The sequence below is a fragment of the Schistocerca serialis genome, chromosome 10 (genome assembly GCF_023864345.2).
Source record: "Schistocerca serialis cubense isolate TAMUIC-IGC-003099 chromosome 10, iqSchSeri2.2, whole genome shotgun sequence".
Lineage (NCBI taxonomy): Eukaryota > Metazoa > Arthropoda > Insecta > Orthoptera > Acrididae > Schistocerca > Schistocerca serialis.
This window is the reverse complement of record NC_064647.1, coordinates 185,581,437-185,642,384: the sequence shown is the minus strand read 5'-3', so window position 1 is coordinate 185,642,384 and position 60,948 is coordinate 185,581,437. Positions and strand designations below refer to the sequence as shown.

At 40.8% G+C, this 60,948-nt stretch overlaps 1 protein-coding gene across 1 annotated transcript; it reads left to right on the top strand.

Annotated features, from left to right (window-relative positions):
• Nucleotides 1–1,495: 1,495 nt before the first annotated feature.
• On the top strand, nucleotides 1,496–48,214 carry LOC126424661 (uncharacterized). The gene is made up of 6 exons (XM_050087391.1): nucleotides 1,496–1,644; nucleotides 9,032–9,094; nucleotides 22,352–22,420; nucleotides 23,160–23,216; nucleotides 37,748–37,804; nucleotides 48,098–48,214. The coding sequence occupies exons 1-6, from the start codon at nucleotides 1,603–1,605 to the stop codon at nucleotides 48,212–48,214; spliced, it is 405 nt and encodes a 134-aa protein (XP_049943348.1). The 5' UTR covers nucleotides 1,496–1,602.
• The last annotated feature ends 12,734 nt before the right edge of the window (nucleotides 48,215–60,948 follow it).

The following is a 60,948-nucleotide window of genomic DNA, read 5'->3' as shown; positions in this document are numbered from 1 at the left end:
CAGAGACTGTTGTGAGCTTTGTGTTGGATGGTAAGGAGATGGGGAGACCAGGTGAGGTGGCGGTCGAGGGAGAGGCCAAGGTATTTGATGGTAGGAGTGAGGTGGATAGGACGGATATAAATGGTGAGGTAGAAATCATGGAGACGGAAAGAGCAGGTGGTGCGGCCTATGATAATCGCCTGGCTCTTGGAGGGGTTGATACGGAGGAACCACTGGTTGCACCAAGGTGGATTTGGAGGGTACGTTGGGACCATTGGAGGGTAGGATATAAGACTAGCAAGGCGGTGTCATCAGCAAATTGGACGAGATGAGCAGGCGGGGGAGGTTTGGGCATATCAGCAGTGTACAAGAGATAGAGGAGAGGGGAAAGGACGGAGTCTTGGGGCACGCCAGCAGAGGAATATAAAGTACGGGATTTGGAATTGTGGATAGTCACATAGGAGGGATGACGGGAGAAATCAGGATTGGCCGACGCCATTTACAGCACGGAAGTTTACTTAAAAAGATTCAGGAACCTGTATTAATTGAAGAATCCAGAGATATGTACACGCGAAAACGAAGTTGACACTCGGCGCAGCGGCTTAAGGGCATTCTCCGTTTGCAGTCGCTTCCATAAGCTACGTACTACGTCGAGTGTGGACTGAGTTTGCGTGAATATTACATTAGCTTCGTAAGTACCGATGCAGAAGGGACACCACAAAGGCAAGATTAGTCTAATAACAGTGCGCACAGAGTCATTTATGAAATCATTCTTTCCATGCCCCACACACGGAAAAGAAGCGAAAAAGCGTTTCACATTTCTTCTAACTCCCGTCAGCCATTGTGCCGAGTGTCAATTTACCTTGCACGTACAAGTAGGGCAGTGAGATGTATCCTCTGCCATGCACTTCACCATGGTTAGCAGAGTATCGGTGTGGATTTATGTCGTGTTATAACCTGAAGAGAAGCAACAATTTAGTCCCCTGACGTCATAAAACTACAGTACTCAAAGAGACGTAAAATATTCTCTGCCTTTTTGATAGAACTATAACAAACGTGTGTAAACCGCCCCAATAACAACAAAATTAGGCACACAGCGTCTCCAGTAAGTAGTATAATAAACGCATCCCCCCGTCGGCTTCGTGTGAGTATGTTTGTTAACTTTCTTTCCTACTATTATATGACTTCGTTTTTCTTTCAAAATTGATTAGTTCAAACTTTGGCGCACATGGCCATCGATATGTGTCTGTTTTTCATCCTGCGTTTGTACCATCTTGTCATCAAAGCGACCTTTAATTGTGGAAACTAATGCGAATTTTATTGTTTCAGTCTTGTGTAGTAACAGCATACAAACACAATACTCATTTCTTAACAAATTATTAGTGACACTGTAAAAATACAGCATCACTGCACCAAATATTCCAATTTCACTGACTTTGACGGTTGGCACTACCCTCGTATTAAACACAAATAAAACGTAAAGTCTGTCTGCTGTAAGCTGTTGTTGATGTTTACACGGACAGGCTAAGAAAGTTAGAAAATAATAATGCATTTTTTGGTTAAGTGCTCCAGATGTGCGTTTCAAAACAGTTATCAATGAATATTGTGACTCTACGATAATAAATGTTGAATGAGTCGTTGGAAGTTGCGTTCTTCGATACGATGGTACGAAAATATCAAACTCTAGACTAACGGATGTCGGTTAGAGACAAATTAAATTTTTAGTGAACGAAGGAAACAGTATTTTCAGCTTTGACCCAATATAAATAAATACCGCAAAGTGATATCCGCTCGCATAGACTTAAAAAAAAATCTGACAAATTTATGTTCACCTCCCATCATTCTGATGTAAGCTGGCTGTACGTTGGAAGGTTTAATATAAAATTGGCCATCATGCCTTTATAATTGTACATACCAAGCAGTACTCTGACCTTGTTAGTTACCATTTGCCTGAAGGTTGGTCCAGATATTTGAAACAGTCGTTTTTGCATATATTGTACATAATTTGCGTTATTTACATTGCCAACTTACTAATACAGAATGAAAAATGGACGTATTTGCTCACTTGATCAGTAGTTGCATATAAGGTTACACAAGTGTCAACTGCATATATCTTTTTTGGTTGCATGATTTGAGGTATTTACATTTGTATAAAACAGTATGAGACCTTTCTTTGCATGTGATACTAAAGCGATTTTGTAATTGGAGTTAGCTGACATCAGTCTTCCAGTCTGTGTTCCATTCCGTCGGTGTGACCCAAACCACTTGTTTGTGAATCACTTATGTATCAAATGCATTCAGTTATAGCAATGGCATTCTTTTCTGGGGATCAAAGGCACAAAACATGAACACAGTTTTCAAACTGCAGAAAAAGGTCATAGGCATAATAACTAATCATAGTATTTGGGCTCATTTTAGAGAACTATTTAAAAAACAATTACTGCTCCAAGTGATTACATCTACCATTCCCTTGTGCATATCTGGGAAAACATTTGCATGTATTTCGCTAATAGCATTGTACATAATCGTGGCGTAAGGTCCAATTTGGTCTTGCATTTACTACAGAAAACCAAACAGAAACCCAAAACAGTACAATTTGTCAGAGATAAAGTTGTAGCCTATAATAAATTGTCCAAAGACAGAAAAAAATTACCAAAACACATCTATTGAAAAAGGCAACTAAAACATACTTTATAAGTAATGCATAGGCCCTACTACACAATCAGAGATCATTTCGAGGACTGAGAGTAGGAGTTTATAATGGGACAACAACAACAACCTGTTACATTACAATATATGATCACAATGCAATGCTCTTAAGAGAAAATCACTCATTAGAGGAGGGAGGGGATTGCAGTAGTGGTGGTTGATGCTGACTCAGTTTTCCAGAGGGACTGAAGGCAGGACATGAAGGTGTGCAAATTCATGGTCCTGGCATAACTAGTGGACGCCCAAAGAATGTGCAGCAATGTATGGCAAAAGTGCATTTTATGTTATAAGTTATGTAGAGCAACTGTTTACAATCAAAATAACATTGTGCAATAGATAACAAGTGAATGAGTTTGTACAGCTATTGAGACACTGATTTCCTAGTCTGGAGGGTAAGGTTTGCTCTGTCTGGCCATCCTGATTTATGTTTGCTGTGGATTCCTTAAATCATTTCAGGTAAATGGTGGAATGGATCCTTCAGCAAGGCCATGGCTGACCACCAGTCCTATCCTCGTTCAAAGATACTTATATGTTCTATGTGCATGTATAGTCGAGCTATTTATTTTCATTGCATTGTTATGACAAATCATTTATCATTGTGAGATGAACTCTGAATGAATGAATAAATAAATAAAATGGGACCACAGTTAAGAGATAAAGCTGTTGCATTAATATCTTGTCATTTTGTAGATTTCTAATTATATGTTCAGTGTAGCACATTGTTGCTGTTTCTGTGCTTTTACCTGCTTCAGTGCCATGTTGACTACTGTTCAGTGGCTTATAATCCTTTAGATATCATTGATTTGGTGCTTTATTAGTATCTTTAATACTTATTTATTTTTGTTTTATTTATTTATTCATCTCGAGTTTATCTCACAATGATACAGAATTCATCATCATAATACAACAAAAATAAGTAGCTCACATACACATAAAATATACAGGCTAAGTATGTTTGATGATAAGAGGACAGGTGGTCAGTCTAGCCTTGCTGAGAGGTATCATCCTGTCATTTGTCTGAAATGATTTAAGAAAACAACGGAAAACCTAAATCTTGATGGCTGGGCAGAGTGAACTCCATTCTCTCTAACATGAGATCAGTGTCTTAACCGCTGCAATCCCTTATTTGATTGGTACCACATTTACAACATTGTTTTGGCTCTACACGATTTACATGAAATAACTTGTAATGTGAAACATAGTTTTACACTGCACACTCCACGGACATCTGCTGCTGACTCGTGCACTATGAATGTGGTGCTATGCTTCTTGCACACCCTTCAGTCTGTTTGGGAACTGACTTGAAGACCTTAACCATCCTGCTGTGCCCCATGCATGCCTCCATGTCTTTCCTTCAGTCCATATGGAAAACTGAGTCGGCATTCATCCCATGATAACTGAGAAATCGAGCTTGGGAGAATGACAAGACCAAACATTATTGGCATACACTATAGATCTCGACACATGATTTTCTTGAAAAAGCGCTACATTATGATCATATACAGGGTGGTCCATTGATCTTGACCGGGCCAAATATCTCACGAAATAAGCTTCAAATGAAAAAACTACAAAGAAAGAAACTTGCCTAGCTTGAGGTGGGAAACATGATGGTGCTGTGGTTGGCCTGCTAGATGGTGCTGCCATAGGTCAAATGGATATCAAGTGTTTTTTTTTTTAAATAGGAACCCCCATTTTTTATTACATATTCATGTAGTATGTAAAGAAATATGAATGTTATACTTGAACCACTTTTTTTGCTTTGTGATAGATGGCACTGTAATAGTCACAAACGTATAAGTATGTGGTATCACGTAACATTCTTGTCTTTAGATATTTGATATTTGCCTTGTGAGTGTTCTTTAGCACCACCCACATGTGTCTTATGGAATGTCATGGACATGAACAGCCAGTGCTCCCAATTTTTTTCTTTTCCTTTTTTAGTAAATTCATAATATTTACTGATGACATCATTTGTGGATAGAGGCCCCAAACACATCCATGCTGTATACAGCCAGTAGAATAGTGGAATGGGGTTGCAACTGATTCATGAGTAGCAGCTTAACATTTAATCTTACAAAAACTCTTTTTGTGAAAAAAAAAAAAAAAAAAAAAAAAAAACTAAATGTGACTCCCAGGTATACACTAGATGAGGTGCAATGTGTGTGAAGTTTCTAGGCATCCAGGTGGATAATACATTGAGGTGGCACCAGCACAATGATATGGGCTCAGTTCTGCCACAGAAATCCACCTCAATGTGCTGACTTGCAGGCATTCTTACTAGCATGCGTTCACTCAGTACTGTCCCGCGCTGTAATGTCTCGGGTGAAAGAGCGAAGTTCAAGGAAATACTTACTATGTGCAAATGAGCAGCAGGAATATCGTGTAAAATTAAGAATCGAACACCAAGCAGACGTATCTTCAGGGCCTAGTGATTATTATATTTGTTTGGTAATACATTACAAGATGTAAGATACATGCAAAATACCCTCAGACTTCAAGAAGAATATGATAATTCCAAATGCGAAGAAAGCAGATGTGAATATTGCTAAACTATCAGTTTAATAAGACCTGGTTTCAAACCACTAACAAAATTTCTTTACAGAAGAATGGAAAAACTGGTAGAAGCTGACCTTGGAGAAGATCAGTCTGGATTCTGGAGAAATGTAGAAACACGGAAGGCAATGCTCACTCTATGAATTCTTTTAGAAGATGGGTTAAGGAAAGGGTTATGTTTATAGCATTTGTAGACTTGGAAAAGGTTTTGACAGTATTGACTGGAATACCCTCTTTGACATTCTGAAGGTAATGGGATAAAATGCAGGCAGCAAAAGGCTATTTACAACTTGTACAGACACCAGATGGCAGTTATGAGTCAAGGAGCATGAAAGGGAAGCAGTGGTTGAGAAGGGAGTGAGACAGAGTTGTAGCCTATCGCCGATGTTATTCAGTCTGTACATTGAGCAAGCAGTAAAGGAAACTGGAAAAAAATGGAGTAGGAATAAAGGTCCAGGGAGAAGAAATAAAAATTTTGAGATTTTCTGAGGACATGGTAATTCTGTCAGAGAAAATAAAGGACTTGAAAGAGCAGTTGAACAGAATGGGAAGGGTCTTGAAAGAAAGATGTAGGAGGAACATAAACAAAAGCAAAACAAAGATAATGGAATGTTGTTGAATTAAATCAGAAGATGCTGAAGAAATTATATTAGGAAACAAGACTCTGAAAGTAGTAAATGAGTTTTTCTATTTGGGCTGCAAAAATAACTGATGATCGTTGAAGTAGGGAGGATATAAAATGTAGACTGGAAATGGCAAGAAAAGCGTTTCTGAAGTAGAGAGATTTGTTAACACCGAGTACAGATTTGATGCCAGGAAGTATTTTGTGAAAGTAATTGTACAGAGTGGAGCCCTGTGTGGAAGTAAGGGGGGGGGGGGGTTAGTAAAAATTATAGACGGAGACCAAGAGATGGATACAGTAAACAGAATCAATAGAATGTAGGTTATAGTAGTTATTCAGAGATGAAGAAGTTTGCACAGTATAGAGTAAAAGAAGAAGAAGAAGAACAACAACATTACACCACTTTGGTATTTGTTGCTAATAATGATGCTTTTTTTAGGATAAACTCTGCGATTCTCTACAATAATAGTACAGGTAAAAAAACAATTTACTAATATACTATGCCTCCCTCTTCAGGATGCAGAATGGAGTTTTATACTCTGGTGTAACTCCCAGAAACTCAAAAACTGAGTACAAGAATACCTTATTAGCCATCCCTCCTATAATTTAACAGAATGCTTGTACTCAGGAATGTAAATTGCTTGCAACTGTAATATTTGTATTACATAGACTGTGACTGTGCCAGAATATAGACAATATAGACAACTGATTTTGATCTGTGTAAAGTAAATGCCTGGTTTGAAATATTACATAAAACCAGCTGCTAAATGGTGTAATGGGAGGAGCAGACATTTTTTTCAAAATAGGCATTTTTTTCTCTTTTTGGTCATCAGTCTACTGACTGGTTTGATGCGGCCCGCCACAAATTCCTTTCCTGTGCTAACCTCTTCATCTCAGAGTAGCACTTGCAACCTACGTCCTCAATTATTTGCTTGACATATTCCAATCTCTGTCTTCCTCTACAGTTTTTGCCCTGTACAGCTCCCTCTAGTACCATGGAAGTTATTCCCTCATGTCTTAGCAGATGTCCTATCATCCTGTCCCTTCTCCTTATCAGTGTTTTCCACATATTCCTTTCCTCTGATTCTGCGTAGAACCTCCTCATTCCTTACCTTATCAGTCCACCTAATTTTCAACATTCGTCTATAGCACCACATCTCAAATGCTTCGATTCTCTTCTCCTAATATAGATATATAAAGTAATCTAGAGGTAATTCTCACAGCTGTCACTGTGAATAGGTTAGAGCCAGCCATAATTTGTTGTTAGTAGGTTTTATATAAGTGAACTGCAGTTGCTGCTTGTACCTGTTGATGTGTAAATTGAGTCATTACACATCCTTGAAGCCTCTGTTTCATTTTTTTTTTTTTTTTTTTTTTTTTTTCTCGAAAACACTGTGTGAAGTTTAGCAAGATCAGCCATTGCCTGCAGGGGAAACAACTATTAAAAATAACTTTTTGAAAACATCCACAATTCACACTTAGTATTTTTTTTATTTACCAGTTTCGCTCTTCAAATGAACAAGAGCATCATCAGAACATATAGTTTAAAGTTGACTGACAGCACTAAAGATTAAACTGGCTATACTACAGTACTTAAACTTCTGTTGTAGTACAGTAGTGAATGATGTCACTGCCAATGCCAAAGATTAAATTTATGATTAAATTAATTTAATTTTTGGTGTTGTGAATGTCATTGAAATCCTCCCCACTCCACCAAGAGTGTCTTTCCGCCGTCCACCTAACCTTCGTAACCTCTTAGTTCATGCCTATGAAATCCCCAAACCACCTTCCCTACCCTCTGGCTCCTACCCTTGTAACCGCACCCGGTGTAAAACCTGTCCCATGCACCCTCCCACCACCACCTACTCCAGTCCTGTAACCCGGAAGGTGTACACGATCAAAGGCAGAGCCACGTGTGAAAGCACCCACGTGATCTACCAACTGACCTGCCTACACTGTGACGCATTCTATGTAGGAATGACCAGCAACAAACTGTCCATTCGCATGAATGGACACAGGCAGTGTTTGTTGGTAATGAGGATCACCCTGTGGCTAAACATGCCTTGGTGCACGGCCAGCACATCTTGGCACAGTGTTACACCGTCCGGGTTATCTGGATACTTCCCACTAACACCAACCTATCCGAACTCCGGAGATGGGATCCCGCGTCCGGCCATCCTGATTTAGGTTTTCCGTGATTTCCCTAAATCGCTCCAGGCAAATGCCGGGATAGTTCCTTTCAAAGGGCACGGCCGACTTCCTTCCCCATCCTTCCCTAATCTGATGAGACCGATGACCTCGCTGTCTGGTCTCCTTCCCCCAACAAACCAACCAACCATCCGGAGATGGGAACTTGCTCTTCAATATGTCCTCTCTTCCCATTATCCACCAGGCCTCAATCTCCGCTAATATCAAGTTGCCACCACTCATACCTCACCTGTCATTCAACAACATCTTTGCCTCTGCACTTCTGCCTCGACTGACATCTCTGCCCAAACTCTTTGTCTTTAAATATGTCTGCTTATGTCTGTATATTTGTGGATGGATGTGTGTGTGTGTGCGAGTGTATACCCGTCCTTTTTTCTCCCTAAGGTAAGTCTTTCCGCTCCGGGGATTGGAATGACTCCTTACCCTCTCCCTTAAAACCCACATCCTTTCGTCTTTCCCTCTCCTTTCTTCTTTCCTGATGAGGCAACAGTTTGTTGCGAAAGCTTGCATTTTGTGTGTATGTTTGTGTTTGTTTGTGTGTCTGTCGACCTGCCAGCACTTTCATTTGGTAAGTCACATCATCTTTGTTTTTAGATATATTTTTCCTACGTGGAATGATTCCCTCTATTATAACCATCTCATTATGCATACATACATACATACTACTGTACTTTAAGTGCAAATTTAACTATTATACACATCCATTTTAATCTTTAGTGTTGTTATCCAAACTTTAATGTAAAGTTCAGTGCTGTCAGCAAACCTTAAACTGTGTGTTCTGATGATTCTCTTGTTCATTTGAAGAGTGTAACTGGTAAATAAAAAATAATAAATGAAACTAATGGTTGTTTTCAAAATCTTAATGTGTGAAGTAAATGAATAAGTAATACTTCTTTCTGCTGACCTTCAGTCTTATCTCTCATGATGTGCAAATGGGTCTGACATGTTGTCTCCCTACAGGAATCAACAGAGGAGGAAGTGATGCACATGCTGTCTGGTGAAATAGACATCAAAGAGGAGGCAGTAAGTATTATTAATGGAAACACTTATTGTGGCTTTTCATTTGTGCATTTATTTTTGTGCATCCATCGTGAAAACAAAGTTGTGTGTGTGTTTGTTTTGTGTGTGTGTAAGGGGGGGGGGGGGGCGGGGAGAGAGAGAGAGAGAGAGAGAGAGAGAGAGAGAGAGGTGTGAGCATCATGTCGTCAAAACTGACTCTGACCAGCCCTTTTAGGCACTACAGAGAAACAGAGCTCTGGGAATAGAAATTGTATCTGCTGCCTGTGGAGTACGTGCCTCTGCCAGCTGAGACAAAGACTGTTGCTTTTTTTTTTTTTTTTTTTTTTTTTTTTTTTTTTTTTTTTTTTTTTTTTTAAATGTAAGATAAAACAGAATTCAACATTTGACTTTTTCCTTTGTGCCTTTCTTTCCAACACATGTTATGAGCCCTCACTAGTGAAGTTACACAGGACTTAAACTAGCCTGTTGCTGCTGCTTTGATTGCAGTATATATTATCCACTTACCTATTCAACTCCTGGATTTCAATTTAACATTTTTTAATTATCAGTTAAACTCATTTTGTTCCCTAATTTATCCACCTTTCTTCTTCAGATTTTTCCTGACAGTATGCCTTGTGATATGTGTGACCAGTAACACCTAAATATTGTTGGTGTGTATCCAGGGTTAGATTCTGGAAAGGGAGGATCAGACTTTGTTACTTTCTCTCTGCTCTTCTTCTCTGGAGAAGGGATGCTTGCATCTCATTGACAGCTGCGTAATCATTTGTGGCAGCGCCTTTGTTCTGCAGTGACAGCTGTAGGAAACGCAGTGGCCTAACTGGGGGTGTGTGAAAATGCATCCAACCAGATAGTGGCTGATACCATGCATATAACAAATGTAGCCGCCCACCTCTGAATTGCATCGGTGTCTTCCTTTAATCCAACCTGCGCGGGGGGGGGGGGGGGGGGGGGGGGGGGGGGAGATCCCAAACACTCAAACATTACTCAAGAGTAGGTCACTCTAGTGTTCTATACACTGTCTTATTTATGGATGAGCTACAGTTCCCAAAATTTTCCCAATAAAATGAAGTTGAGCATTCATCTTCCCTACTATCAACCTGATGTTCTCATTTCATTTCATATTGTTTTGCAACATTATGCCTATATTGTTATTGGAGTGATTGTGTCCAGCTGCACCCTACTAATGCTATATTCCTACTCATCCGCATTAACTTACATTTTGCTATGTTTAGAGCAAGCTGCCATTCATCATACAAACTATAAATTTTGTCTGAGTCATCTTGTATATTTGTACAATCACTCAATGTTGACACCTTCCTCTACATAATAGCATCATCAGTATAAAATGACCTGACACACAGGGTGAGGAGCAATTTATGGCAGCTGACTGATGATGCTGTTATGTAGAGGAAGGTGTCATCATTGAGTGATTGTACAAATATACAAGATGACTCAGACAAAATTTATAGTTTGTATGATGAATGGCAGCTTGCTCTAAACATAGCAAAATGTAAGTTAATGCGGATGAGTAGGAATATAGCATTAGTAGGGTGCAGCTGGACACAATCACTCCAATAACAATCTAGGCATAATGTTGTAAAACAATATATATATATATATATATATATATATATATATATATATATATATATATATATATATGACCTGACACACAGGGCGAGGAGCAATTTATGGCAGCTGACTGATGATGCTGCTATGTAGAGGAAGGTGTCATCATTGAGTGATTGATATATATAAAAGAGGGAAACATTCCACGTGGGAAAAATATATCTAAAAACAAAGATGATGAGACTTACCAAACAAAAGGGCTGGCAGGTCGATAGACACACAAACATACACACAAAATTCTAGCTTTCGCAACCAACGGCTGCTTCGTCAGGAAAGAGGGAAGGAGAGGGAAAGACGAAAGGATGTGGGTTTTAAGGGAGAGGGTAAGGAGTCATTCCAATCCCGGGAGTGGAAAGACTTACCTTAGGGGTAAAAAAGGACGGGTATACACACACACACACACACACACACACACACACACACACACACACACACACACACACATATCCATCCGCACATATATATATATATATATATATATATATATATATATATATATATATATATATATATATATATGTCTGCTTGTGTCTGTATGTGTGGATGGATATGTGTGTGTGTGCGAGTGTATACCTGTCCTTTTTTTCCCCCTAAGGTAAGTCTTTCCACTCCCGGTGGGATTGAAATGACTCCTTACCCTCTCCCTTAAAACCCACTTCCTTTCGTCTTTCCCTCTCCTTCCCTCTTTCCTGATGAGGCAACAGTTTGTTGCGAAAGCTTGAATTTTGTGTGTATGTTTGTGTTTGTTTGTGTGTCTATCGACCTGCCAGCACTTTCGTTCGGTAAGTCACCTCATCTTTGTTTTTATATATATATATATATATATATATATATATATATATATATATATAAAAAACTGCCAGCACTTTCGTTCGGTAAGTCACCTCATCTTTGTTTATATATATATATATATATATATATATATATATATATATATATATATATATATATATATATATATATATATATATATATATATATATAAAAGAATAAAAGCAGTCTGGTCACACTTTGCTGGAACACTCCTGGCAATACCCCTGTCTATGATGAACACTCACGGCCAAGGACCACTTACCAGGTTCTATTACTTAGAAAGTATCTGATCCACCCGTATACCTAGGAACCTAAACCGTATGCTCTAACCTTCAGCAACAATCTCCATTGGGCAAATGGTTTCTGGAAATCTAGGAACATGGAATCTGCCTGTTGCCCTCCATTTGTGTTTTGTAGAATATCATGTCAGAAAACGGCAAGCTAAGTTTTGCATGAGTACATGAGCAGACTAACAAGAAATCCTCTATCCCATCACAAATTTCATTTGATACCCCTTGTGATCGTACTTTTGTTTGTAATCATTGCTGTGGTACTGAGTCAAGTGCAACCTAAGGACTCACAAGCCATGTCTGATTTGTTTTTGGCAGCAGGCATGATATGCCTGAGAATATCGACATCCTACCTGGCCGGAAGCATTTCAAAAGCTGGGCAGGCCTTAAGTAATCTTAGGCTAAGGAGTGTACCGAGGTAGTAATTGATATGCTGCATTGAAATAACAACTGCTTGTTTTTTGACCATGAATTAAGCTTGGTACAGCTTTAGAGAATGAAGGTACACCCACCAAATTTGACTGAAATGTCCTTCTGAGGTGATACGTGGCACGAGCCCACCCTATGTTTACGTTTGTCATAGTGGTTAATGTGCAGGGAGGTGCTATCAATGCAAAACAACACAGTCCCACGAGGCCATTAGCTTGTGAGCAGTTGAGGTGCGAGGTCAATGAACTGGGGCTATCTGGACCAGCTGACTGGTATTGAGTGGCTGTGATCCAGATGAAGGTGAAACGGGGCTTCCAGAACAGCTGATGGGCATCTAGTGACTGTGATCCTGGTGATGGCATGAGATGGCATTCTCTGATAGTTTGCAGTGCTGGTAGGCATTTTGGTGCCAAGTGTAGCTCAAGGATGGCCTGTCATCAGTCTGTAGTGTGTAGCTGAACTGGTCACTGAGAGGCTGAACGGCAACTGAAGTACCCGTCAGCAGAGAAGTGCAGGCACAGTGTCATGTGAACACGTGACGACATGGATGCAAATAGGTGCCTGTGACTGCAGCACTATTTACCATGACCTGTGCCCCAGTTACTGCACACCTTGTGCCTCCAGAATGTGTGGTGGTAGCTGGAGACTCAGCAGTACATAGCTCAGTGACTCTTCTGTTCACAAATGACCTCCTTAGGAAAGGCACTGGTCGTACCTGGCCTGCAACACATGTCCACGAGTGTGGTGGCCAGAGATGCAGGTGCCTAGCCCTACATATATTACATTTCTGCTCCTCAAGGAGGATGCTGCAACCATCTCAGAGACATGCAACACACTGGGGAGAAGGCACCAATATGCCATCAGAGCAGACAGGAACAAAATAACTTGACAGTTAGTCAGAGAACATGGAACATGCCTGACAAAAGAAGCATGCTGCATTCGTGAAGGTGATGGCAACTGGCCACCATAGATTGTGAGAGGGAGGGCTGGGCATAGGCAGTGTAAGCAGCAGAGATTTCAAAAAGGTGCAACCCAGGATCAGAGAACTCACGACAAGGTTGGTGATGTCATAGTGGCAGTTGGGTAGATGTGGGGATGGCTGGCTGGACATGGAGGAGGCAGCACTGGCAGTAGTTGTGGTGAATCGACTGCCACTCAAAGTAGTGTTTAACCGAATGGTGCCCAAAGTTGTTGATCACTAAATTCTTCCAACATGGGTTGTAAATAATGTGAGACTTTGTACGGTTTCTTGTATACAGATGGCTCCTTCCCAGTCGGAATTCAATGCCGCACCAAAAGTGTACTTGGCAATGGTCCAGGCAGATTAAATAATCCCACATATTCCTCCTATAACTTCTCCAAATCCACTCTATCATGCCCTTTGATATGTGACACCTTTCCCCTTAGTGCAGTTAAATCATAACTGTCCTGGCTGCTGGCAATCTACATCAAAATCCTTTCTAGTCGACGGGACGTTAAACACTAACCTAACCTAACCTAAAATCCTTTCTAATTCACCTTCAACCATTTCTGAGTTAGCTGTCAGTGTACCTTTTGATAGCCTCACCTTCTCTGAACCAAAATTATCAATACTGATGGGCACTACCCAGTCACCTGCGCATAGGATGAACTATGTCATACAAAATGTTGCACCTGGTCCAGTCTTTGTTCTCTGGCAAGGGCTCTACCACACCAACAGTATCACCACCTACGTTCATTCAGATCAGCCTTGCTGCACTCTTTGATATTGTATCCTATGAGCTGAGTAAGAGGCTGCGTACACAGTTTAATTGGTTTACCCGACATCCAAGGTGTTCCTTGCAACAGTTTCGTTCTTCCAGCAGTAAAACTGAATTGGAACAACATCCCAACAATGCTGTTGTCAGCGAAGGACTTGGAAGAGCAGTTGAACGAAATGGGCAGTGTCTTGAAAGGAGGATATAAGATGAGCATCAACAAAAGCAAAACGAGGATAACAGAATGTAGTCGAAATAAGTCGGGTTATGCTGAGGGAATTAGATTAGGAAATGAGACACTTAAAGTAGTAAAGGAGTTTTGCTATTTGGGGAGCAAAATAACTGATGATGGATGAAGTAGAGAGGATATAAAATGTAGACTGGCAATGGCAAGGAAAGCGTTTCTGAAGAAGAGAAATTTGTTAACATCGAGTATAGATTTAAGTGTCAGGAAGCCGTTTTTGAAAGTATTTGTATGGAGTGTAGCCATGTATGGAAGAGAAACATGGACGATAAGAGAATAGAATAGAAGCTTTCAAAATGTGGTGCTCCATAAGAATGCTGAAGATTAGATGGTTAGATCACATAACTAATGAGGAGGTATTGAATAGAATTGGGGAGAAGAGGAGTTTGTGGCACAACTTGACAAGAAGAAGGGACCGGTTGGTAGGACATGTTCTGAAGCATCAGGGGATTGCAAATTTAGCATTGGAGGGCAGCGTGGAGGGTAAAAATTGTAGAGGGAGACCAAGAGATGAATACACTAAGCAGATTCAGAAGGATGTAGGTTGCAGTAAGTACTGGGAGATGAAGAAGCTTGCACAGCATAGAGTAGCATGGAGAGCTGCATCAAACCAGTCTCAGGACTGAAGACCACAACAACAACAACAACAACAATAACAACAACAGCTACAGATAGTATCCAACAATAACTTACATGACCTCCCCTTTATATAGCCAAATAGACAGATGCCTGTCACTGATTTTGCATGACGGTGTCCCATAGTTGAACTTACTGGAAGCATTGCACAGTGGTCTCACTGGCCTCTGTTCTGTTTAACGCAGGGGCATGAGTGTTACCTGCACATCTATCATTGTGGCTTCCCACAAAACTACCAAACGTGGCATGGAGAGCCATACCTATAATATACAATCTCTGAATTTAACACTAATCAATCCTTCCTAGTTACTGAATCAATCTCAGTTAAAGCTACTGCAGTAGCCATTGCTTCATCCAAGGTCTTCTGGACTCCACACACACTTTTTGTGACATTTCAGATGGCAAACCCCGCAAAAACGCATCAAAGGCCCATTGTCATGCCTCCTGAAAAATGGTATTATTGACATGATCATCCTTAGTTAACTCATAGTATTAATATTGATTCCTGTGAGATGATCCACAGAAGCATCTATTGATTCTCCTAGCTTTAAGACTGTACCGTTAAGTTGTTCACAATAATGCCTTGAGGCATTCTTCCTCCTGAACAGCCCACAAACCCTCCCTGAAAATCTGAGAAGAACAGTACATCTTGAAATTTCTCATTGGACATTACACATGTTTTATCATCCATTACCAATTTTTAAGAAGTACACTTAACAACTGTTCTTCACTCCAGTTATCTAATTTTGTGGCCATGTGTGAACTATCAATAAAGACAATAACATTTGCCCCAGACTTATTTGAAAATGGTGTCTCCAGAGAGGAAGTACTAGCATCAAGGATGGGGAGATACATACCCAGAGCTTACCCTTACCTTCTGTCACACTTCAAATGTTTTACTTCTCTACTCAGAACTCCATTATCAACTCTGATCTTTGCTACTTCATCCAGCAAATCTTGAATCACTCCTCAGGTTGTTAATTTCTCACCAACAGACATTTTGTTCATCACTACCACCATGAGTGTATCATATACTCACATATAAAAGAAAGGAAAGGAAAAAAAACAATCTGACAGGACCAAATAAAATTTAAAGTTGGCACTCACTTGAGAACTTCCACTGCTTGCCACTGTTGCTGCATTTTCTCCCCTTCTGCACAGGTTTGAGTGTGGCATAGACCCCATGAAGCCATGGACCCAGGTTGTCATTGGTGTGGACTGTGTTTACATGGAATGGACTGAGTCATTGACTGGCATTGGTTGTATTCAGCTAGTTGGAGACCATTTGCAGCCATTCATAGATTTCATGTTCCCAAATGACATGGAATTTTTATGGATGACAATGTGCCATGTCATCAGGCCACTGCGATTTGTTTGAAGATCATTCTGGACAATTTGAGCAAATGATTTGACCACCCAGATCACTCGATGAGGATCTCATTGAACATTAATGGAACATAATTGAGAGGTCAGTTCATGCACAAAATCCCAATAATGGATAGCTATAGATGCAACATGGCTCAATATTTCTACAGGGGACTTCCAACGACTTGTTGAGTCCATGCCATGTTGAGTTGCTGCACTACCCCAGGCAAAAGGAGGTCCAATGCAATATTGAGAGGTACTCCATGAGTATTGTTCCCACAGTGTAATCTCCATTTAATGACCATTTCCAGCTCTGCAGGTGCTCTGACACCAATATTGTAACACGTGTTGTTGTGAGGTGTGGGTGAGCGGCTCTCTGCAGTAGGTGGGTGGAGAAATGGGTGACACAGCCAGTCAGTTAATAGAACACTTAATTGACAACCTCAGTTACTCAAAGTTCAGTGTGTCTAAAACACACAGACTGTGGATGACAGTAGATGGTCGTTGACCTGAGCGAGCTGGAACCCTCTTGGGGGGCACTGCCTTCTCGTAGGCACATTTAGTGTCAGTAATGAGGTTTTGCATGCCTTTGTAATACCGAGGGCTATGCAGGTGGTAGCATAGCAACTGGCAGGCTCACCGGAGCTGGACAGGCCCCAGTAGAGAGGTCTGACGAGTGTCCCACAACTTAGGAAAGGCAAGGCTGTGTTTTTCCCAGGGACTTATACCAGCAGTGGCCTGGTATGGGTATGGCAACCCCAGGTTTCTTGAGCTGGGGCTGTCCAGTGCCATCAGACCTCTTTTACTGTAAACTCTGGGCATACCTCAGGGACCATCATTAGACATGACAGTGTCTCAGAGAATGAGGGCCTCGGTGTCACCACCTGGACTGAGAGGAAGGTATACACCTCTATAAAAAGCCTGTCATCCTCGAGGTGTCCTACTTGCTGATGAGGTGAATGGCTGTTGACATAAAACAGTCTCTAATGGACAAACTTGGGCACTGTCGCTGCCGCAATCCCCCCTCCTCTCCACGCCCCACCTCTCCCCAGTTGCATAAGGTTTTTCAGGCATGCAGGGCTTTGTCTCGGTTGACATTTGGTTCCCTAGCAGCTGGTGGGGTCCCTATGGGGCCATGTAAATTAATATCAGCTCCTAATGGGGCAGTTGTAACATCAGGTAGTACATACACCTGTTCAACAAAGAGAGCTCATTTAGTCAGTTCAGTATTATAGGAACAAGGCACTAGTGTGCCATAACACTTTCATCGTAATCAAGAGAGCACAGGGACGCTTTGAGAATGTCACCCCTTTCCATATTTACAATCCATTGGAGGATGTGGTTGGGTCTTTAAAAAGTGTTAAAGAGCTACATAATGGAACACTTCTAGTTGATATTGCCACATCAAACCAAGTATCTAAGCTTCTGGAAGCCAAGGCCTTAGGTGAATATCATGTTGTGTCTGTGTTGCATAATACTCTTAATTTCTGTAAAGACATGGCTACGTGCTCCAACAAAGTGATATGGACCTGATTAGTTACATGAAGAATTTAAAAACGTGTGTCACACAAAAACCTACAACATTTATTCTAATGTTGAACACTCCAGAATTACGCAAACACATTCTTGCAGACTATAGCCATCTTAAGATTCGACCATTTGCTCCCAACCAAATTTGATGCTTCAGGTGTCAAAAGATTTGGTCATACCACAGTGGCAAGTAACAGGAGAGCTACATGTGGAAATTATGGAGGCTCAGCTAAGGAATCAGGTGATTCTTGTACAATCCCTCCAACGTGTATAAAGGGCTCCAGGGATCACCCTGTATGGCCAGGAAGTGTGGGCTTTATAATGAGGAAAGGAAGATTCAGGAGTTGAAGTTTATGAGATACATACAATATGGTGAAGCTAAAAAAGTTTCAAAGCTATGCAACCTCCAGTCTTTGCTACTTCTTTTGCACAGGACCTGAAGAAGTTGGGCCAACAAGTGCTATACACAAACCCACACCTGAGATTTGAGCACGGATAGATGCCCTTGTCAGTGTACCTGTGGGAGAAAAGGTACACTTGAACCTGAAATTATTTGGGAGCCATCTTCAATAGACATTGAACCGACCTCAGCCGCATACTGGTGCACACTGTCAGAGCCCACTAAGCTGTCCTCTCTACCTGTGCAGACAAATCCTCCCCTGAGTAACGGAAAAGTCACATAAAAATTCATTTGAAATTAAAGAATATGGCAGCTAAATCTTCAGCTCAGTGAGCACTCTCCCTTTTTCAATGGTGATTTTTACTGTTGAGGTTATTGATATCCACATGGATGAATTGGAGAGCTGGGCACCATGTAACATTTTCCCTGACCTGCTGTGTAAACCACCACTACCAAGAGAGGAGAACTGTCACTAATCAATGGCTCCCACAGGGTCTTCATTGTCACATTGGAGCTTTAATAGATACTGATTGCATTTGGAAGAATTACAGCTCCTAGCTCAGGAGAGCCCAAAATTCATTTTAAAGTTACTGACACACCTGCATTTATGGGCTACCGTCCCTACAAACAGGATAATGTTACCAGATAGAAGACTAAGGATGAAGCGGCTGTTTTTGTCAATGACAGATGTCACTCCTCTCCTGTCCCTCTTACCACATTCATATGAGCAGTTGCAGTGGAATTTCTCACACCAATTGTAATCACAGCATCTTCTTTGTATCTCCTACCCCACAATCCGTTAGATGCAGATGCACTGACAGAAATTTTCCAGCACTTTCCCTCCCATTGCTCTTGGTGGGAGACTTCACTGCACACACTGTGCTGTTAGATTCGGCTACCACTTGTTCCAGGGGTCAAATCAATGAGTGCCATGTCTGTCTGCCTTTTGAATTCGTGTCAGATGACACACTTTTCCACAGCTACATGGTCATCTTCAGCCATTGATCTTTGTTTTCACTTCCCAGCTATTGCAGACTTAGTCTAGCAGGAAGTGGCAACAGATTTCCATTCCAGTGATCACTTTTCAGTGTGAATTCATCTGCTGACTTATACGGTGCTTGACAGGAGACCACAAAAATGTATGGTTCAGAATGCAGATTGGTTGTGATACAGTCAGCAGACTTTCTTCAAACAATGGGATTGTGCCCAGGAGATGGTGGTGGGATTGAATGAGCTGCCACAGGTTCCATTCCCCAATGTAGCAATCACTTAAGTCTCTTGGTCCCTTGGTGGAATGGTGAATGTCACTCAGCGATCAGAGCGAGGCATGCAACTTTGTGGCAATTCAGACACCACCCAACTACAGCAAACCTCTGTGCCTTGTGATCTGTGAGAGTACAAGTGAGGCAAATGATAAAAGAACAGAAGTGGAACTCCTGGAAGGAATCAACAAGTTTCATTAATTGGTCCTCATCCATTTCACAAGTGTTGGACTCGATAAGTGAATTTCAGCCAAGGACACTACACCTTCCCTTACTGTCATATTGAGAAATGGTGTCTTGGTAGATACAACTAAAGATATGGCTCAGGTTTTAGCTAAGAACATTTTTACCACCACTGTGTCATCCATACAAACTCCCGCACTCCAGGTGTTTCATATGACACTAGAGATGAGGAATCTCTGCTTCTTCTCGCCTAATGAAAAAGTCTGCAATCTTTCATTCTCCATTTGGGGATTGTGATCAGCTCTATCTACTGCCAGAGCCACTGCTCCAGGACCTAATCAGATTCATCATGCCGTACTCTGTCATCTTTGTCCTGAAGCCGAAGGTAGATTCGTGTCTTGTTTCAGTCAGATCTTGTTTGATGAATAGTACCCCACAACTTGGAAGGAGGCAGTATTAATTCCATTATGGAAACCAGGCAAGGATCATGCGAATCCTTACAGTTATCAGAGTTTAGCCATTGCCAGTTGTACGAGTAAGCCTCTAGAGTGCATTGTCAGCTGCCACTGCGTCTGGCTCCTCAAATGCTCAGACCACCTGTGCTGTTCCCGGAGTGGTTTTCAGCTGTTCTGTTCTGTTCTGCCCATGACAACTTAATTCTGCTGGAGATGGCAGTACTGGATTCCTTTTTACACAGAAACCATTTGGGTGGAGAGTTTTCTGGCCTCGAGAAAGCATACAACAGCATTTGGAAGTACAACATTCTTCATCAACTTCATGAATGGGGACTATGTGCACATCTGCTGCTTCTTGCCCAACCCTTCCATGAGAACTGATGCTTTTGATATTGAATTGGTGATGCCTTGTCTGATTGCGGAGTTCAGGAGAACATGGTTCCACAAGACAGTGTATGCAGTGTCATATTGTTGAAGTCACTGTCATTGACACCTCCTACACAGTCAGGAGTCCTGTTAAACAATCTTTCAATATTTGTTTTTGGATGACTTTACAATCTTCAGCTCTTCATTTATTCTTAGCATGACAACAAGGCAACTGCAGCTGACCATCTTGAGGCTGGAAGCTGGGGCCAATGGAACTGGTTTTAAGTTCTCTCCAGAGAAAACTACATCTGTCAGTTTTACTCTTATCTGCACTTGTTGAAGTTTTAATCAACCAGAGCTCACAATGGGAGACAATATTTTACATTTTAAGGATGCTGTGCACTTTTTAAAAATTTTTTTAAAAATTAACCTGGCTTCTGCTCCTGAAAGACCTGTGAACAGAGGGTGTCTGCATATTTTGAAATGTCTCAATGCAAAGGCATGGGGAGCCATCAGATCCCACCTCTGGCAGTTTTATAGGGAATTTGTTGGATCACAGTTAGATAGGGAATTAGATTAGGAAATGAGACACTTAAGGTAGTAAAGGAGTTTTGCTATTTGTGGAGCAAAATAACTGATGATGGTCGAAGTAGAGAGGATATAAAATGTAGGCTGGCAATGGCAAGGAAAGCGTTTCTGAAGAAGAGAAATTTGTTAACATCCAGTATTGATTTAAGTGTCAGGAAGTCATTTCTGAAAGTATTCGTATGGAGTGTAGCCATGTATGGAAGTGAAACATGGACGGTAAATAGTTTGGACAAGAAGAGAATAGAAGCTTTCGAAATGTGGTGCTACAGAAGAATGCTGAAGATTAGATGGGTAGATCACATAACTAATGAGGAAGTACTGAACAGGATTGGGGAGAAGAGAAGTTTCTGGCACAACTTGACCAGAAGACGGGATCGGTTGGTAGGACATGTTCTGAGGCATCAAGGGATCACCAATTTAGTATTGGAGGGCAGTGTGGAGGGTAAAAATCGTAGAGGGAGACCAAGAGATGAATACACTAAGCAGATTCAGAAGGATGTAGATTGCAGTAGGTACTGGGAGATGAAGAAGCTTGCACAGGATAGAGTAGCATGGAGAGCTGCATCAAACCAGTCTCAGGACTGAAGACCACAACAACAACAGTTAGATTATGCACTGTGGTTTGTGGATGAATACATATTTCCTACCTCAAAATGTTAGATGCTGACTACCAAGACAGCATTCGGATATCAAGTGTAGACTGTCAGACCAGCGCAGTTTGGTCTCTATGTGCAGAGGCAGGTGCACCAACGCCTGGATTTGGCAGTGGCTCCTCCTGGCTCCACAGGCCATGAAAATCTGAGCATTTCTTCAGTATTTGACATTTAGGAATCAGCCCCATGCGACTAAGCCATCTGTATACCTGCTACTGACTACCTCAAGAATCTGGATATGTGAGGTCTCTAAATACATAGCTATGGATGGTACAAATTGCCATTTTGGCATCTTCAGAGACAAACTTGGCGCAGTACAGGAATGGCTTGAGTGCCATTTGGTCAGATACATTGCCACATCCGTGAGACATTCCTAGCTGCTGGTATGCAGGAGGATCGATTTCAGAACCACCATCTCTGCTGACATTGTTGTGGTAGGAGGAGTGATGACTGGTCATGTGATTCCAACCCTTGTCACACCAGGGCTGATCGTGCAGTTCAGTGACCAGTGCCTGCAGTCTGGCAGTGGCCTAATTATTGTTCTGGGCTCTGTCTTCTATTCCAAGTTCTCTTATAACTTTGTCCCATTGTATTATGTAATGAATGGTATAATTAACTACTTTCATGTCTGTATTTTCCATTGAGTGTCTGTATGATCTCACATTGTTTTCTTACCTGTAGATATTGACTGACTCCTACTGGCGACCACTTGAAGAATTTGAACAAATTGACATTAAACAAGACAATGTTGTAAGTATATGTGTATGTAAAGACTTAACGTGTTATTGATTAAGCTAAATTAAGTTATTAATGAAAGACTGTTCCATTTGATGATGTATCCCTTATTTAGATCTTTGACTTGTTTCGGACTTCACATCGAAGCCATTTCCAAGCGGATCCGAAGTGCACATGCACTCTCTGTGTGGCAGTACTGCAAGATACAAGTCACTCAAAGTTTCTCGGTCAATGTGTATTCTCCCTGGTGTTCTCTGATGTGATTTCATTGATTTTCCTATAAAAGAATGCAACAGTTTGACAGAGAAACTTTGAGTGACTTAAATGTTGCAGTACTGCCACACAGAGAGTCCATGCATTTCTGATGCACTGATGTCCTGCACATGTAGGGAGAAAAACTGGTTGAAGACCTAAATGAAGAATCCATCACCAGCTGGAATTACTTTTCATTAATTGAATCTACAAAAAGTTCCTTTACTTTACACCTATGGCAAAAAAAAAGAAAAGAGAGAGAGAGAGAGAGAGAGAGAGAGAGAGAGAGAGAGAGAGAGAGAGAGAGGAGAAGAAGAAGAAGAAGAAGAAGAAGAATTGTGACCACAGACGTAAAGTAAAGGAAATTTATTCTATATACATGTCACTGTTTTATTCGCGACAGTGTCACAGCTTGTGGAAGTGAATCTAAAGTTGCGAAACAACAGACATTTCTAAACATGGAAAACTGGTAAATTAATGAAATACATGTTATCTTTTAAAGGAATGGGAAACTCCTGATGGTTTTGATGTGTGTGACCCACTACATGTTCAGAAAGAGGTAAGTAAAGTCTTATTTAAATTATTCCCTTCTGTGTAATGTCAATATAACTCTCATTATTAATAATGTAAGCAGATTGACACTAGTCATAATTGGCTGTTTGTATATTCTTTACAGAAATAGCCTGCAGTTGTTGCTTCTGCCTGTTAATGTATAAATTGTATTGGTTCACATCACTGAAGGCCCTCTTTAGTTGATGAAGGGACTAACAGAACATGGTGTCTGAATAGCTGGATGAATATCTTGCTGTACTCCATTTTGTAATGCCTCATGATCCGACAACAACCTTTTCACTTTGCGCAGGCGCAACACCTCGAATGATTGACTGATCTGGCCTCGTAACTGTAACCAGTATGGCCTTTCTCTGGTGGTACTGTGCTGAAAGCAAGGGGAAACAATGGCCATTATTTTTCCAAACTGTGTACAGTTCTTCTATAGTGTTAACCCTCAAGTGAACACATCTATGTGTAAAGTGCGCCAACCACAAATGACATTGTCTTGTAACATTCCATTATTGTTTTACGGTTTTAAGCCCCTACATATTCCTTCATTATTTCTTCATCTAACACAGTTAAGTTGTATTGTCATATGTCCAAATGTGCAGCAGTATTACAAAAAAAGAAGCAGCGAGCTAGATGACAAAAACTGTACAATCCATGCAAGAAAATGACCCAGATTCTGACCTAACAGCACAATCCCACTCTGAGATAATTAATAATCAAACAAGTGTTTGGCAGGGGTCTGATGCAACTGCACTGTTTAACACTCTGAGTGAGTAATTTCTATGGTGTAACACTTGTGTGCGGCAACATAATAGTACAATGGAAGTTTATTTTATTATTGTTTAATTAAACAGATTTAGCTTATGTAAGTTTATTTTATCATTATTTAGTTAAGCTAAGATTAAGCTGTGCATATGCTCATACACTATGTGATTGAAAGTATCCGAACACCCCCAAAAACATACATTTTTCATATTAGGTGCGTTGTGCTGCCACCTACTGCCAGGTTCTCTATATCAATGACCTCAGTAGTCATTAGACATCATGAGACAGCAGAATGGGGCACTCCGCAGAACTCATGGACTTCGAACGTGGTCAGGTGATTGGGTGTCACTTGCATCACACATCCGTATGTGAGATTTCCACACTCATAAATATACCTGGATCGCCTGTTTCCAATGTGGTAGTGAAGTGGAAATGTGAAAAGGGACATGCACAGCATAAAAGCGTACAGGCCGACCTTCTCTGTTGACTGACAGAGACCACCGACAGCTGAAGAGGGTCGTAATGTGTTATAGGCAGATATCTATCCAGACCATCACAAAGAAATTCCAAGCTGCATCAGGATCCACTGCAAGTACTATGACATTTAGGTGGGAGATGACAAAACTTGTATTTCATGGCCGGGCCGCTGCTCATAAGCCACACATCATACCAGTAAATGACAAACGACGCCTTGCTTGGTGTAAGGAGAGCAAACATTGGACAATTGAACAGTACAAAAACATTGTGTCGAGTGATAAATCACAGTACACAGTGTGGCGATTTGAAGGCAGTGTGTGGGTATGGCAAATGCCCAATGAACATCATCTGCCAGCGTGTGTAGTGCCAACAGTAAAATTCAGAGGGGCTGGTATTATGATGTGGTCGTGTTTTTCATGGAGGGGGTTTGCACCGCTTGTTGTTTTGCATGGCACTATCACATCACAGGCCTACATTGATGTTTTAAACACCTTCTTGCTTCCCACTGTTGAAGAGCAATTCAGGGATGGCAATTTCATCTTTGAACACAATTGAGCACATGTTCATAATGTACAACCTGTGGCAGAGTGCTTGCATGACAATAAAATCCCTGTATTGGACTGACCTGCGCAGAGTTCTGACCTGAATCATATAGAACACCTTTGGGATGTTTTGGAACGCCGACTTTGTGCCAAGCCTCACTGACTGACATTGATACCTCTCCTCAGTGCAGCAGTCTGTGAAGAATGGCTTGCCATTCCCCAAGAAACCTTCCGGCACCTGATTGAACATATGCCTGCGAGAGTGGAGGCTGTCATCAAGACTAAGGGTGGGCCAACACCATATTGAACTCCAGCATTGCCAATGGAGGGCACCACAAACTTGTAAGTCATTTTCAGCCAGATGTCTGGATACTTTTGATCACATAGTGTACATGTTTTCCTTGGTAACATAAAAACAGCTATCCTTTACATGTGTACAAAGTATGCTGCATGCCAGTTCATGTTATGAAAATCAGTGCACCTACTCGAGGGTTAAATGATGATGGCATCCTCTTGGGTAATATAGTCCAGAGATGTGGGAACCGTGCAGGGGTGTAATGTTACTAGTGAAAAGCAAATCTGGTATTCTGTGGGATGGAATGTGGAGTGTTAACCCTTAACTGGGTAGATAGGTTATACAAATTAAAAAGGGAAATGAATAGGTTGACTATAAATATATTGGGTTTAATAAAATTTGGTGGCAGGAGGAACATGACTCCTGGTCAGATGCGTACAGATTCATAAATAAAAAATAAAATATGGGTAATGCAGGATTAGAGCTAATAATGAATAAGAAAATAGGAATGAGTAAGCTTCTGATAGTAGGAAAAAGAAGAGAAGGAAAATTGTTAGAGAGTGTGGACTGCAGCAAAGGAATGAAAGAGGATCTTGCTTGGTAGCATTTATGCACAGAACATAATTTAATAATTGCTAACACTTGGTTTAAGCATCATGTAAGAAGGTTTTATATATGGAAGAGACCTGAATACTGGGAAGTTTTGGGCTGATTATATAACTGTAAGACAGAGATTCCAGGCATGTCTAGTTGCATATGTGGTCTATGAAATTACAGAGGTGGGACTTGGGTAATGCAGTATCTGTGGCTGTCGGGTTGGGTGCACTTTAAAACACACATGACAGCATTCACGCTGCCGCATTTGCTACAGCCACCAACACGGCTTGAGGGCAGTGCCACAAATGCTTATGCTGCTGCCGATGATACACAAGTATCTCCCTTCTGGAGCTCCAGTGGCAGATTAACTGAAGTTCAAACATCGATGCACAGAACCTATTTTGTGTGTTTGCCATTTCATAACATTTACAGACTTTCATAGCGATCAGGTTTCGTCATCTATGGACATTAACGGACTGTAAATCTTTGTATCTGTACATATGTTAACATTCAAATCTACTGTTAGCAACAGACACTGCAACTACAGCAAACAAAATTATGTATTACTTTTATTTTTTGATGTTAGATGTAAAATAAATTAATGTCTGAATTCTAAGTCCACAAACCGCATCTGATCCTTGTTCCTGTATCCACTAAAGAACTATAAAGTAGGTGAAGAGAGTTACAACAGGTAAATTGAAAGAACTAGAAATTATTGAATGTTTCATGGGAGAATTCGACAAAGTTTGGCTGAAACAGAGGAAGACAGTGCAATATAAGATAAATGGGTATCTTCAAGAGATGAAGTAATGAAGGGTACTGGGAATCAAATAAAAAAAGGAAAGGGTCCATTATAAATCCTTGGATAAGAAGGAGACACTGAATTTATTTGTTGAAAGGAGAAAATATAAAAACGCAGCACATGAAGTAGAGATCTCTAAAACATGAGTTTGGCCAAAGTGCAAAGAGGCTAAACAGAACTTGCTAGAAGACAAATGCAAGTCAGTAGAAGCATACAAAACTAGAGAAAAGTTAGGTAACTGGCAATAGGAAAATTAGTGAGACCTTTGAAGGAAAGGGCAGCAACTATGTGATGATGATGATGAGCTCAGGTGGGAAGTCATTGTTAAGTAAAGAAGGGAGAGGTGTAAGGTGGATGGAATATATAGAGGGCTGTAAAAAGAAATTTGCAGGCAATATTATAGAAAAAAGAAGTAGATGACAATAAGATGAGAGAAGAAGTTGATAAATCACTGAAAGATCTGAGCCCAAACAAAGCGCTGAGAGTAGATGTTCTCTCAGAATTATTGAGACCCTTGCTAGAGCCAGCTGTAATGAAATTATTCCACATGGTGTGCAAGATACATGAGACTTGCAAAACACCCTCACACTTCAAGAAGAATATAATAATTTCAATTCCACAGAAGGCAGATACCGATAGATATATTACTAAAACAGTGAGTTTAATAAATTGCAGTGGCAGAATATTGACATGAATTATTTAGAGAAGAATGGAGAAACTTGTAGAGGCAAGCTTGGGAAAGATCAGTTTGGAATTCTGGAGAACTGTTGGAATACAGAAATCAGTACTGACCCTACTTTAGCAAAGGATCTTGCCTGGAACATGAGTAAATTCTAATCACATGTAAAAAACTTTTCACCTGTAACTGGTCTATTTCTTGAGATACTTATCTGAAAAGATCTAAATTGGGCTTCACACTCCCATCTCATGGTGTTTAGTTCCTTGATGGCAAGAACCCACAAAGCTGAAAGCCTGTAATCATCGCCTCTGTTGAAAATACATTTGTTCTTAGAGATCTCAACTGCTTTGCAGTCTTTCCATTTATAAATAACTAGTCATTTATCTACAGCTACACCATGTATGTGTTTGACACATATATTGAACACACCTCCTACTACTCATCTCTTCTTCCCACCTTAATCTTTCTGTCTCCTCCTCCCCACTATGTCTCTTCATTTCCTCCTTCCGATCTCTTTGTCAATTTCCTCCACACCCTCTCTCTGGCCATAACTTCCTTCTCCTTCCCTCTGACCATATTCTCCTCTCCTCTCTCTTTCTCTCTCTGCCTCCCCCTCTTTATTTTCCACTTATCCACTATGCCTTCCATCTGCCTCATGTGCCTCCCATCACTCTGTCCATCCCCTCCTCCATCCTCCTCAACCTGTCTGCAGCCTTGTGTATTGACACATGTAGCCCCTGCAGCACCATTCAATAAAGCAGGCTGATACTACTACTGCAACACACTTGTCATGCAGGACAGCCTTTGTGTGGGGGCTGGAAAGTCATTTCTTGCCCCCAATGCGTATGCTGTCTGACAAAACAGACTTATTTGCAAGGCCGATACTGTTCCCACACAAGATGCCCATTGTACAGGGTGGCCTATATATCAAGGGCTTGCTAGGAGGTTATTAACCCCTCAGTGCTGATACTCCTGGGGGCTACTGCTCCTGTACCAAATTCCATTGAAATCGATCCAGGAGTTGGGGAGGAAATCCTGTACATACATGTAAGTCATATACTCTGCTTTATATAACTAGCTTTTTTCTCACAGCTTCTTCCACATGTATGTTCCACACAATACTGCCCACATCTCCCTTCTCTGCTTCCGCCTCTTCCTCTGTCACTTGTTCCACCCCATCCTTCTACCTCTATCTCCTTCTCCCCCCCCCCCTCTCTCTCTCTCTCTCTCTCTCTGTTCATCTGCTCCTTCTCCTCCTCTGCCCCCCTCGTCCCCCTCTCTCTTACCATCCTGTCCTCCCCCTCTCTCTGTACACTGCCTCCTCCCCCTCTCTGTCCATACCCTCCTCACCCCTCATACCATCTCCTCCTCTGCCTCACTCTGACCATCACCTCCCACTCTCTCTGTACATCTCCCCCTCTCTCTTTGAGTGCCCACCGGATCCCTCTCTCTGTTCATCTCCAGCCCCTCTCCATGGTATCCATCTTCTCCTCCCCACACTCTCTTTATCCTCCTTTCTGACTGTATTCTTCTCCTCATCCCTCTGTCTCTGTCCCTACACTTCCTCCCTCTTCTCTTGACTCTCTATCTTCCTGTCAGTCCCTCCATCCAGTCTGATGCTATTGCAACATAACATGCCTGTCATACAGGGTAGCCTATATGTTGGGGGCTGGTTAATTGCTTATTGCCCCTGACATATAGGCTGCCATGCAGATCACGTCAATAAGGCAGGCCCGTACAACTTCAACACAGCATGTCTGTTGTGCGGGGCTGCATACATATTGGGGGCTATAAAACAGTTTCTTTCCCCTGGAATGTAGGCTGCCCTACAAAACAGATTGATCAGGCAGCTGGTAGACTTCCTAAACAACATGTCACTCATGAAGAGACAGGCTACACACCAGGGACTGGAGAAACACGTTTCATGTTTATGTCTCATCTGTTCTCCTGTTGGAGCTAAGAGGTTGTAAACCCCACAGCACTGTTACTAGTGAAGTTTGCTGTTCCGGTGTCACATTTGGTTGAAATTTATCCAGGAATATCGGAAGAGATTCTGGACACACACACACACACACACTTGCACTTTCTCTCTCTGCTTTATGAGAATGTAATAACAACTAGCCTTTCCCCAGCAGCTTTGCATGCATACATGTATATTACATATAATGCACACATCACTTCCTCCGCCACACTCTTGGTCCATTTTCTCCTGTCCCCTATCTGCTAACTCCTCGTAACCTCACTTACTGCCCATCTGTTCCCCCTCCTATGCTCATTTTGCCATCCGCCGTCCACCTCTTCCTTTCCTTCTCCGTCTCCGTCTCCCTCCATCCCATGCATAATGCAGGTAGGGAGGTAGAGAAGAGCAATTAATGGCCAGAGTGAATGGGTTGGAGCTCGGCCCACAGAAGTGTTCAATACATATTATACACATCTCCTCTTCCTCCCCCTCTCTGCCCACCTCCTTCTCTCCACAACCTCAGTGTCCAGCACGGCACTTTCCTCTCTGTGACCATTGCCTCTCCCCTATCACTGTGCGTCTCCTTCTCTTCTCTTCTCTTCTCTTCTCTTCTCTTCTCTTCTCTTCTCTTCTCTTCTCTTCTCTTCTCTTCTCTTCTCTTCTCTTCTCTTCTCTTCTCTTCTCTTCTCTTCTCTTCTCTTTTCATGGTCCATTTCCTCCCCACTCCCCTCTCAGTTCGTTCCTCTCTCTTCCCAGCCTATATGGTAGGGGCTGGGAAACTCTTGTGTCCCTCTGATGTGTAGACTGCATTGCAAAGCAGGTCAGTAAGGCGAGCCGATACTATTCTCACACCATCTGCCAGTCATGCAAAGCAGCCAATATTCCTGGGGCTGGAAAAAAACACTTTTTGCTTTGCTCCTATTGGATCTAGGAGGTTATAAACCACACAGAGCTGATACTCATAAGGCCTGCTGTTTCTTTGACATACTTCATTGAAGTTGATCTAGGGGTTTGGAAGGAGATCCCAGACATGCACACCTCTGCTGACTTTGCCCGTGTGTGTGTTCGCCAAATGCCAGCCTGCTGTCCCTTTCTATCCATCTCTTGTTTGTACGGTGTATATGCATAGGCCACCTTCAGAGCTTACTTATTCCAACATGTATTTGGTCAGAAAATCATTTTACCTTTGCTCTCTGCATTGCAACCACTGGACTGTAGACTGCGACAGTAGGAATTAATGAAAGATTTAATTGCCATAGAGATAGCATATATGGAGGTACAACATCAGTAATGCAGGCATTAAAATGCAGTACAAGTAATTGTAAGGGTTCATTTATTTACAGTAAGATTTCCGTGTGTACAGTGTTCTTCATTACCCCTCTTGGTGCAAAGATAAATACATTGCACAGCGAGCTCACTCTACATCATGTGGCATATAGTGTCCATGTGAGAAACACTGTGGTGATAGCTCATCTCCACAGTAATGAATCATCTGTCCTTGAGCCTTGTGTATCATTATTACAAATGTTAGTCATACTATAAATTGAAGTTTGTGATGTGTGAAGTTGGCATTAGGGGTATGGTTGGTATGAAAACAGTTTTTTCCTCCCCCTTTCCTGTTGAGAAGATAGCAGCCTCAATCACATCAGCCAGCATTTGTCTCACACACATAGCTGTGTTCCATTGCAAAGGTGTGGGGCATCAAGGTCTCTAAGTAATGTTATTGATGCACTGATTTTCAATGCAAGGTAGTATGGCAGCACACCAGCAGGATCAAGAAAACTCGGAAACTCTGTGGGAAACTTTACAGCATCCTTGGCTTCAGCCACTGTATCAGTAGACATACATTCAGTAACCTCTCCCACTAATAGAAGTAGTACTGTTCTGTTGATATCATACATAGTGTCATTTCCAGGCCCATGAATGGCCTGTTTTTTTAACCTCACCATACTGTAACAGTTATTTGCTTTATCTGGACAGACGAATGCAGTTTATGAGCTCCACAATGGAAGATATCACAGTGCGAAATTCATATGTCAGGTGTACGTTGTCAGTTATGTCGACAGGAACTCGTCCTTCACCAATAGCTAATAATTGTTCTGAGAACACTTGTGCGCTATAATCCATTACATATAATCTCATGTTTAGTTTCATCAATAATTTCTGCACCTGGCTCTATAAATATGAAAGTCTTACAAATGCATCATTTATAGGAGTAGAGTTTTTGACGATCAGCAACATTTGATGAAAGCCTCCACACAGGAACACCACCCATCATTTTGTGGTTACACCTAACATCTCTCAAAGTTAAGTCCAGCACTCATTAGCATTCTTGTGTGTCATTGAGTCCTCATCCCACTATTACTTTGTATATCTGCAGTAATGCCACATGACAGCTGGCGTTACTTACATTGCACGATAGATATTCTTGTTGTGCTGTGTCAAGTGGTAAATTGGGTGTGGAGTGGATTGTCTTTCCTCCTCCTCTTAAGGTTGCATGTTGGCAACGGCAAGTGAAACCTCTCTGTTGCCCATACTTCAGCCAGAATTAAAATTGGTAGGAATGTTTTTGGTGTGCCTCCTGGTGCATTGAGGAAATAATGCCATGCAATCCGTAATAATGCCATAGACCTGCTTCTGGCCATTATTAAATTGCGGTCTCTTGGCTACAACAAAAGCATGCAAATTGTTGATGTTGTAATGTGTAATGTGTATGCATTCTGCCTCCACAAAATGTTGGTTGCATTATGGAGCTGGCAGGCTAAGTTAATGTTTTATTGCATTTGGCCAGATATTCGTCCTCTAGGATAATAGCATTTTGTTTCAAAAAGTATGGTCGAAGCATAACAGTGTCTGTATGACCGTCTCTGAGAAAAGCTGCAAGTATGTCCTCATTCATTGCCTCTTTATATTTCTGCCATAGTACGGTTGGACTGCTTGGTGCTGGTCATTAGTATTATAGCAAAAAAAGTCCTTATGGAATATGGCATGGAGACCAACTTGGACAGTGCATTGTGTTATCCCAGTGATTGTCTCCTTCAGTTAATCCCAACTTACGATGTGCCTCTTGATACATTGAGCACATTCTGCCATTGACTGTTTGCAAGTCCATGAAACTATTTGCTCTGCAAAGAATGTGAAGAAAGAGTCTGAGGAACTAACATTCAACATTATTTGGGTACACTGCGTACACTCTTGCTAATGCATCACTCTTGACATCATCATTTTCTGGCACATGTGTACCAAATTTTCTCCTGTGGATAAGTTTCTCTGATGTGTGCCACTTGTAATACTTACATAGTGTCAAATACACTGTTAATATTTTGTGTGGAGGGTTATTGACATTGTGGGAACAGTTTCTTTCATGTCCATTTTCCAAATGCATGGGGAGATGTATGGCCGAAGGATGACGTTCATCAGTGGGAATCCTTAGATGCGCAAAAATGCCTCATTGTTTCTGATGTCATACCCGTCTAGTACTGCATCATTTCATCAGTGTTACACTCATTGCAAACATCAAATACAGCCATGTTATTCCCATTATTAATATATTTACTTACGTATTTTATTGACTTAAACCTGGTGCAGTGCTTGACATTGATGTGTGCACCGAACATTTTTGTTAGGATTAGGGAATATAGCACAATACTGGTTGTTAATTTCCACTTGTATGTGGCTGCATGTGTATGTAGTCGATGTGAACCTTCTGTCGTCTCGTTATTGGCATATGTTGAGTGGATACCCATCACATCCATTTATCGCTTCCTTTATCAATGGTTGCAGATATTTTTTGGTGCACTGTTCATCCATCAACTCAGGTGAATAAGGTCTGATGCGTCACGTGAACTGTGGATCATATGCTTTGTTAACAAATCAAATAGGTTATGATTCTGTGTGGGTTCCGGTAACTCGGAGCATATGACATTATAGATTTATGTTGAATTTTGCACATCAACCAGAGTGTGTTATGTGAGTGAGGTAGTCCTCACGTGTGCCACTTGACTTTGTGCATCCAAAATCAGATCAATCCAAAAATATGGCCCTTTTGTTAAAACTCCAAAAAGTCTCACCTGTTTCTGCCTAAATACTCTCACAAGTATGTCATAATGCTCACTTGGAATTTGCCCATTGGTGAGTACGTTCCTCACCTCTAGCCATTGTGGACTGCAAGTGAATGTTGTGAATAAATTCAGTCTCCTGTATCTCCTCAGTTAACTCGTCGCATCCTGGGTGTATTTATGTATTTGCCTAGGACTGACTGTGAATGTCGAAGGAAGTATCAGTACTGCACCGCTGTTTTTTACATTTCTGTCATAATGCGACAACATCTTTAAAGTGTACATATTCCTCAACATGTAATTGCTGTTGATTGAGATGGATGTATGGGAGGTGCTCATTCTCGATTTTTCTATATATGTCAACCACGAATGTATGGAACAGTTGCCAACAATTTAGTATGCGGTTGTACCTGTTCTCTCAAACCATTATACGGTATATGTAAAACTGCATAGTTGACACTTTTTTATTTGTTGATTGACCAGTTGATATAACCTCCATAATATTGAACTGGTACCTGCCCTTACGATGACGGAAAATCACTGGATATTGCTGGCTGTCATACAATCTGTGAGTTTCCAAAATGTGACATAGAACAGTCCTGTGGTGCTATAGAATGATGTTACAGTGCTCAACACTGTTATTTGTGATTACCTTTGTTGTCTCAACTTCTTGAGGTGCGTTTCACCTGGATTCATGTTCACCTGATGGCTGTCGATCTGCATGTGTCACAACTTAGTAACCATCCATTGGTATTCATTTGAGAGTGATCATAAACTGATTGGTGTGATTGTTATACTGATGGAATGTGTTTTGAAACACCGACGCTTCTTGTGCATGGAATGTATGCACACCTTGTATTTGTTTTCAGTTCACCGTTGCCTGGGAAGTATAATTGCAGGTAGTTTGGTTGATGGTTGTGTGATGGCAGTGGAGAACTGGCCTTGTAGTAGATCTGCCCCTGTACAGTAAATGTTGGAAAATTAGATTGGTTACAACCTATATGCCAAAAGACTTCATCTGAAAGTAAGTGCTGTACTTTCTAATGCTGTGCAGCAAATCTTTCGATTTTCATGTAGTACCTAATGTGTAATTAAGAAGCTCTGTTGGTAATTGTAGCATCCAGTCTAGTTTTATTTTCCCATTCTTGCAGCGTAGGCCAGGAGTTTCTGCCAGAAACTTCTTTCTCTGGCAATCTACACACAGTGCATTTAGTTTTCCAATTTTAATAGATTAATACTTTGAGTAATTTTTATGGGAATTGTAATGGAAGCCTTCCACTGATAAGGTGTGATGTGAATTGCACACTTGCATATGTGGAAGGGGTTGGGAAACTGTTGTGTGCCCTGAATGTGTAGGCTGCACTGCAAAACAGGGTGGTAAGGCAGGCTGATGCTGTTCACATACAGTTGACCTGTCGTGAAGGGCAGCCTATCGCCAAGGGCTGGATAATATACTTTTTTGCCCATATCTCTGCTGTTATTGAAGCTAGGAGGTTATAAACTCTGTAGTGCTGATACTGGTGATGCCAGCTGTTTCTGTGATATATTTGGTGGAAATCAATCCAGAAGTTTGGGAGAAGATCACAGACCTACTCACATACTCTCTGTTTTATATATATATATATATATATATATATATATATATATATATATATATATATATATATATATATATATATATATATATATATATATATATATATATATATATATATATATATATATATATATATATATATATATAAAAGGCAGATGTATTCTTTGGCTTGAACTTGTAAGTTCTGGAGATCTATTCCCGTGGTCGCAGTCATTCTGATGTTCTTCAAATGTGGATGTCATACATTGTTTTAAACATTGTGCAACTTGAGCTATTTAATAAGTTTTTCACTGTCCTTAGAGTTATGCAGATATGAGGTGCTATCCAAAATTTGTGGGATGGTGCTACCGTCTGTTGAAAACCTTACCTTTGCACTAACAGTCACCATCACCCTTGAAGTAGTTCCCATCTGCACGTACACACCGATCCCAGTGCTTCTGCCGCTGGTCAAACATTTTCTGGAAGTCCTGTTCTTTGAGGATGTTTATCACCACCAGCGATGCTTCTTGAATCCTCTCTAGAGTGTTGAACCGATGGCCTTTCAACTTGAGTTTCAGTTTTGGGAATAGCGCGAAGGTGCAAGGTGCCAAATCTGGCGAGTACAGTGGGTGGGGTACAACTGCCATGTTGTTTTTTGCAAAAAGGTCCTGGTGAGCAAGGACATGTGACAGGGTGCATTGTCGTGATGCAGCAGCCAGTTCTCTTGACGCCAAAGTTCGGGCCGTTGTCACTGCATATTTTCACGTAGCAATCTCAAAACGTCACAGTAGGTCACGGAATTCACTGTTTGATTGGGTTGAACGAATTCTTTGTGCACAATTCCCTTGGTATCAAAGAAAATTATGATCATGCTCTTCACTTTGCTTTTCACCTGTCTCGCTTTTTTGGGTCTTGGAGAGCCAGGGCTCTTCCACTGGGACGATGTTTGCTTTGTCTCTGGGTCATAACCATAAATCCGGCTCTTGTCGCTGGTGATAACCCGTGACAAGAAGGTTGGATCATCAGATGCGGTCTGACGAATGTCCGTGCACACTTCAACACACTGTGCCTTCTGATCGGCAGTCAAGATCCTTGGCACAAATTTTGCGGCAACACGATGCAGGCCCAATCCATCAGTCAGCATTCGTTGACTTGTCCCATAACCAATACCCACTTCATCCACAATGTCTCGAATGGCTCGACATCGATCCACACGAACCAATTGTTGAAGTTTGGCAACAATGTCTGGAGTTGTGTGGCTAATGGGCCTTCCAGTGTGAGCATCACCCACGACGTCTGTACGGCCGGCTCTGAAGCGAGTGTGCCACTCAAACACACGTGTACAGCTCATGCTCTGTCCCCCAAACACTTGCTGAATCATTGCAAGGGTCTCTGAAGCACTTTTCCCGAGATTCTCAAAGAATTTGATACACACGCGGTGTTCTGTTCGCGGATCCATCATAAAATTGCCACACGCCAAACACAGAGTATAATGGAAATCACTGTGGACACGCAATACATCCTCCCAGCTGAATGCCACTCCACACACTGACTCAACTGATATGCAGCTCTCGCCACCTAGTGGCCTACTTTCCAGATGGCAGCACCAATTCTGAAAATTTTGGATCCCCCCTCATATATACTTAGCTGCAGCCTAATGTCAAGTGATGAACACACCTGCACATGCTCTGAGAAAATGTTTCTGGCTCATTGGTGAAGTAAAAACTTATATGGGTGCCAACCACAACAATCTGCCTTGTATCTGCAAAGTTTCAAGAAGCATAGTCTTTCTGCTGCCATCTCCTGGCGTGTCACAGCCTGTACTCTCACACAGGCATTGGCAGCAGCAGGCACCACTAGTATAAAAAGAGTTAATGGTTGCCCCACTTTCTTGCTCACCAGCCATCACTGATCTGTGAGGTCTCTCTCACTTGTTGTTTCTGAAGTGGGCTGTCGTAGAGGAAACAGGGGAGAATACACTTGCATCTAGCAACAGTTCAGGTATTAAACCCAATGTATGTCCCCTAGACAGTGGGTAGTCGGTAAACACAATAATATGGAGGGCACATATTCTTCTGCTCTTAGGACAACACTTCATAAGTGTAGTGTTGGTGAGCTTGAGACCAAACTAGCAACAGATGTTATAATGAGAGCTGTCAGTCTCTCCTATCACCTCGGAACTAATAGAATATACATTCATAGTGGTTGAATTGTCTCGGCCTTGTATTGACTAGAAATAAGAAATTTATTTTGCCAAGGAACTTAAATTTCACTCTGTATGTACAGATTTAATGTGTTATTGATGAAGTTATATTAACTTATTAACAAAAGGCTGCTCCAGTTGCTGATGTATATCTTATTTAGGTCCTTGACCTGCGTCAGACTCCACATCGAGGCCATTTACAAGTGCATCTGAAATGCATTGACTCTGCATGTGACGGTAGTGCAAGATTTAAGTTGTTCAGAGTACCTCCATCGGAATTTACCTTCTCTGGTGTAGCTTCATTGATTTGCCCCCAGAAGAGGATAACGCACTAACATAGAAACCTCGACTGGCTTAAATCTTGCAGTGCTGCCGCACAGAGAATGCATGTATCTCCGATCCTCTTTGATAATGTCCTGGATGTGAAGGCCAAAAGTGCTTGAAGACCTGAATGAAGACTACAACAGTGACTGGAGTGGCTTTTCATTAAATAACTGTACGGTTGTGGAATAACAACATTCTCTAAACATGGAGAATTTGATGAAGTAATTAAATACACATAATTTTTTTTATAGGAATGGGGAATTTTTGAAGATCTTGATGCCTGTGACTCACTACAGCTTAAGGAGGAGGTAAAGAAAGTCTTATTTAAATCATTACCTTCTGTGTAATCTAAATGTAATTCTCATTATTAGTATTGTAACGAGATTACGGGGAGACATATATGAAGTTGCAATGCTTCGGGAAAAAAAAAGAACCAAAGTTTTCAAGGCAATGTAACTAAATTTGGCATAGTTGTTAAGGAATATTAAGTGGAAACACACATGCGTTTCCATGCTTATTGAAGTTATACAGTTTTAATTACAAACAGTTGGAACTTTTTCAACAAGGAGAGTGCAAATGTTTCTTTTTAAAACAATGTGTCAGAAATAAATTAATATATTTTTGTACAATGTTTGATATACCATTATTACAAATATCTGTGGAACAAAATATTGATATCTTCTTTTGCTAGATTTTTAAAGCTCTCCAAATTTCTGTGAGGAAAAAATATACCAAATCTTAGGGCTTCTCTCTTACACAAATGCCTTACTACTGTAGTAAATGAAAATTCCTTAGAGAGTATGTTTCACTATAGTATTGACCAATTGCACGCCAAATTTAAGTATTATAATGACAGTGGTTTGTGAGGAGAAGGTACATAAAATGGCCAAAATGTGAGTTAGAGGAAACCTGAATCAAAAATTTGACCGTGTTTGTATTAGGCCTTGCCTTATCTAGATGAATCTGTGCTAACCATACACATTCTCCTCCACATCCTCAAGCAGTCTTTCCTGTGCATGTCCTCTTCTGTTATCTTGATTTTCAGATTAAGTAACAATAATGTCAGCTGCATCAATTCTCCTGTAATCAATTTCCTTCAGTATTGACAATTTGAAAGTTCCAGGATGAAATCCTAGCCTCTGTAAAGTCCATAGACTGCCAAGATTAGTACAGTGAAATACTAAACAAGCATCACACGCTGCAATTTCAAAAGCAGTTGGGGAAACAAATGTCTTTGGGCATGGTTTTCAAGTCAGAGAGTTGTAAGTTTCATTAGAATTTTGAATTTTTCCATGTACGCACTTTAGTAGAAGTTCTGGATAGGCTAAACACCAAAATATTCCCTACTTTGTGACTGTGTAAACTCACAAGAAAACACTGCAGGAATAAATTATACGAGGAAATACAGAACAACAAAGGGGTGTGGCATTGTGCAAGCTTTTGTTAATTACATTTTGATCACACTTATTAGTGGAATTGGAACATAATATTAAGGAACTGAAATTTCAGTATCATGTTGTGATGAAGATCTAATAAAATTTTTTCTCACTTTCGGTTGCTTTCACATATTTACCCCCTTAACACTAGTCATAATTGGCTGTTTGTGTATGCTTTATGAAAGTAGCCTGAAGTGGTAGCTTCTGTCTGTTAATGTGCTCACGTCACTGAAGACTTTCCTCCATTATAAGACAAGCAGGACCTGATGTGTGAGTGGATGAATATCTTGCTGTACTTTATTTTACAGTCCCTCATGAACCATATACCTAGCCAAGGTGAAGTGTCACTGCTGTACTATATGTGCAACATCAACAGAGGGGTCTCTGTGGAGTGGTTCCTGTAGAGGGCAGCAGCATTTTCAGTAGTTGCAGGGTCAGTAGTCTGGATTATCGATCTGACCTTGTAACATTAGCAACTAAGACCTTCCTGTGTTGGTATTGTACATGACTGAAAACAGTGGGAAATTACATCTGTTATTTTTTCTGAGGGCAAGAAGTTATTCTGTATGCTTAAATGTTAACAGCATCCTTGGGGGTAAAATATTTCGTAGGAGTTTATTTATTTTATTTATTTATTTATTTATATACTTGTTCCATAGATCTGTACATGTGAGCAAGTCACTCAGATGTGGAACGTGTCAGTATACATAATAAAATACATAGAATAAAGACATTGTTATAGTATTAATAACAGTGCACAAAAGTCATACTTTTTAGCTTAAAAACTAGTCAACATAAATGTGAAGATAGCAGTTTCATATTTACGGCATTATTGCATTTATTTTAACCTTGAACAGTAATCAAAACTTCCCACTTTGGGTTTAAAAGTGACCCAAAAATGGAAATGAGAAAAACAGGAATTTTTACATTAGGGCATTATTACATTAGTTTAACAGTAAACGGTGTCAAAAAATTTAAAAACATCTTTCCAATCTGGGTTTTACTTATTTCTCTGAAAGAATTCCTCTAGTGAATAAAGTGAGGTCTCAAGTAAATAATTTTTCAAGCTACGTTTAAATACTGATGTACTACTCCTTATACTTTTGATGCTGTTGGGTAGGGAATTGAAAATTTTCGTTCCAGCATACTTTACCCCTTTCTGAATAAGTGTCAAGTTCTTTAACTCACAGTGGAAATCCTCTTTTCTTCTGGTGTTATGTCCATGATGTAGGCAATTCGTTTCATACAGAGTGGGGTTATTTATTATGAAGCACATCAGTGAATATATGTACTGAGATGTTGCTGTCAGTATTTCAAGTCGTTTAAAAAGATTTTGACATGAGGTTCGTGGGGGTACACCACAAATGATTCTTATTGCTCTTTTTTGTGCTGTGAGGATTTTCTTTGCGGCAGGTGTATTGCCCCAGAAGATGATGCCATAACACATGACTGAATGAAAATAGCCAAAGTAAGCTGACTTTGAGATGGTAATGTCATTGAAGCGTGACAGAATTCGTAAAGCAAATGTTGCCGACGTCAGCCCTCTCATTCGGATCCCTGGGCATGAACTACTCGTGACGATACCATTACTGGGGGGAAAGCAAAACTGGAATTATGCAGGTCAGTGTGCATGCTAGGCCCCTTAGTCAAGTGGCGAGTTAGAGAATTTAAAAAGAAAAATGGATAGGCTGAAGTTATATGTAGTGGAGATTACAGTAGTGCAGTGGGAGGAAGATTAGGATTTGTGATCAGGTGGATAAAGGTTTATAAAAACAAACTCAAGTATGTGAGAGTATTTATGCTGGAAAGAGTTGATAAGCAGTTGTTAGCATCCTACTTTGACACTAAATTTACACAACTTAGTTACAATATAATGGACACAGAGGACTTATGGACAGTGTTTTTTAAACTTATTGTATATCATGCTGTAGAGAAGTATGTGCCAAATAACTGGACTAAAGATGGAAAAAGCACAACATGGTTTAATAATAAAATTTGTAAAATGGTGAAGAAGCAGAGATTGTTGCACTCGTAGGCCAAAAAAGATCACAGAAATGTAAAAAGTTATTAAAAATTGGTGCGTCGGCATCAACGAGTCTTGAGTGGGAGTAATAAACAGTAAAAGTAAAGATGGAATTTTAAATTTTGCATTTACAAAATTGTTCATACAGGAGTGTTGGGAAGCAACCGAAAGAGTGGAAAACAAATAAATTGCAAGGTCCGAATGGAATCCCATTGTTGTTATACTGACAGTACTCTGTAGCACTGGTTCCTTACTTAGCTCGCATTTATCGTGAATCTCTTGCCCATCGCAAAGTTCCAAGCAATCGGAAAAAAGCGCATTTGTCTCCTGTACATAATAATCAAAAGAAGATGGACCTGTAAATTACAGACCTCTTAACATCAGTATGCTGCACAATTCTTGAACATACTCCAAGTTCCAATATAATTAATTTCTGTGAGACAGAAAAGCAACTGTCCACAAATAGCGTGGATTTAGAAAGTATTGCTTGTGTGTGAAACTCGAGATGTCATGCAAACATGGATGAAGGGCAATAACTGGACTCCATATTCCTAGATTTCTGGAAAGCATTTCATACGATGCCCCATTGCAAACTGTTAATGAAGGTCCAAGCATACAGGATAGGTTTGCAGATATGTGTGAGGCTTGAAGACTTTTCAACAGAGACAAGGATCTTGTTGGTAGAGCCACATGGAAGTGTTATAGAACCTCTCTTGTTCTCTTGATACATAAATGATCTGACAGATGGGGTGAGCAGAATTTCGATTTGGTGTGAGGGATTGTAGCTTCCGCTAAATGTAGAAAAATGTAAATTAATGCAGGGGAATAGAAAAAAACAATCCTGTAATATTTGAATACAGTATAGCAATGTGCTGCTTGTCACAGCAACGTCAATTAAATATCGAGGCATAACCTCGCAAAGCGATACGAAATGGAACTAGCATGTAAGGATGGTAGCACGGAAGGTGTGTGGTCAACTTTTATTTATTGGGAGAGTTTTAGAAAAGTGTAGCTCATATATAAAAGACAGCAATGGTTCAAACCCACATCCGGCTACCCTGGTTTAGGTTTTTCATGATTTCCCTAAACCGCTTCAGGCAAATGCCAGGATGATTCCGTTTAGAGGGCACAGCTGATTTCCTTCCCTAATCTGATGGGACCGATGACCTTGCTGTTTGGTCCCCTTCCCCAAATCAACCAATAAACCAATCTATAAAGGAGGCTGCAAACAGAACACTTGTGCTACCTGTTCCTATGTATTGCTTGAGCATTTCAGATCATCACCGGGTCAAATTAAATGAAGACTTTGAAGCAATTCAGATGCGTTATGCTAGATTTGTTACTGGTAGGTTCAACCAACATGAGTCTTATGGACTTGAATTCAAATAGGAATGGCTGGAGGGAAGACAAAATTTTTTTGCTGAAACATTATTTGGAAAATTTAGAGAATAGGCAGTTGCAGCTGACTGCTGAACAATTGTATTGCGGCAAGTGTACTTTTTGCATAAGGACGAAGAAGATAGGATAAGAGAAATTAGGGCTTGTTTGGATGCATGTAGTGGTTTTTCCCTTTGCTCCATTTGTGAGTGGAATGGGAAGGGCAATGTGTAATGGTGGTACATGTTCCTACATTGCTCCAGAATCCACAAGTTTTTCCATTCTTCTGTAAAGAATTCATGTTAGTGTTGTGCAACCATGACTTATTAAACTGACAGTTCAGTAATTTTCACACCTGTGCGCAGCTACTTTCTTTGGAATTGGAATTACTATGTTCTTCTTGAAGGCTGAGGTTATTTCATCTGTCTCATACATCGTGAACACCAGATGGAAGAGTTTTGCCATGGCTGGCTCTCCCAAGGCTATCAGGAGTTCTGATAGAATATCAAATCCTTGGGGTCATGTTTTGACTTAGATCTTGCAGAGCTCACTCAAATTCTTCTCCCAATATCATATCCTCTTCATCTAAGCCCACTTCCTTTTCCATATTATTACCTTCAAGTTCATCCCCCTTCTATAGACCCCACTATATACTCCTTCCAGCTTTCAGCTTTCCTTCTTTGCTTAGCACTGGTTTTCCTTCTGAGTGTTAGATATTCATTCAGCTGCTTCTCTTTACCCCCACGGGTTTTTACATTTTCCTGTAGGCAGTATCTATTTTTCCCCCTAGTGAAATATGTTTCTAAATCCTTACATGAGTCCTCTAGCCATTTCTACTTAGCCATTTTCACTTCCTATCAATCTCATTTTTTAAATGTTTGAATTTCATTTCACCTGCTTCATTTCCTGCATTTTTAAATATTCTCCTTTCATCTATTAAATTCAATATCTCTTGTGTTATCCAAGGATTTCTACTAGACCTTGTCTTTTTACCTATTTGATCCTTTGGTGCCTTCACTATTTTATCCCACAAAGCTATCCATTCGTCTTCTATGGTATTCCTTTCTTCTGTTCTAGTCAGCTATTGACCAATGATCAATCTGAAAGTCTCAGCAATCTCTGGTTCTTTCAACGTCTTCAGATCCTAGCTCCTTAATTTTATGCCTTTTTCCAATTTCTTCAGATTTAATCTACAGCTCATAACCAATAAATTGTGGTCAAAGTCCACATTTTCCCCAGGAAACGCCTTACAATTTAAAATGTGCTTTCTAAATCTCTGTCTAACCATCATATAATCAATCTGAAACCTTTCAGTGTCCCCAAGTCTCTTCCATGTGTACAACCTTCTTTCATGATTCTTAAAGCAAGTTTTAGCAATGATTAAATTATGCTTTGAGCAAAATTCTACTTGGCAGCTTCCTCTTTCATTCCTTTTCCCCAGTCCGTATTGAGCCACTATTTTTCCTTCTCTTCCTTTTCCTACTATCGAATTCCAGCCCCCCAATCACAATTAAATACTTGTCTCCTTTAACTGTCTGAATAATTTCTTTTATCTCATCATACGTTTCTTCAATCTCATCATCATCTACATATCTAGTTGGCACATAAACTTGTACTTCTGTGGCAGGCATGGTCTTTGTGCCTATCTTCACTATGAAAATGCATTCATTTTGCTGTTGGTAGTAGCTTACCCACATTCCTATTTTCTTATTCATTATGAAACCCATTCCTGCATTACCCCTATTTGACTCCATATTTATAACTCTGTGTTCACCTGACCAGAAGTCCTGTTCCTCTTGCCACTGAGATTCACTGATTACAAGCCCAGATCAGTCAGTGATCCAGGCAACAGTCTGCAACTATTGAAAAGGCTGCTGCCCCTCTTCAGGAACTACACATTTGTCTGGCCGCACAACAGAACTTCCTTTGTGGTTGCACCTACGGTATAGCTATCTGTATTGCTGAGGCACACAAGCCACCCCACTGACGGCAAGGTCCATGGTTCATGGCTCCTGCAGAGTCCTTATACACTCCTGGAAATGGAAAAAAGAACACATTGACACCGGTGTGTCAGACCCACCATACTTGCTCCGGACACTGCGAGAGGGCTGTACAAGCAATGATCACACGCACGGCACAGCGGACACACCAGGAACCACGGTGTTGGCCGTCGAATGGCGCTAGCTGCGCAGCATTTGTGCACCGCCGCCGTCAGTGTCAGCCAGTTTGCCGTGGCATACGGAGCTCCATCGCAGTCTTTAACACTGGTAGCATGCCCCGACAGCGTGGACGTGAACCGTGTGTGCAGTTGACGGACTTTGAGCGAGGGAGTATAGTGGGCATGTGGGAGGCCGGGTGGACGTACCGCCGAATTGTTCAACACGTGGGGCGTGAGGTCTCCACAGTACATCGATGTTGTCGCCAGTGGTCGGCGGAAGGTGCACGTGCCCGTCGACCTGGGACCGGACCGCAGCGACGCACGGATGCACGCCAAGACCGTAGGATCCTACGCAGTGCCGTAGGGGACCGCACCGCCACTTCCCAGCAAATTAGGGACACTGTTGCTCCTGGGGTATCGGCGAGGACCATTCGCAACCATCTCCATGAAGCTGGGCTACGGTCCCGCACACCGTTAGGCCGTCTTCCGCTCACGCCCCAACATCGTGCAGCCCGCCTCCAGTGGTGTCGCGACAGGCGTGAATGGAGGGACGAATGGAGACGTGTCGTCTTCAGCGATGAGAGTCGCTTCTGCCTTGGTGCCAATGATGGTCGTTTGCGTGTTTGGCGCCGTGCAGGTGAGCGCCACAATCAGGACTGCATACGACCGAGGCACACAGGGCCAACACCCGGCATCATGGTGTGGGGAGCGATCTCCTACACTGGCCATACACCACTGGTGATCGTCGAGGGGACACTGAATAGTGCACGGTACATCCAAACCGTCATCGAACCCATCGTTCTACCATTCCTAGACCGGCAAGGGAACTTGCTGTTCCAACAGGACAATGCACGTCCGCATATATCCCGTGCCACCCAACGTGCTCTAGAAGGTGTAAGTCAACTACCCTGGCCAGCAAGATCTCCAGATCTGTCCCCCATTGAGCATGTTTGGGACTGGATGAAGCGTCGTCTCACGCGGTCTGCACGTCCAGCACGAACGCTGGTCCAACTGAGGTGCCAGGTGGAAATGGCATGGCAAGCCGTTCCACAGGACTACATCCAGCATCTCTACGATCGTCTCCATGGGAGAATAGCAGCCTGCATTGCTGCGAAAGGTAGATATACACTGTACTAGTGCCGACATTGTGCATGCTCTGTTGCCTGTGTCTATGTGCCTGTGGTTCTGTCAGTGTGATCATGTGATGTATCTGACCCCAGGAATGTGTCAATAAAGTTTCCCCTTCCTGGGACAATGAATTCACGGTGTTCTTATTTCAATTTCCAGGAGTGTATAATTGTAAGACAGATTTTGAAACTAGATGTTAAACTGTAAGACATTTCCAGGGGCAGATGTGGGCTCTGACAATAATTTTTTGGTTATGAACTTCTATGTTTTAGGTAAGTTTAAAGGACCATATTGAGGTTTCAGGGGTTGCTATAGGCAATGTTTGACTGAAACAGGGAAGATTTGAAAGATGAAAGAGTGAAAACTATGGATCATCAAATAGTCAAAAAGACACGGAGCAGCAGAAATCTTTGGATAACACAGGAGATATTGTATTTATTTGAAAAAAAGAGAAAATGTAAAAATGCTGCAAACAGGGTATGTGAAAGTGGATACAGACATCAAAAAAGTAAGAATGCAGGACAAATGTAAGACTGTAGTAGCATGTGTATGTAGGGGAAAGATAGAGAACTGCCTGTAGGGAGAGTAAAGACAGCTTTGGAGAAAAGAGATGCAACTATATGAATATCGGTAGCTGAGATGACAAACCTGTTTTAACTGAAGAAAGGAGAGCTGAAAGGTGAAGAGAACATATAGAGGACTCTCTACAAGCGAAATCAACTTGAAGAAAATTTTGTGAAAGAGGAGAGGAAGTAGATGAAAACTAGATGACAAATATGTTACTGAAGAAGAATTTTACAGAGTATTGAATGACCAAAGTCAAAAGAAGGCCTGCGCAATAGATGATATTCCCTCAAAATTATTGAGCTTCATGGTAGAGCCAGCCCGAGGAAACTTGTCCACATGACGTGCAAGATATATTAAACAGGTGAAATATACCCACCCATTTCAAGAAGAATGTAATTATTCAAGTTCCAAAGAATGCAATTGTACTGTCAGTTTAATAACTCACGGTTGCAGAATACTGAGATGAATTATTTATTGAAGAATAGTTGTAGAGGTCAACCTTAGGGAAGTTCATTTTGGAATCCCAGGGAAATATAGGAATACAGAACACAATACTGGCTCTACATTAGCAAAAGATTTTGCCAAGAACACAAAAAAATTCAGTCCATACATAAAACAAGTTTTTTCTATAGTGGTATATATTTTGATAAACTTATCTGTGAAGGTTAAATTGACAGTTTCCACTTCCACGTCCTGGCAGTTACTTCCCTGATGGCAGGAATCCACGAAGGTGGAAGAATACAAACATCATCTGTATTGAAACTACTCTCATTCTTAGAAATTTCAACTGCTTCTCGAACTTTACGCTTATAAATAATGTGTTCTTTGGATAGTGCTTGTAAGTTATTAAAATCTATACTCTGGTTACACTCATGCTGGTGTTCCTATACCAGAGATTTCACATTTGGTTTTAAAACATATGTAGCATTCATACTGTGTAACCTGTTCTTTCACTGATCTCCAATTTTTGCTTATCTGCACCATACTACAGGCATATGTCACTTCATACACTGCTGAAAAGTGGAGGCAATGAAGCATGCCTATTCAAGCTCAAAAAAATATTTACTGTTTGTTGATACAACAAAATCTTCTCAGCTTACTGACCACAGCAATATGCAATGTGACCATAAAGTCTTGGGAGACATGTTCTCTGTACTCCCATCTCCTGGTGAAGAGTGTGTGTCATAGTCTGTCCCTTTTATGGCTGTCAGTGGCTGCAGGCACCTGCTTCAGAATGGTTTAAAGGCTGTATGACTTCCTTGCTCGCTGGCCATCATGGATTCATGATGTTGCTCCTAACTTATTGTTTCTGACGTGAGCCGCCAAAAAGCTGACATGAGAATATACATGCTTGCGTCTTGCACAGGACTGGGTATTAAAAAAGCATTTTGCTTGTAGCACAGCACTCCATACATTCATTGTCATTGAGCTTGAGATAAACCTTGCGGTTGATATTATAATGAGAGCTGTCAGTTTGTCCTGTCATCGAAAAACTAATAGGATATTCATTCATTGTGGCTGCATCTTCTCTGCCATTTATTGACTTGGAATAATAATTCTGTTTTACAAAAAGCCTTAAATTTCTTTGTGTTTATACATTTAATTTGTTTCTCCATCAGCATGTTATTTTCTTCCGGGGGCAAATCAACAAAGTTATATTGGAGAACACTGAAAGCTGATGGAGAAACTTTGAATGACTTAATTCTTGCAGAGTCGCCACAGTGAGAGAGCACGCATTTCAGATCTGCTTGAAAATTACCTGGATGCTAAAGATGAAACCGTGTGTGAACCTAAATGAAGAATACTTCAGCAGCTGGAGTGATCTTTTATTAAGTATACAGTTCCAAAACACTAGCACTCTGTAAAGATGGAGAAACTAATAAATTAATCAAATGCATATCATCTTTTACAGCAGTTGGAGATTCCAGAAGATATCGATGCCTGTGACTTACTAAAGGTGACGAAAGAGGCAAGTGAAGTCTCATTTATAGTATTTCCTTCTATGTCATCTAGATTTAATTCCCATTAGTAATAATGTAAGTAAGCAGATTAGCACTAGTCCTAATTGGCTGTTTGTATTGTGTACAGAAGGTGCTTGCAGTGTGAGTTCACCTGTTAATGCACGACTTAATTTGTTTCACATTTGTGAATGCTATGCTTAATGACTGGACAAACAGAACGTGATGTATGAGTGACTGGATGAATATCTTAATCTTCCTGTACTTGTAAGTTGTGTAGGGTAATGCAAAAGTTGTCATGGAAGATAAATAATAGCCTTACAGGCCATTGTTTATCACAGAGAGGAAGAAGGTGATAGGCCCATATGAAAACTTTGATAGAAGGATAATGAAAACAAGTTTCAACCCAATGTTAGTTAGCATTTTTCATTGAATTGTAAATATGCTAAAAAAGTGTGGGTCCCCATTTTAAGAAAACTCCACTTTACCTAATCTTTACAATGCCAGTGTCAGGATAAAACTAACACAGAACCCAAATAGCCTTCAGGGCCACAACTGCAAACTGCAGATTATAAGCTGCTGTTGCCTCATAGCAGCTCCAGCCCGCCATGGGATCGAGTGACATCAGGTGGTGCAAGGGGCCTTCATGCTTTGCACTCTGCACATGTTTCAAAAAAATGTCTTCATGCTCCCATGTAATTCTGGATTTATTGGAACCATAAAACCTTTCGGTTTCAAAATTCTATGCTATCTCTTGTACAGTCACTGCAGGCCTCGGCATATTCAGTCATGAGTTACTTTACCACATGTGTTTGTCAACGACTTTTGGATATAATGAGTGGAGACAGACTTTGTTCTCTTTCAAGATTTTGTGAGAATTTTGGAGAAAACATCAATAGCTCTGCACTGCTGCTACTCCCCCCCCCCCCCCCCCCCCCGGTCTGATTCCCACCCCCACTGGCCAGTGGGCTCACATATCTTTTGTGAGTATGCGCTTGGCCAGATCTTGCATTGCTGCTTCCTCCTCTGTGCTGCAAGTCTGTTCTTCTAGTATTCTTTTATCCTCTCTGCCTTTCTGTTGGAGGGCCTCCTTGGTGCGAGTTGCACTTGGATCTGGTTTGTGATTTTTTGGACACTCAGTTTCTTTCTTTCCAGCATTTAAAACTTCTCATTCTTTACTAGATGGCCTCTTTGTTGGGAATTTGATTTGCTACTTCTTTTCCAAATTTTATGGTAGTCTGGATTGTGCAGAGAAGGTTGCCCAGTGTGGCATATGTTTCACCTTTTGTGCATTTCTTTGCACCCTTCCTTTCTTGTAAAGATACTACACCCAAAACCCAGCACGGTAGCGATTCCATTATTGGGGGGGGAGGGGGGGGGGGGGGTTGTTAATTACTTGTATGATGGCAGCTCCCTGACAGTGCAGGGATCACACTGTTGGTGCTTGAGATGGAAATTCCCTACGCAAGCCAAGTGGGATGTGACCTTCATGGCTGGGGCATAGGAACTCCAGGCACTGGTTTACTTGCAAATAACCTTTGCTGTGGCTAGGTGGCACTATTGGGGAGAGCCAACATTCGGAGTGGGTGGTACCGTGGTGGAAGAGTTGCAGATGAACAGAATTTAATTCTCTTCTGCTTGTGACCACAAGGCCCAATCAGTCTCCTTGGCAGGGAAAGATTATTTCAATGCAGAGAGATACGGCTCCCTGCTATACCATGGGAAGAGGGATAACCCAGACATTTGGGAGCGAAACACTTCACCCAATACACAGCATGTATTGGGACTGATGAGGATACTTTTACTCCAATGAAACCCTTATTTTTTGCCAAAAACATTGAAGATAAATATAGATAAGTTGAGTCTCTGGGGAAAATGTGAAATGGTTTGATACTAATCAAAACTTCCTCTGCTACCCAATATTCATGTCTTCAGGCTTGTAATCATCTAGGTGACATTCCTGTGACCATTCCCCGACATAGAATTTTGAACCTGGTCCAAGGAATCATCTTCCACAAGGATCTTATGCTCCAAACAGATGAAGAGCTCTGGACTGATCTCCAGCAGCGAGGTGTACATTTTACCAGAAGTGTACAAAAAGGGCCGAGGGGTAATTATACAGATAACAGCACTTTTATCTTAGCCTTTTAAGGGAATGTCCTCCTGGATAAAGTTAAGATCATAGTGTACAGGTGTGATGTGAAACCATATGTCCCATTGTCTGCAGATCCAGGTCTAGTGGATAGTGTTGCTGCCTCTGAATCACAGGGTCCCAGGTTCGATTCCCGGCCAGGTTGGGGATTTTCTCTGCCTGGGGACTGGGTGTTTGTGTTGTCTTCATCATTTCATTCTCATCATCATGATTCATGACAGTATCTCAATTGGACTGTGTAAAAATTGGGACTTTGTACGGGCGCTGATGACCATGCAGTTGAGCGCTCCACAAACCCATCATCATCATCATCATCATCATCATCATCATCATCATCATCATCATATGTCCCACTGCCTTTGAGGTGCCTCAGATCTTTATGCTTTGGGCATATGTAATCTTGGTGCATGACGGATCTAAATGTGGCTACTGTGGATGATCACTCCACAAAGGTAGCCCTTGTGAACACCACCTGTGTATGCCATAAACACTGAAATTGACCCTCTACATTCACCAGTTTGCCCAGTTTTCAAGAAAGAACACAATATCCAAGAATACAAATCTATTGATCACTTGCCATATACCTAGGCAGTGAAGAAATATGAATCCCAACATCCTGTGTATATGATGATCAATTATGCTAACATCACAACCATGCCTTCCCCCCCTCCCCACCTCAACCTTCCCCAGACTAGATCTCCTACCACCCTCCTCTTGTGTAGTTCCCACAGTACTGTCTTCAGGAAGCACAGCTGGAGTAGCATTCTCCTTCTTTGGCGTCTACCAGTGACAGGCTCCCTCTCAGGACCCCAGTCCCCAGCAACCTCTGGGCTGGAGGCCTGATGCCAAACAAATGCTGAAGGAGCCATGGCCTGTGAGCTCCATGGCTGGCTGCTCTTCATCTGTCTCCACACTCAATGCAGATAGCCCCCATGAACGAACCTCGCCTACCACACTTTGTTAAGAAGAAGAAGAATAGGGACAAGGCTCCTCCAGTGCCTGCAGAGGTGCCAGATCATCCCATGCAGTTGGATTCAGAGCCAATGTTCATGGATGTGTTTCCACCACCACTGGTGACAGGCGGTGATCCTACAGTGTAATCAGCTCTCTTGGCCACTTCGTGCCTAGCGTGTTCACAGGTCATGTGATCATTCAGTGCAATTAAAATGAGCACTATTGTCACCTACCAAAACTACAACACCTCATTTCCTTTTCTTCTACAGTTTGCATTGCTCTCCAAGAAATGCGCTTCACTCATGACCATTCTCCAATGCTCCATGGTTATTGTGCATTCTGTCAGAACCGTGCTGGTGCCAAGAGGGCATCTGGAGAGGTCTGTATGCTGGTTCATAGAGAAGTCATCAGTGAAAGGATTCCCTTTCATACCCTGTTGGAGGCAATGGTAGTACGGGTGCAAATGACCCCAGCAATTACCATTTCCAACATTTACGTACTTTCAGGCAGGCCACTTACTTACGTTGAATTGACCACATTAATCCAACAACTCCCCCCTTTTATTTTCTGGTATGGGAACTTCATCACACACCACCTTGTCTGGTAGGGGACTTCTAATTTATCAGCTTCTCACAGACCATGATCTTTGCCTCCTCAATAAAGGTTCTTCCACCAACTTCAGTGCTGCCCATGACACCTTTCCAGCTATCAGTACAGTGATCTCTTCCCCTAATCTTGTAGCTTCACTACTTTGGTCACCACATGATGATATTTGTGACAGTGACTATTTCCTAGTAATTCTGGTACCGCGTGCTGCGGAATTTGAATCTGCACCAGACGTCACGTACGTCGAAGACCCATAGAGGTCTCTGCACCATCACACCGTAAGCTTTTGAGGTCCCCCACTGATATTTATTCGTCAGTTTTTACCCCCCCCCAGTTGTTCTAGGTTAGAGTCAGCACTTCACTCAGCTGCACACATATCACCTTTTCAGTTCTCTTTGCTAGTCTGCTAGGACTCATTCTTTGGATGTGGTTGTAGAACATTCGTCTTCTGTTTCTAATCTCACCTGTAATGTTTTTCTAAATGATTGTGTACTTCTTTGTTACTACTTAAATTAAATGTTTCATCTGTTGTTCTGTTTCATGATATCTTCCTCATAATCTTTCTTTCCATATTCCCGTGTTCCTCATTTTAATTTATTGATCCTAAAATTAGTGTTTGTCATGCATATGTCTATTCGGGCTGAATTAATTCTGTCTAATGATAAATGTTTTGATCTCTAAACAATGTTTTTTTATGTTATAAAAACCTTGATTGTTTCATTTTGTTCGCTATTAGGCTGAGTGACTTCCACATATTTCAGTTTGCTAGTTTGGGTTTAATATTTGCTCGCATGTGTTAATTTACAATGGGTGTGTTGAAATTTCAAACAGTGGTATGGAGATTTCAGGTACATTATACTGGTTTGGTGTCTGTTTTCTTCTGTTTAATTAGTGACACTTCTTATGAATTACTACTGTTTCCACAATGGAAAGTCCAGGAAGGAATGACGTAATGTGAAAATGATAGATTACTACTCACCACATAGAGGAGGCACTGTGTCGCACATGGAGACACAATGGACAAATGGAAAGAATGCAAAACTTTTAGCATCTGCAATCCACTACTAGATGACATCACCCTCCCCTCCCCCCAGTGAGTGCAGTTCTCTGTTGGGAGGGTTTCCTGGTCCTGCTCCTCAGAGTTTGTAACAGCAAATGTCAGCTATCAGTTTGAGATGTAGCCCTCTACTGGATTTTGTGCTGTGTGAACCTATAGTTAAGGATGATTCATGTTATTTCCCATGCTTGTTTTGGTGAATTCATGTGAGGTGTCGACTCTTCATCTCAGTCAACATGGTATATAAACAGCTAATAAGCGATACCACATAGATCAAAGCTTCTGTAGTTTGCAGATAGATGGTGCAAACAGCTTTGCTCCCTTAGGTAAGCTATGTTACTGATGATATGAAAGATATGAGGCCCAAAAAATTTTAGAAATTGCTTAATCCTGAAATAGCACATCCCAACAGAGATAGAATAAAAACTGCAGACATAAACAATCCACTGTCTGCTGGACAGTCATCAGAATGAAGAAGAAAAGAAGTTGTGGCCACATTTATGATAGCAGGCAAATCTCTTAGTATGAACCCATGTTTTATGAGGAGAAAAAGGTGCCCCTTTATAGAAGGTGAAAACCTGAATCCTGGTTACTGGCTAACCCCGCCCCCCTCCCACCCTCCCTCCAGTCTCTATTTCTGCTGTCATATCCTATTTATGCCCTGAAAAGGAATATGTGATTCCAAAATCTGTAGTCTATTAATAAGTGTTTTATGAGCAGTATGGGAGTTTGGCAGCAAGTACTGGCCAGCCCATATTTTTGTGTATGTTTTAACATATGGCTGATATGTTCAAATGATGCAAATAGATAGTAGTGGTATTGGTTTCTGGGGCAACTGATGCAGCCCTACTGGGATACATACATGCTCAATTGTTAGGGTCATTTGTTTCTGGAGTTACAACAATAATTTTTAGAATCTATTGATCTTTTGAAAGTTGAGGCTTATTTAGTGGCTTTCATTGTGTAGCCACAAAAAATTCTTAAATTATTATTTGAACATCCTATATGCACTGTTAGAACTAACTCCCTTCTTCCTCTTAAACAAATTCCTCGTGCATCTGGATTTCACGGGTTGGAATGAAAGCTGCTCAATATTTATTCCCTGTCCCAGTCCCTGATTTTATATCGTCTTTGTGGAAGGCAGAAATTTCCATATATCATAGTGTACAACAAGCAGAAATTTATTAAGCCTGCTTGTACTGTCACCTCTGAACTGATTTTCCCAAGGAGATGCCTGGCTTCTTTCTTCTGTACTTGTTAAAATCAACATACACCTAATCTGCTGAGACTGGGTCAAGCAGCAGTTTCACTTCTAACTTTACCCATATGTAGTTCTTTGGAACATGAAGCAAGAAGTGACATAATTCAACATTTCTTTGAAATGTCTTTTCAACTATTTGAACACTGTTTTCATCATTTTTGCAAATGGTCCATGTTTGACCACCTTACAGCGACAATGAAAGTATTATTATTATTATTATTATTATTATTATTATTAGTAGTAGTAGTAGTAGTAGTAGTAGTAATAGTAGTAGCAGTAGCAGTAGCAGTAACGATGTTGATTGTTTCAGGAGCTCAGAAATGAAGCAGGGTTGGAAAGTTGCAGCAATGACCTAGAAAGGTATAGTACATTTTTTTGTAGTTTTTTTTTTTTTTAAATTTTGAGCTTTCACAGCCATTTTCTTGTCCGGGAATATGTGTAGATCATCTTTGCAACATTTTACATTACTGAATTCTTGGTATGTGTCTCTTGTGACTTATATTGTCATTGCTACTAGAATTCCACCCTCTTCTTGCTTGCTTGTCTTCACTCATTCTTATCTTCTTTAACTTGGCCCATATTTATCTGAATGTACACTACTGTTTCAGTGGATAACGATGTATTACTAGCAGATTTTTTGTAAAATTGAGTCCAAAATTATCTTTACATACTGGATGTAATTTTTGTCAATATCTTATGGAAGTGAGAGACATCCAAAAAGCTATCACTTTTTGGCTACAAATAAAATAATGAGATAGTTCATGGAAATTGTAAAAACCTTAAAACTACCCATCCATATTATTTCTCTGCATTGACACCACTCTGATTTAAGCATTTATCATAATATTTTTATAAGTTGACAAATTCATGCTGCATACAGTTTTTCTGCCTAAGACTTCAGCTTACACATGACAGTATCTTTAGGTTCTACACCTGCATCTATATTATTCAAATAACTGGAAAATGCAGGGCAGAAGGTATTCCCCATTATATACCACTACTAGGGTTTCTCCTAGTTCTGTTTGTGTACGGAGTTGGTATCTTGACCTGGAGATTCATCCTTGCAGACATAAATTCATGCTTAATGCACTGGCATGCTGATAAGGCAGATGCCGAACATCAAGTAATAAATGACATCATAAATGAGTGCAGTCTTTTTGTGGGCAATAAGGCAGGGCAAGCCCCGACATACTGTGGAAATGCCATAGGTATCAGCAACATAGACATTTCATTAGCAAAAAGAACATATGTAACACGTATCCTGGATTGTCAAGTACATGACACAGACACACATAGTGATCACATTGATCACAGTTGAAGAGAAACACGAAGTTTCATGGGGGTACACCTACATTTTATATTTATATCCTTTTATCACGTGAAGGCGTCTCCCAAAAATGTGTGTGTATCTGACGATCAGCTCCTGAAACCCCTCTTTTTGGTCTTCTGTCAGATACACAAATTCACTTACCTTGTTGTGTATGACGTTAGGATCCACATCTTCTTCTGTTCAACCCACTGTGTACTTAAAAACATGACAGGTGAATAAAATAATTGTATGTGGTTATTTGAGATGTACTCTTGTTTATTTTATTGGTGTTTGTTTTAACCGAATCTGCTTAGAATTGTTGGTTGTTTGTTGTAAAATGACATTTCCCTTTTCCTATATAAATTTGTGCATGATATGTTCTAAAAGTGCCCATACCAATAAGGCAATTAACTATCGATTTCTCAACTTTAGTAAAATACATTGTAAAGAAAAATTATCAATTTTGACAGGGATTAATACTTGCAGTTTGGCTTCCTTAGACTTGCTTCCTACTGCTATCTGTATTTTGCAGTTCTGATCTGGAAGTGTTGGTATGTAACCTGGTTTTTGCAATTTATCAAATAGTCCCTGAGATATCACATTAGCTGTGGCACTGGTATGTAATACCATAGGTACATTTAAGTCGAATGTTTGGGCATTAACTATCACTTGCAGTGTTTCTTCAGCTTCCCTTTCATGGTAAGTTTTATCTTCCTGGCATAATTCATCTTTGATATCTCTGCTCCAATCATATGTAATAAATCAGTTTTTAAACTAATACTTTGCATTTACATATGTCTGCCTGTGTGTGTATATATGTGCAGATGGATATGTGTGTGAGTGTATACCTGTCCTTTTTTCCCCCTAAGGTGAGTCTTTCCGCTCCCGGGATTGGAATGACTCCTTACCCTCTCCCTTAAAACCCACATCCTTTTGTCTTTCCCTTTCCATCCCTCTTTCCTGATGAAGCAACCTTGGGTTGCGAAAGCTTGAAATTTGTGTGTGTGTGTTTGTGTGTTTATTGTCTCTATCAACATACCAACACTTTCCTTTGGTAAGCTACAGAATCTTTGTTTTTAGATAAATCAGTTTTTAATTAACTTTATGCCCCCACCCACTTCTTGGGTTATCGAATGTGGTCTATCGAGACCTGTGTAAGTTTACCTTGCTGACCAAGGTATTGACCTCATTTGAGGTGATGTCAACTAGGTGTACGCTGTGGGTTTGGTTTCTCCATTTGGTGTCTTGAGCAGCTCTTGATTCGATATCTCGATGGCCTTACTCACTATTTGAAACATAATTGTGGTTATGTTGACCATAATCAGCTGTTGGTGGATTGTTTGATTGTCTGTTTGTGTTTTGTTCTTGCCAACTCCCACGCTGGGGCCCTATTCTGTATCTTTCAGCTGCTCTGCCAATCGGATCAGTAGGCAAGCACACCGAGCAGCCTTGTTTTCAAAGGAGAACCTCCATCTTATTCTGTAAACATTTGGGAAGTGATGTCATGTGATTCTAGCAAACCAAGGTGCTGTTATCTGTTCTCCTTGCACCATATAATCAAAAGCAAGTGGCTGTAGACCTGTGCTTGTGCACTGCAGCCTGCACACTAGCATAAACTCAAAGCGGCTAGTAGATAACACAGGCACCCTATCCTTTGCAGTACTGAAAAGTGTGTGGAGTATATAGTACTGCTCAAATTTCACTGACCACGTATTTCCATGCATGCGTAATAGAGATATGTTATTTGACTGTGTTCTGGAAATTGTCATAAATGACATATTATTTCATTTTATTCTCACTCACATTGACATCTTGTTTTGGATTTTACATTTTGGAATAAAAATTGGGTACAGTGTGTAGTATCACACTGTACAAATACATGTATAAAAACACCCAAATTGTGACATATTGTGTGCCCACAATGTTTCATTCAATTATATTCACATTAAGTCTCTGTGTGACAGGAAAAGTATAATTTAACGAATCTTTGCTATTGCGCCTTTCATTTCCAGTGAAAATGAGAAGCCATTTCACCTACTGTAATCATGGTAGCATCACGGATTATAACATTTCATCTGTGTCCCTAGCATTTAAAGGGTGTAGTTGACCATCGTCATGGTCACTGACATTTTCAACTTCACTGTCTGCTTCGTTGACATCTTGTGATGCATATTTGCTAATGGACTATTAAAAACGGACCTATCTGGTGTACTCATTTTTGCTACTTTCAAGAAAATAATTAAGCAACTGAAAATTGTGGAATAAAATGTTCTTATCACAATTGTGATGATACCACTTCACAACCTAAACTATAGTGCGGCACTGGCATACACTGCAACTCATTGTTAATGTGACCTAACTCAACATCAGAATAATTTCTTATCATAAATATCTACATTTTTGAAAAGAATACTTCAAATCAGATATAAGCTTGAAAAGGTTCTATGACTACCCTTGGAAGAGGTGCTACTAAGCGCAGTCATGAAAGCAATATGTAGTTCATGTTCCTGCCCTCAAGTCCCTCTTCTTGGTCTCCTAGATATTAGTTCTCCAGTTAATCCTCTCTGGTTTATGCATACCGTGCATCTGCCTCTTCTTTGTCTTGATGGCAACAATATTCCAACCATGAAACGCAAAAAGCCAACGAGAATTATTATAATGAAAGATTACAAACTATACAATGATATAACATCCAAACAATAACCATATCCTTTCCGTCTATGGCACTGTCCAAGGAGCAGTCACCATTGTATAAAAATACAGTTAATTTGGCGAGAGAGAAAGATATGATGATAGTATCATACTCAGCAGTGTCTGTCAATTGGTAAAGCTTTTTTTTTCCCCACAAACATCGTGCAGGACATAATGATAGGTACTGCTTTCAATCTTCTGCAACATGATCTCTAAATGATTAGTCTTGAAAGTTCTCCTATGAATGATAACTGCCTTCTAGAGGCTAGATGATTATTCCTGAGTGTCTGAATATTTGCTGCAATAGCTCATGATTCACACAGAGGGGAACAGGTGTACCTGAAGCTTGTAGAAATAAAATACTTTTCTTTCACAAGCTATCTACCTTTTGGTTGTTAGAGACACATAGAACAAATATACAACCGTACACGATGGCAGACGAGAACTGAAGAGCTATGTTACAAGCATTAAAACAAGTGAGGTGGTGTAAAAAATCTGAAGGTACATCACTTTTAATTTTTCTGCTGCCCTTTCAGATAACATTAATATAATGCGAATTGATATACACTGAAGAAGCTGTTACACCTGCCTAATGTCCTATAGGGTCCCCCAAGAGCACACGGAAGTGCTGCAACACAACATGACATGGACTCGACTGATATCTGAAGTTGTGCTGGAGGGAACTGACACCATGAATCTTGCTGGGCTGTCCTTAAATACATAAGAGTAAGAGGGGGTGAAGATATCTTCTGACAGCATGTTGCAAGGCATCCCAGATATGCTCAATAATGTTCTTGTTTGGGGAGCTTGGTGGCCAACAGAAGTGTTTAAAACTCAGAAGAATGTTCCTGTTGCCACTCTGTAGCAATTCTGGAGGTGTGGGGGTCACATTGTCCTGCTGGGATTGCCCATGTCATTGGAAAGCAATTGCTCAAGTCTGTCGGAATGCACAATGGACATGAATGTATGCAGGTGATCAGACAGGACACTTAAGTTCATGTCACCTGTCAGAGTCGTATCTAGATGTATCAGGGGTCTCATATCACTCCAACTGCACATGCCCCACACTATTCAGAGCCAACACCAGCTTGAACAGTCTGCTGCTGACATGCAGGGTCATGGATTCATGAGGTTGTCTCCATACGCATGCATGTCCATTCACTCAATACAATTTGAAATGAGACTCATCTGACCAACCAACATGTTTCCAGTCATCAACAGTCCAATGTCGGTGTTGATGGTCCCAGATGAGGTGTAAAGCTTTGTGTCGTGCACTTATCAATGGTACATGAATGGGCCTTGGGTTCCGAAAGCCCATATCTATGATGTTTCGCTGAATGGTTCACATGCTGACACTTGTTGATGGCGTTGCCATTGAAAGCTGCAGCAATTCATGGGAGGATTGTACTTTTGTCACATTGAACAATTCTCTTCAGTCATTGTTGGTCCCATTTTTGCAGGATCTTTTTCCAACCTCAGTGATGTCAGAGATTTGATGTTTTACCAGATTCCTGATGTTCATGATACATTTGTGAAATGGTCGTACGGGAAAATTCCTGCTTCATCACTATCTTGGAAATGCTGTGTCCTGTTGCTCGTGCACCAACTATGACACTACATTCAAATCCACATGAATATTGATAACCTGCCATTGTAGCGACAGTAACTGATCTAACAAATGCACCAGACACTTGTTGTCTTATGTAGGCATTGCCAACTGCTGTTCCATATTCTGCCTGTTTACATATCTCTGTAGTTGGATAGGCCTGCATATACCAGTTTCTTTGGCACTTAAGTGTCTCTTTGGCGCATTCAACTGGCACCTGTATGAATAATACATCTTGTTTGCCTATGCAGACAAACCTTATAGGTACCTACACATTCGTTAAGCAAGATAAACGACTGTTTTTCATAATGTGCATGAATTTCAATTCAAGGGTATTTAACATGAACAATTTGCAATTCTCTTGGATTGACCCTTCATAATGGTTGTTTTATATTGGATGCTGGCCAGCCTATTTGTTAGAAGAAGCACTAGTTGTATGCTCTTTGAAATGGATAAGAAAATGTACGACCTGTTGATTTAAAAAGAGAGATATTACGGGCGATATGTAGACAATACACTGTTGCTGTACAAAGATGTGAAAGATGAAATAGACACTTAGCTGAAATTTTTAGTAATGTTCATCTAAATTTGTCATTTACTGTAGAACTTGAAAATGACGCAAGAATGAATTTCTGTGACCTACCAAGATGGTAAACATCATTTTACTATTTATAGAAAATGTTCTGTAACAGGTGCTGTCATTAAAGGTACATCATGTCATCCACAGAAATGTAAAAGAGCATTCTTTTTCTCAGTGATTCATAGAATACTAAAGTTCCCACTAGATGCAGATGAAAGTAAAAAAGAAATTGCTACCCTCAAACAAATAGCTAATGGTAATGATTCTTATTAAAAAACGATTGATGTTTTATTCTACAAGGTAAAACAAAAATCTTCAGATTCTCCTGTCACAAGTACTGTACCTAGAAATTTCTTGAGACCTATATGAGTAATCTGTCTGATAAGATCAATTATTAGAAATAACTGCATAACTTTAGTATTTACCACTAATAATCTCCTCCAATAGAAACTCATGCATGCAGTTGATAGCCAAAGCAGCAAATGTTTCATTTGTGATCTCAACAAGGTTTTTCTAATAGATGTTAGAGACTTCTTATAAACGGTCATATAACTAACCAAACAAATTACTGGACTTCAGAGAGGAACAT

Coding starts and splice junctions, on each gene's coding strand:
- LOC126424661 (XM_050087391.1), top strand. CDS start 1,603: ATGTTGAATGAGTCGTTGGAAGTTGCGTTCTTCGATACGATG. Junction 1,645..9,031: donor TTGCGTTCTTCGATACGATG/GTACGAAAATAT, acceptor GTCTCCCTACAG/GAATCAACAGAGGAGGAAGT. Junction 9,095..22,351: donor TAGACATCAAAGAGGAGGCA/GTAAGTATTATT, acceptor TCTTACCTGTAG/ATATTGACTGACTCCTACTG.